The following is a 72,089-nucleotide window of genomic DNA, read 5'->3' on the forward strand; positions in this document are numbered from 1 at the left end:
CCCTGTTTGCCTAAGGGACACATAAGCCAGAGAGTTCATGTCTGTTATTCTGCGATGCTCATGGTATTTCAGTCAAGAACTGTGGTCCCTACTCAAGCTCTAGGTGCATCTGGTAGGCGTGAGGCCTTATACAGCACTAACATTACAGAATTGTTTCGCCTCCGTGCTAGCCATAGGGATCACTCTCTGCCTGGGACCAGTGACTGAATGATCACCTCCTAAACACAAATCTGGAGTCACCCATGTCATAAATGTTCCTGCTTCTAACACCGTCGTTGCTCTTCTGGGAATGTGTTCCAAAGAAATAATTGTCAGTCTTAGAAAAGCATATGTGATGTTCACTGAACCGCTCTTGTTAATAGTGAATTGCATGCAGTGAAAATACAGAAAACGAACATTTGAACATTCATTAGCCCTGTCGTATGTCAGGTACTTTAAATGTCATCTTAATTTCATTAGTTTCCACTATCAACTCTCTAAAAAGGCCACTCTCCCACTTTACAGTTGAGGAAACTGAGGCTCAGAAAGGTGATTAACTAGTTCACAGTCACAGAGCTCCTAGTGATGGAGACAGAATTCCCATCCAGGGCCAGTGATCTTACACCTCAGGCTCAAGATCAAACAGGAGAATAGCTAAATAAATAAATTCTGGTATTCAATACAAGACTGCCTGACTTTTGGAAATGATGTTTCTAAAAACTGCCTATAGACTCCAGAGCAAATGAAAAATAAGAAGAGGTTTGAATGTTCGCAATGACAACTGTGGCTATATATATGTAAACACACACACATACACACACACTTCCCCAAAATAATTTAAAGTGAAATGTTACCAGTGGTCACAACAGAGTAGTAAGATTAGAGGGGTTATTTTATTTTGTGTCTCTATTTTTCAAACATTTTAGAATTCTCAGGGTAAATTCTTTTGATAGTAGGAAAAAGTATATTTATCATCTTTATCATCTTTATTAATAGTAACTCTAATAAGTCTGTGTCCTTCTCCCAGTAATCATCTGACCAATCTTCTGATGGAAAACAACTTGGGTATTCATTTTCCAACCTCTGCTAACAAAAGCTCAGTATTAATGAGGGGAAAGAATCGAATGGAAAAAGGACGATGGTGGACTTGTGATTCACTCATTCCCATCATTTTCCCTCTCTTAACCTCAGCCTCTTCCAAAAGCAAGAGAAAGAAAACCAGCACCTCACTGGAGCTCACCTTGACAGGCGCTGTGGATGTTGTCTGGTTTGTCCTCCATTTAACACAGAAATCCCAGCAAAACGCTTCGTGCGCACTCCTGATGTTGAGGCTCTTCCTGGTGTGGGAGACAGTCCTTCTTGGGTCTCTCATGTCTCTGCATGCTTTAAAAACACAGACTGTTTTAGTCAGTTTTATCATCATTATGACCGAAAGGGTTGAAAAGAACAATCTTAGAGAAGGAAAAGTTTGTTTGGGGCTCACAGTTTCGGAAGCCTCACTTCATAGATGGCCAGCTCCACTGCTCTGGGCCTGAGTTTGAAAGGGTGTGGAGCAGTGCAGGACATGGCGCCGGGGAGCAGAGAGAGAGCCCACTCAGCAGGGACAAAATGTAAAACCCAAAGGCACGCCCCAGTGACCCACCGCCCCCGGCCGTGCCCTACCTGCCTACAGTAACCACCCAGTTAATCCATATCGGTGGACCAATCCACTGATTAGGCTCTCATAATCCAGTCATTTCGGCTCTGAACATTCTTGCACAGTCTTACACATGAGCTTTTGGGTGATACCTCATATCTAAACCGTAACATGGGCACTGCCTAACTTTTTAAAGATGTGTGTAGAGCAAACATCCTTGGAAGACAGAGATAAGGCCTTCATAGGAGCAAGAGGCTGGTTCATTGGCTGCCCATATCAAAAAGACAATGTCTCCCTCTAGAGCGAAAGTCCACATGGTTTGCTTGCCACCTATCATAAAAGGTTTGGGTTCCTAAGCTCTTGTGTTCCTCAATCAGCTGTAAAGCAAGCCCCACTCTGTGCAGCATCTGACTGGGCCATCTTGCATCCCCCCTACACCCCGTGGGACTGGGAGAACAGGAGAAAATCAACACACATTGAGGCTTCTGCGGCTTGCCTTTCTCTAAGTAATGAAGTCCTGTCTCTAACCCAGGATCACCTGTCTTCTCCCAGCATCCATGAAGTCATGGAAGGCTAACTCGTTAGTTGGGAAGCAAGATAAAATCTTAGAATCTTCACAGTTTTCCCCAACTCTTTTTCAGACAACCCATTCTATGGTTGCACAGTGTTTATGTGCTATTTCTGGATAACATCAAAATGCCTTCTTTTAATGCTGTTGCTGTTGTTAGAGAAGATTTAAACCAGAGTGTAGCTCAGACTCTTAAGGACTTGATTTGAGTGTGTATGGTGACCGTATGAACTGGTTTGTATCACATCCTCATTTCATTTATGCCGATTGTCCCAAGGCAACTATTAATAACACCCCTTTTCATTCTCAAAACTGTCCCCATTTGGATAATAAATTCTATAAGCATTCTAATTAAAAGGCACTTTGGTGGTCGTTTTAGTAACGAGAAAGAAAGTCAAAGCTGGAGACCCATATACCTGCAGTCTTTGTCTGCCCAAACCATAGGATACAAGGTAAGGCTTTATGCTCTCATATAATAATTCTATGCCTTGGGAAAGTTATGTAACTTCTTTGTGTCTGCTTTTCTTTATCTAAAATAATGACAATATTTACCTCTTAAAGTGACTATAAGATTAAAGCAGTATATTAATATAAAATATGTATAATAATGCCTAACACAGAGTACATATCAGGTATTAGCTCTTATTATATGTATTATTGCTATCTTAATCGTCATCATCTTCATTTAACTACAAAAGCTATGATCTATTTCACCATATGTCACCTTCCATTAATCTATTTCAAACATTCATAAGATTGAAGGGAGTCCTCAGTAGTTACTTGTGCCATCTCCTTGACTCCAAGCAAGCCCATGCTCCACCACAATAGCAGCTTATTTGGATTTTCACGGGGGTCACTGGAGAGCTCTCTACCACAATGTCAAAGTAAAAAAAAAAAAAAAAAAATCATGAATGAATTAAATCCACCTCATTTCTGTAAATTGTAAATTTGTACATGGCTCATGATTCCAAACCTTCACCAGTGTGTGTGTGTGCGTGTGTGTGTGTGTGTGTGTGTGTGTGTGTGTGTGTATACTAATATCTATACTCAGGCAATAGGCATAAACTATGACATGGAGGCAAATTAGATCACACGGTCATCTTACCTTTAGTTCCTGTTCAGATAAGGTAAAGTTCTGCAAAGCCAGAACTCAATTTGTCTATTATAATAAAAAAAGAAAGAAAGAAAGAAAAAATTTTGAAAACAAATTTTGACTCAACAAGTCAAATAGAAAAAAACATACCCAAGGCACAGAATGGGTTGCTTTCAGAGCTGGTGAGCTTGCCAGTGTTAGTGTCTCCGTAAACTTCATCAGTATTGCCGGCAGGAAGGAGGGGCCTCTTATTGTAACTCACCAGTGCCCTTACCAGACGACTTAACAGCACAGCCAAACTCCAGTTACACATCAAGAAGTCAAACTTCACTAAGGTCCCTTCAAACTTTGGCTGGCTGGTGGGAGAGCTCTGAATCTGTGCACTCTATAAAAGGCAAGACGTTTTTATGGCCCTGGGGGACAATAAATGTTAAAACACCAAAGGTGGCAATATAACAAATATGCAAAATATCCTGAAGGGTCTTAAATCTTGAAGCAGCAGAGCTCGTATTGAGATTGTCCTTGAGTCTTGACAAGTGTAATGAATTGTCCCATACTCTCTCCATACGGGCATCTGGGAGGAAGTGTTGAGCATGTCGAGTATGAAATCTTTCTCCTTATGATTCATTTGTTTCCTTGTGGAACCTGAGCTGCCTCATACACTCCATAGGAGTGCCCTGTGCCCTTTGTGAGAAGAACTAGGAGAGCGTCAGCAGCAAGCCCAAGGGTCATGAGCTGCAGGACACACCAGCCTGGAAAAATACATGTTCCTTCTGTCAATTTCTGTTGAGACTGAGAATTGACATCCTGTTGCTTGTCACTGAGTTCTCTTGACCAGAGCGTCTGGGAAAAATAGTAGTGGTAATAGTAGTACGACAGTTGTCACTAACATGTCTACCATCCACTGTGCCCTCGCTCTGTTCCACACTTGACAGCTGATGGAGATATTTACGTAGGCCAGATCCTCCAGGAAGCAGACACTGATAGAAATAAAACTGGGATGCTGGGGACAATGTTCATAAGTACTTAAAAGTCGGAGAAGGCCGAAGTCTTCTGACAGGTGTACGGATCTGACACCTGGGGGAGGAAGTGGGCCGGAAGGGGGACTGCACTCTGCAAGGCAGAGTAAGTCACCTCCTCTTCCAGCTTCAGTTTTCAACTCCACAGCTTTTCTACAACTTACTCAGAAACCAATGGCAAGAGCAAACTCCCCACAATATATGCAGAGCCTGGTGATTCTCACATTCTAGGGATTCTGGGACTTGGGGGATAGTCAGGTGAGTATTCAGATCCCCCACCAGAGGCTTTCTTGGTACCAGTTCAGGAGTCAACAGCCTGCCCTACATTCCCAGGCAGCTCAGGGAAGAGGCTGAGCACAGTTAATATTTGTTATTTGAAGGTGAACCTGGAAATGGAGTCCAGGCCAGAGTGGGTGGGGTGGGGCAGGAGACCACCATATTGGCAAGAGTAGCACCTGGATGCCAGAGAACTAGGGTTCTTGCATATGAATAGGCTCAGATCCTGTGGGACTCATTGACTCCCTTGTGTTGCTGCTGGAAACAAACTGACATGCCGTTGTGGGGTGGATAACTGCCATTCATCAGAGCCTGGCTCTGAACACCCTTCATCCTGATACGCCATCCCCACCTGTGAGCCACCTGCATGTGCCACAGTGGACAGGGACAGCTTGCTGTAAGATCTTGCCAAGCAATCAGTGTTGTTTGGATTCCTCCCCTAATGATACTCTGCTCTGGAGGTCCTGACAGCCCTGCAGGTCTTCACACTTAGTAAACACAAATAGAAATCAGAATTTTTCCATAATTTACTCAGACACCAGCCACCCATAGTAAACCCAAGGGCTGGTCCCCATAAGCCACCAAGAGACTTGAACAATTTACAAAGCTCTGGCTATTAATATTTTTGTTTACGAAAGAGCAAACTGAGGCTTTATGGCTTCCATGCTTCTACTCATTACACTATATTTCTATCTGTATCAGAGTCTAGTAGAGACAGAAACTTGATTTAAATAGGAATATTAAATATTTAGGGTGAGCAGGCTGCTCTACGGGCTGCATTTTAGCATGGCGTGAGCTTTGCTGTCATGTTCCTCCCTGTGCATGCCTTAGCAAGATCGAGGATTCTTTCCTTCAGGTGGAACTGGGAGGGGTAAGCGAACCTCCTAGAGAACACAAGGCTCAATCAGAATGTCCCCTCATGGTCTCTATGTTCAGCCTCCAAAGCCCCAGCCTCCCTAGCTTTCTGCTAGCCTTCTTCTGACTTTTAATGGTTCTTTCTGACAGAATCTATGAAGTACCAGTGGCAGGGCACACACAAGGAAAGAGATATTTGAAGGGAGTTGCATTAGTCAGCTTTCCATTACTGTGACAAAACACCTGAGATAATCCACTTAAAAGGAGGAAAGGTTTATTTCACACATGATTTCAGTACGTGGTTGCTTGGCCCTGTGGCTCTGGGCCTGTGGTGACACACATGGTGAACACGTGGCTGAGGAGGTCTGTTTACCTCATGGCAACTGGGAAGCAAAAGAGAACTAGAAAGAGACAGGGTTCCAATATTTCCTTCAAGGGCACACACCCCCACCCCCACAGTGACCTAATAGGAGCCTTTGAGAAGTGGGGCCTAGCGGAGCTTCTTAGGTCACTGTAGGCATGCCCCAAATGAGGATTGTGGGACTCCTGATGCTTCCTCTTTCTCCTTGCTCCCTGGATTGTGATGTAAGCAGCTTTTCTTCTGATACGCACTCCCCACCATTGTTTGGCATTCCCACCAGAAGTTCAGAGCAGTGGGACAACTCAATTGTGGATTGGAATCTCCAAAACTATGAGCATTTTCTCTTTATAAATTAATTATCTCAGGTATTTTGTTATATTAATGAGAACCTAGCATTATATAATAGACAGAACTAAAAATGAGAAATAGACCTAGTTTTCCTGATATCACTGTTACTGATTAATAATTATGAACAAAAAGAGAAACTACACTGGTGGTTGCCAAAGGATGGTCCAGACCAGCATCAATTTCACCTTGGAGTGTGTTCAAAAGCAGCCAGAGCTCCCCCACACACACCCACTGAATAAAAAATGCCAGGCGTGGGCCAGCAATCTGTTTTAACAAGCACTGCGGTGATTTTAGTGTCTCCTAAGGTTGGAGACCCACTGAACTTGAGGACATACGGCCAGCCAGAATTTTGCTAAAATTCTTGGGAGACAAGATGGAAGCATAAACCAGGGTAATGCTAATATTAAATATTAAATAACTAGCCTTTATGTCTTACTGAACCACAGTTATTTAAGTCAGGTATAATAATCAACAATTCTGCAGTATAGAAACAATGATTCCCATCGTTCAGATGTAGAAAGTGAGGCTCAAGGAGGTTAGAGCAAAGGTCACACATCGCAGGATGACCTTGTAACTCCTTATTTAAACAAGAACACTTTCGAACAGGAAAGATGCTAACAATAATTACCCAAGGTCAGTGTGTCTGAGCTGGGACATCTGATCAGCCTTCCTGTCTAAAAAGGGAGGGAGCTGAAATTCAAATGCTATCTGAGCCATGTGCTGCCGGACCTCTTCTGGGGTGCAGCCTGCCTCCCAGGGGAACACAAAACTGGGCATAATGGAGAAGAGAGAAGCACCTAGCTAACCTCTGTGACCTCTGTGTCCTCTGAAGTCTGATTTCCTCCACAATCTGCCTCTGAGACTCTGCTTCTTTTTGTCAGCCTGGGGAAAGCAGGTGACCCGTGATTCTGAATGCTGCCTGCCAGAGTGCCTCCTTCAGGATTTGGAGAGATGAGAGGGAGTATGTAATTCCAGTTTATCTGCTCCTTGATAAGGTCTGGGCAACCTGACCTGTTCCTACTTTATCTCTAGTCCACAGCATAAGCAACATGTCCAGGGTTAATTGGGAAACACTGCAAAAGTCACAACCAAAGGGAGCATGCAAGGCTGCCCTGGACCTTCTAGAACACTTCTTGGGCAGCAGCTGAGGGCTCCAACTTGCTGTAGCCTCACTTGAAGGTCTTGAATGGCTCTGCTGGGCAGGAACCCCAGCTCTCATGGAGGCACAGGCGTCCACCACCATCCCCAGTGCTTTCAAGCACTCCACACTTTACAAAATATTTTCACATTTGCTGCTCAGTCACTATTTCCTTCCAGTCCCCACCTGCAAGGAAGGTCTGGCAGCTCCCCATGGGGCAAAAGATCCAGGGCCCAGAGGAGCAGAGTAGCTTACACAAAGTTACCAGCCAGTGCATAGCTGGCCCAGCTTGTCTTTCTTTTGTGATTTTTCCACTCTGCCATTTATTGATTTGGAAACAGAGAAAAAGGTCAATTTGCTTAGAAGATAGTAAATCTGAACTCAGAATCTTTCCTTCCATTTTTAAGCAACAGAAAATTTACAAGCTTGTCTTTAATGGTTAGTTTAAGTCTATTTTATTATCTCCAGTTTATTGAAGTATAGAAATGGAAAAATTGTCCAGTCCAAATTCCTTAGGGTCCAAGGTCATTAAGATGAGACAATGACAATGCTGGGGAAACCAGCACCTACTTTAGCATCTACTATCTGTTAGGCACTAGCTAGGCACATAACCTGTGTGACCTCATTCAATCCCCTGAAGCAAAGAGAGCCCAGTGACTTTTTGGAGACCACACATCCAGTAAGGGATGTAGCTGAGATTCAGACCTTGTCAGATTCCAAAAGCCAGTGCCCCGGGGCAGGGCACATCAAAGAAATCTAGTTTAAAGTTTGTTCAGATTTCTCCTGTGCCAAGTCCTATGCAAAGAACCAGAAGAAAAAAATGAGTTCCTGCACACTTTCTCCCTTCTCCAACCTCCAACATTTCCTCCCTCTCTCTCTCTCTCTCTCTCTCTCTCTCTCTCTCTCTCTCTCTCTCAACTGATGGCCTCACTTCTCTTGTCTTGAGAAAACAGATGCACTCCAAAGATAACTGACCGCACATGCATCCCTGCCATATAGATCTGCCGCAGTCTGGCTGGGCACAAATAACCGGGAGGTCATGAGCCACTTGTAGGTTCAAACAGGAACTACTTTATTGCCAGAACCCACGGGAACTCCCCTGGAACTACACGGAAAAACCGCGAGAACCAATGGGAACTCAACGGGAATTCCGCGAAAACTCAACGGGAACTCTGCGAGAACTCAAAAGTAGCGGGCACCCGAGGTAGCAGGAGCCACCTTATTGCCGGACAGCAGAGGTTTATATACACAATTGAATACACAGCTTGTTTCAAATTAGCATCATCCAGTTACAGCAATCAGTTATTATCTTAATAATTATACACAGCTTAACTTAATTATCATCATCTTAATGGCTCACTGGCATTACTTCTCAACCACTCCTTCTGGCAAAATGCCAGGCACCATCTTGACTTGATAGTGGCGCTCAACATGGATCTTGCACCAGGCCACCATGCCCCGCTCCCTGGGGTTCCTGTCCAGGCGTGATTGCACCCCACATTCCAGGGAAACTGCTGTTGTTCAGGTTGCAGATGATGCTGATGTTGGTAAACCAGATGGTCAATTGCTTCAAGCGAACAGCAGCTTTGGATGCAGTCAACTGCAACCTCCTCCTTGATGCTCTTTCTTAATTCAGCTTGTAATCTCCTGTTCATTCTCCTCATCTCTTATTGATGGCTCATTCCACTCTTTTCTGCCAGCTTCTTCTCTTCTCCCTTCCTCCTAATGTTAGAAGGCTACCGGGCTTTGTCTTTGATCCTCTTCAAATTCCTTCTCTTACATTCTTTCTGCATGTATGCAATTCATAGACAGAGAGATGTGAGAGAGAATGAGAGAAAGAGACACAGAGAGGCAGAGGGAGAGATTGGTGGACACTTTTACTCATCTGATTTTATAGCTTTATGTGCCATGTATTGATGATTCCTAAATAAGCATTTGTAGCCCAGACCTCTCACTTAAATCCCCGACCCACATATCTGCTCTGAATCCTCAGCATCTCCACTTATTTATGTAATAGATATTTCAAACTCAGCACCTCCAAACTTGCACTCCTGATCTTCCCAAACCCTGCTTCTTGCCCACTTATCTTCATCTCAGTTGAGGGAAACTATGCCCTTCCAAGCAGACAAGTGGTGATTCAGAATCCTTGACTTCTCTCTTTCTCTCACACCCCCCATCCAATCTGTCCAGAAACCATGCTGGGCTTACCCTCAGAGCAGATCCAGGATCTGACCACTTCTTCCCCCTTCGTTACCATCCTTGTCTGAGGCATCATCCTCTCCAGCCTAGATTCATGCAACAGCCTCCTACCTGCTGCCATCCGTGCCCTGGCAGCCCACTTTCAACAGGGCTACTAGAATGATCCATTCAATGAATAAAACGGAGAACTTATTTCTCTATTTGAAATTCTGTATTGGTTTCTCGTTTTGCTCAGAGTAAAAGTCAGAGTTTTAACAATGGATTTTGGTCCCTATGCATCCAGGAGTCCTGTCACCACTCTGGCTTACCACCTGTTGCTGAAGGGTAATAATGATGACACCCAGGTAGAAGGCAGAGAGCTCCCGTGCACACCCACCTGCAGGTCTTGCACATTTGCTCTCTTTCTCCATCTTGGATTGGCAAAATGTTCTGACTCCTTATAAATGTGCACGGCCACCTCAAGCACTGTGGCGGTAATGGGGAAGTTTTTAGGTTTGAGCTGGATTCAAACCCTTGAAATGTTCTCTGAGCCTGTAGAATAATATTGAAGACAGACCTCCACTCATTAAACACAGGACAGAAATAGCCCTTGCAGTACCTGCCTTTTATAAGCTTCAGTTTTCCTTCCCATGCACTAAAGAGCCAACAGTCTCCTCTACCCCAGATCACTCCATAGTCACTAAGACAGTGAGACTCTAGAAATTAGAAATTATAACAACTGCAAATACCACTAATTATTTTTAATCATTCGTTAACATGCAACCAATAATAATGGCAAACTATGTCCTTTACATCACACCATGGAGACCTAATGGTAGCTGGCTCAGGGGAAGGATTAAGAGATAAATACACGGGTTTCATGTAAAAACAAGGGATTCCTGGTATATGTGCTCTCTCTCTCTCTCTCTCTCTCTCTCTCTCTCTCTCTCTCTCATGGTAGACACACCTAATTCATCACAGAGCTCTCTTGAGGTCATAAAAATCCATGTGGTTATGATGGTAGAGAAACAGAGTTGGGAGAAGCCATCACTAGAACAGGGAATAAGCTCAGAGAAGGGACTGTGATCAGGATTCCTATGATGCCAAGTTACCAGTCTGACGCAGGCAGAGCCACTTGTATTCCCTGGTTCTGGTCTGGTTCAGGGACAGAATTTTTTCCTAAATTGGAATCTGTCCTAAGCCTGGGAGTAGAAGTTAAGAAGCCCCAGACTATGTCTTTTGAAATCTTTTCTGGACCAAGAATATATATCATCATCCCATCAATCCCCAGACATGAAATTTACAGTGAGGCAAAGTCAAGTTCTAGGTAATGACTGTTCTCTCACTATCTTTCCTACCAATAGTGACCCCCACAAATGTAAAAAATTACCCTAATGTTTAACATCATATAAAATAAATGCTTATCATCTCACACAGTTTCTAAAAGTTAGGTATGCAGGAGAAGCTTGTCCTGGGTTTAGGTCTCTCCTTAGGATACAATCAAGAAGTTCATTTGAAGGTTTGATCGGGGCTGGGAATATGCTTCCAAGGTAGCTCACTCACATCCCCATTCATAAGGCTGCTTGAGCATCCACTCAACATGGCAGCTGGCTTCCCCAGAGCAAATAACACAAGAGCCAAGAGGAGGCAGAGGTGCCTTCTACAATGACCTCTCCTTGGAAGTCACGAAAGGGTAGGGAATTAAGCTCCACCTATCTGTGGGACACCTGTCAAGGAATTCGTGGATCTATTTTAAAACTACCATCAGAAATGTCTATGAAGCATAGTATGAAGGTGAGTAGGGGATTTATATAAGGTAAAATATTCCACCCCAATTTAAGCTTCTATGTTCTAGATTTGTTTGACATTGCACAGTGTACTGCCAATAGATGCATGCTCACCGTGTGTGTGAATTGCTATATATCTATCTTTTACAGAAGGAAAAACTGGGGATCGTTGAAGAGCAATGGCTCTCTAACAACTCAGTCAACCCTGCCAGGATGCTGCTTTCCTGACTCTGGAGCCAGAACATCTCCCAGTATTCCATGTAGGGCTGCTTGTAATGGGGCTATTATAGTTTGGATACGGCATGTCCTCCAAAGACTCAGGTGCTAAGGGCTTAGTCCTCAGCCTGTGATTCTGTTGGGAGATGGTGGAACCCTTAGAAGGGAGGCCTGGTGGAAGGTCTTAGGGAGCACACCCTCGAAGGAGATATTGGAACCCCGACCCCTTCCACTCTTTCTTTGCTTCCCAGCCACCGAGGTGTGCTGGGAGCCATCAGCCAAGTAGGTATGACAATTTCCTTGCCAGCGTACCCCCATGTTTCTTTAGTGGAAGGACTCATGGAAATAGGACATTTTGCAGGACATTGCATGTAAGGTGACCTTGCTCAAGGACCAGGGCAGGATCCGTGTTTAGGGTGTTCCCCGTTTAGAATAGGGCGTATCCTGCTGCTGAGTTCCTCTTGAGTTCTTAGGGTCAGACAGTATATTTTTGGGAGACAGAAGCCCAGGAGTAGTGGATTTGGGCAGAGTGTGGATTAGGGCAGAGTGTGGATTTGGGCAGAGAATATGGATTTCCCCAGAATGTGTTTGTAGAAGGCCGGTGTGAGATCGGGAATAAAGAATTGCTGTTTGAATCTACAAGCTGTGTGGAGACTCGTGATTTGTGCCCAGCCAGAGACTGCGGCAGAGGTGAGCAGTTTTCATCTGTCACACGTTTGCACTCTGATGCATGGCCTCACCACCAGCCCAAAGCAACAGAGACCATCAACAATGGACTAAAACCTCTGAAATGATGAGCCAAAATAAGTCTTTCCTCTTTTTAAGTTGTTTATCTCAAGTATTTTGTCACAGTGACAGAAAGCTGAATAACACAAGGGCTTTACCAAGACCAAATTGGAGTTTCTATGAAGGAAAGAGCTCCATAGGAAGTGATTTGGGGAATAATAGGGACAAAATGAATGGGAGTAGAGATTCTTAGGAACTGCTATGACCAGTTGTGGGCCCAGAGCCAGCTGCTTCCCTCTAGAGAAGGGCTGAGAGCACAGGGGCCTGGAGGAGCAGAAAAGACAGCTAGTTTCCAGCCACCTATGAACCATCACTGCAGCCAGGGGAGTGACTGTGTTGATGCTGGAAAACGTTGACCACGAAATCCTGCTGTGTCCTTCTCAGCAACTCAGGACACAGAATCTCAACTCAATCCAAGGACATAAAATGATTTAGGGAAAAAAAAAAAAAGGAGATATCTAAGATGATATTTTATATTGTTTCCCAGGTTGTTTATTGTGTATTTTATACATTTTCACACACCAGCAGCACTTTGTGGATTTTAACTGCATATATTATGTAGGAGAGGTTTAGATCCAAGGTCATACCTAACCTCCCTAAGACAGAATGGTAACATAGTGGTAGATATTCTTTCAATTGCTCAATTGCTCTATGGGGTCTCAACAGCATAGAGAAGCCCACAATTCAGGAGTGATCCTGCATGGATCCAATCCTCCTTCCACCATGCATCAATGGGTGCCTTTGGGGAAAAGCATTCATCCCCTCGATGCTTCAGTTTCTTAATGGGTAAATTGGAAATGACGATAGCATCTACCTCATGAGATTGTTGGGAGAGATGAACAAGTTTCTAGTTTACTCAGGGGGCTTGGCTGATCATAAGCAGTCATGTGGCCATCAAACATGACTGATACAGGGTACCTTATACCACATGTCTCCTGGGTATCACAGGGCAAGGAGTATAATGAGGTGACTTTCCCAAGGCCACACAGTCATCTGACCAACTTTCCAAACCCAGGAAGGAAGACTTAGAAGACCTCTGAGGTTTCACTCAAATAATTATTCCATGTGACTCAGGAGGTTGGTCATCAACTATAAATGAATATAAAAAGACAGCCATGCTTTTATGACTTAAAATTCAAGACAACCTGCATAGGAAGATGACATTTCCTAATACAAAATTCAAGTTACATCTTTACAACCACTCTAGATCAGTGCTATTGTCGTCCCCAATTTACAAACGAAGAAAGTGAGGCACAGAGAGTTTCAGTGACAAGACTAGTAAGTGACAGAGCCAGGTTCAGACCTCGGGGCTCCAAGGCCTGCTTCACCTCACCACCTTGCTGCATCCCAATTGGTGGCTTTCCTTGCAATGACACTGACTGAAATATGGAATGAGGAATGCTGGATGGATCTCTACCAGCAGCAAAGTGCTTGATTCTCCACTCGACATCTGGCCATCTAGATTCAATTACTAGTCTCTGTTGACAGTCTGGGCTGTCTTTCCAGCAGAGGGGAGGGGACACAGGCATTAGTCAGAACAGCCATATTACATGTTCTTTCTCACCTGGCTACTCCTGTCACCTGAACCCGCTAGGCACATTCCTGCCTGTCCCCTGCCCGGCTCAGATCTCTATTTGGAGGCCACCTTTCTCGTGTCACCCACTTTGTGAAGCCTTCTCTGATTTCTCCAGAGGTTCCCCCACACCTCTATGATCTTCCTGATGTTTCACCTCCCCAATCAACATCTACACTGTGCTCCATGGTGACACCTATTCCTCTTCCTGCAACCTTTCAACCACATGTGACCACAAGGTAGAAACTGGATCGGTTGGACTTTGAACACGCAGTGCCCAGGATAGAATTGACTCCTAACAGAAACTCAATAATCATGAACTGACTAATTAAATGAATGAAAGACCTTGTTTTGTTTTCTCCCCACCAAGAGTTTCTGTGACTCGATATGATATTTTTCTCCAGAACATGTGGTTCTCGGTCCAGAGGGTGGCTTTTCCCACCACTTCCGTTGTAAACAGCTCTATAAGAGTTTGGCTTCCTGGAATGTTGCCTATACATCCCTCATAATTGCCTCCCAATTGTTTCCTATTTGTTTGACACCTCATAATCCCCTTCCTTCTTCCTTGTCTAATCGTTACAGGCTGTTACCACTTCACCCGTGTTGCTGGACTCTTCTGGCTGGGATAGACTCCTTCGCATCAGACAAGGCCCCGGGCAGGTTTCTGAAATGGCAGCAAAGGCCAGATCGTGCCCTTTGGATGCCGGAGGAATCCATTACTTCACTGGAGCCTCAGTCTCTTCATCTGTAGAATGGGATACCCAGAGCTTCCTCTGTAGGATGTGTGGATGGAGTAAGTTGTAACCATGTGACAAACTAGAGCACAGGAGGATGTAGTTAATGCTCTAGTACCTTTTCCTGTGCACAGAAGATCTGCTTATTCCTGGTATGTGATTGCTTAGCCATGAAACAGGGAAAAGAATGCCTCCCGCACACCAATGTCACAAGTAAAGTATCTAGAAACTGCCTGAGTACTGCTCTGTGCATCTCCATCCAGGCCTCTCCCTCGGCTCAACAGAAACCCACAAAGTAGATATGTTTCCCTGTGGCTCAAACCGCACTGCGCTGCACCTACTCGTTACACAGGAGCACAAGTGCTGTGGGAACCCCTGTGGGGAAGGGTGAGGAGCTTCCTGGGGAAGCAGCCAGGCAAGCCTCAGGGCTGACACAGGGACAGAAAACTTTCAGACTGAGAGAAAAGGGAAGGATAAGATGAGGGAGTTAAGACCCAGCCAGTCCTGCCTCCAGAAGTCAATGCAAAACAATTTAAAAAAAAAAAAAAAAAGAACTTTGTGTAGAAAAACCAAGGCTAAATCCTGGCAGTGCCATTAACAAGCTGATCAACCTTGGACAAATTACTGAACCCATTTTCTCATCTGTAAAACAGTTTGGCTAATCCCCCTCATACAGTGTCAGAGTTTTGAATAAAGATCACACGAGGTAACATATGTAGACACAGTTCATACCACAACATGGCATGCTGTTAAGAGGGGTTCTTTTAGTAAGAAACTTGTAGCTTGAGTTCATTCTCTAAGCCTCCGGGTTCTCTGCCAATCCACTTTGCCAACAGTCCCTTAAGATTTCCTCTCAAATGCTTTGCCCAAATCTAAAATTCTAGAGGCTGCAGTAAGAAGGGTGGCTGCCTAGGAATTCTCTAGTGCTCATCCAGGAGAGTTTAATCCTTAGCCACTCTATGGTTCCCTACAAAAGGTTGAATGTGTAAGGACGGAAAGACAGACACATAGAATAATTAGTAAGTTACACATTCTTTTTATCATGAATTATTATTTCAAATTATATTTTTATCGAATTATTATCACTCCATTTTCTATAAAGCTTCATAATTTGTAATTTTTTTACTTGGATGTGGCTCTTGACAGGTGGTGTCACGAGTAAATGAAATTGTATTTGAATATCCACACATGTTTTATACAGACCTTTGGAATAGTGCCCAGGATATTCTTTCATGTGCTGCCATCCAAGAGGAGGTCTCATTTGAAAGCTAACAACTGATATTCCTTCACCATCCAAGTGTAAACAGAACTCTGATCCAAGAATCTGCTATTGTGCATCTCTGGTGGGCATTAGCTAGTGTTGAATAATTCATCATGACTGATGATCAGTGTTATAAGATGCTTTTTCTTCTGTCCCCAAACCCTCACAATAGGAGTAGATGTTCATTCATTGAAATCAATAGTTATAGCATACACACTTTGCAGACTTCTCTCCAATTCTTATACCAACATCACAGAGCAGTGTGGTTTTTGCAGATGCAAATGATGGTAGAGTTACCTTGAAGTGAATTTGGACATCAATGGTGTAGAACCAAGACTGAGATAGATGTCTGTCATAGCTACTCATCAAGTCTTTTTTTTTTTTCAACTGCCTACCATGTAGAGACACTTTATGGAGATCAGACATGTAAGAATGAACAAAAAAGGTTTAGTCATTACATTTGTGGAGCTTACAGTTTGGAGGTGAAAGAAATTCATCATATTTACAGTCACTTCTTTTCAGTGTAAGGAAACAGATGAGTGTAAGGTAATCCAGAGCTAGAGGATTTGACCTGGTTTGGGGTGCATAGGGTAAGGTGATCACAGTACATGTTCCCAGGAGAAGTTGTACATAACCAGAGTCTTATGAGATGAATGGGAGTAAACAAAGAGACAGGGAAGTTTAGAAGGGAGAAAGAGTCTTCCAAGCAAAGAAAGCAGAAAAGGGCCATATTCACAGCAAAGGACAGGAGCAAGAGAAGCTGTAGGGGTGAGTCTTGATGGTATAAAGCCAAGAAAAACTGTTCAGAGGCTCAGACTTCACCCTGCGAGCTCCATAGGGTCTTCTTAAACTCCTGCGTGGTAAAAAATAGAATAGATTTATGTGCACCAGCAAGCGTCCCACCCAACCAGCCTCTTTACTGCAACCTCGTCTGCTGGGGTGATCCGTGCAAGGTGGTCCATGATCCAGGGCAAGGATGCTGGAGACTGGGATGCAGGCTGTAACCATGGAGATGGAGAAGGATGGATGAACCAACAGATCCCGAGCAGGCATCAGGACTCTGAATCCAGCAAAAGCCCAGTTCATTGCAATAAGGACACCAGGGTGGAAATCGTGAAGATGAAGAATGAAGAGTAAGAGAAGGGTCTGTGGGCGTCCGTGACAAGGGTGTGGGTTGAATTCCAGTGTTGGGCCTAATCTGGACTTTTTTCTTTTCTTGTTCTTTCCTTTTCTTTTTCCAATCCTATGCATGAAGATATAAACTAAAGTATTCTCTTTTAAAAGTTTATATGAGATCGTAACCCCGTTTTATACATGGGAAAAGGCTGACTCCCTGTGGGTTTTCTGTATTTTCATATTGCCATAATTCAAACAACGTGATGAATCAACTCGCTGTAAATTCTAAAGCTGGGCTCAGGGAAGCTGAATTTTATGGGGACTTTATTGAGCTGTGCCCCCAGGCTGGGTGGTGTTCCTTGGGGGAAAAGGGTATTTTGAGGTGGGAGAGGGAGGAGGGAGCTAACATTTATGGGGTGTTCATTGTGTGCCAGGTCATTTGCCCCTCAAGAAATTAACATGAATGGTGTTTGGTACTTGAGGAAAGCTTAGGGCTTAAGAGACTTGACCACAGATGGACACACTAACTGTCAAGCGGCCAACCAGGCACACTTAGCCAGGTGACACCCCAACAGGCAGAAGACAGAACCAGCGGCCTGGCTGTAAGGAAGGAGGAGGCTCTTGGGGTGCCCTCCCTGTCTCTTCAGCTTTTCCCAACTTCATTGTTGAGCAAGTTTCTTCATGGAGCCTAACCACACCCTCCCCTAGGTACATAGGGGAGTAAGCGGGGATTTCCCCCTTGAAGTCAATTCAAAACCTCCCAAGTTCAAAGCCAATAAAGCTCTGGCTTCTAGCTCTAACTCCAGGTCCAGAGCTTATCCCCCACCCTCCACTGCTTTAGTTATAATTCAACGAAGGAATTCTGTATTCTATCCAGAAGGCTCTTCCAAATCTGAGCAGGTGAGGAGATATTCACATCTTAGACTCTCAAAGGCAGCCAGAGCTCTACTTCTTCAAAGTCAGTCACCATTACCATTCCATCCCACCTGTGAGAAACCGAGACTTGGAAACTTGGAGTTGCCCAGAATATTTAGCAACACAGTCATATTTGAACGCAGGTTTCAAATGTACAAGTCCCCAGCACAGTCTTCAGTAGTAGATGTTCGAAATATACCTGTGTCCTTGTTTGCTTCCAGGTTTCTGCAATTGGCCCCCGTCTCTATTCCTGAGAAGGGGATATCTATTGGCTTTTTTGGCAGAGTGAAGGCAGCTGCTCCCCAGGAATCGGTGCCCATGTCTCCAAGGTGTGGACCTTTTAAGGAATTAACAAGCCCACGTGTGGTGCAGGGTAGACTGGGAGCCTGCACAGAGGAGCCATAAAGACTTTAAAGAGAACTTTACAGGAGTGAGCCCTCCGGCAGGGTGGAATGGAGCAGGGTGGGGCCTGGTGGAGAGGCTGAGCAGATCGGAGAGGTGAGAGGCAGCCCTGATGGAGGAAGAGGACCTCTGAAAAGGCCATGGCCTCCAAAGGACAGACCTGAGCTTGGAGTTTAGAAATAGCCTAGAGAATCTGAGCATCACCAATGCTCAGAAAGCAAAAATGAGAAAGGGAACAGGAAGGGCAAGAGAAGAAAGGATTGGTCCATCAGCTCAACCCCACCACAGTCCTGCCACTACCCTGCACCCTGTGACCAGTTTTCCTGCCCTCTAAATGTCCATGCACTTTCGGTAGCTGAGCCATTCATCCTCCATTTTTCAGGCCTCCGGGCCTGTCATCTCCTCTGTGAAGTCTTCCCTCCCTCCCCTCCCCCTCCATCACCCTTAGACATTCACTCCTCTTAGCTTTTACAGCAGTCTACATGCCCCAAGGAACCATTTTATGACATTGTTACTGTTATGGTAGCAAAAGCAGCATAAGTTGTTATTTAAGGAATGTCTTCTTTTTCTCTGTCTTCTGTTTTTCTGGGGTTTGAGAGGTTGGGGGTGGTGTTGTTTGTTTGTTGCCAGACACAATGTGATTTTATAAATTATGTCACTTATATTTCATTGCTATGACATAAACGGAGTATTATATTCACAACTTTAAAAATGAGGAAATTAAGGCTCCAAGAGGGTGGGATCTCATTGCTGTGTAAGGGACAGTGACTGCATGGAGAGCAGGGTCTGGTTCCGACTGCTCAACCTGTACAAGGCAGTAATAACAGGCAATGAACGTAATAGAGAGTGAATGTCACCACTGAGTGAAAGGCCCAAGTGTGAGTGACATATGACTTGAAGCAACTGTTTGGTTTTACTGCAGTCACCTCGGAACATCACTACCCAGTTCCAAAGTGGACCCTCAGGATAACGTGAGCTACACACAGGGACATGAAGGCCGGAGGGACAGTACTGCCCACTCCTGGAGGGCCACCCCTTTCAGGACTCTGCTTTCCAGAGCTGGGTATGGGTGCTTGGCTCACAGTTTACCCCTGCAATAGAAGCCTTTCTGTGCCTGTCCTTGGAGACAGAGGGGCACCCAACCTCTGTATTTCTTGGTCATACTCTTGCAATTAAGCGAAGAAGCCAACCGGAGCCTCCTTGAGCCAAACTAATTGCATCCTAGCAGGCTCTGTGCCTGCCAGCCTTAGCCTGGAGTCGGGTTTTATAGGCCACTTAGCCCCACACCCAGGGTTTATGATGGAAACACTGACAAAGCTTCACTGATAAGGCTGCAGAGGACCCAGGAGACCAGAAAGTCTACTAACTTTCAAGAGTCTAAACCCGGCCTCCACTCCAGCGGCCCCTCGGCAGCCCGGATTCTGAAGCAGCGGCCAACGGACCCTGGCACGGGGCTGTTTGTTTCCACTTCAATGCGCTCCGGAAATTCGGTATGATCCCTTGCTGGGATTATTAACGACAAGTTTCTCCTTCAGCCTCACCTGGTATCCAATTAGTTTTCCCATTCTTTGGACTACCCAGCCATGCATTCATTTGTTCAATCATTCACTAAATTCTGAGCTCCTGCACAGGCTCGTGGTGAACACTAAGAAGAAGGACTTGGCTGATTATTTTTTCAACTCTACTGTTCAACTCAGCCCTAAAGGGTTCAAGGAGTGACGTCGTTTCCCTCAAGCCTGCTGCATACAGTAGGCGTAACTCTAGGGGACGCCCCTCACATGGATCATGATCACATCCAGGGTCTCTGCTAGGTGATCATGGAATAGGGAAGAGAAAAAAAAACTAAACAGAAAATGAAAATGCCATATGTTGGGGATACAATTCAAGTCAAGATGGCGCTTGGCAGCTTGCCAGGAGGAGTGGTTTGTGAAGCAACACCAGCGAGCCATTAAGGTGGTGAGGATTCCTTATTGGCTGACTGCTGTATCTAGATGATGTTAATTGAGTCAAGCTGTGTGTAATCAGTTGGGTATATATACCTCTGTTGTCCCACAATAAAGCGGCTCCTGCTACCTTGGGTGCCCGCTACTTTGAGTTCTCGCTCAGTTCCCACTTAGTTCACTCGCAATAAAGTCGTTCCCACTTGAACCTTCAAGTTGCTTGTCACCTCCCGGTTATTTGCCCAGCTAGACTGCGGCAGCCATATATTCAATCTAGTACAGAAGGAAGAACAGTCAGACTCAATAAGGCAGCTGGGTCATTTAGCAATTCCCCATCCCTTAGAGCCACTTTTAATTTGTCTTTCTGTAACCAAACACCGTGTATTTGTCTCTTGGAGAGCACAAAGCACAAACAGGAGACAGAAGAGTGAAGAAAAGGCTATTTCTTGCAAAGAGGCAAGGAGGGCACTGGGGATAACCCCAAAGCAGTGTCTCCCGGAACTTAGGAAGCAAGGGGACTTTATTGGGGAAACTCAGGATGTTCATACTGGGAAAGCTTGTCATCACATACAGAGATGACACAGAACATGCTCAGTTTGAGATCATGCTTCTTCACACAGCACATGTTCAAAAATGGTGGATGGTGAAGGCCTAGGAGCAGAGAATTTAGAGAGATCAAGAGATTATAATGAGCAAAATTTACTCTAGGTCACCCAGAGGAATGATTCAGCTATTTTGGCTGATTTGGGCTGGTTCAAACCAGTTCCTTGCGGTTTTCTCAGAAAAGTCTTATCTGAAACAAACAAACAAACAATTAAAAAAAAAAAAACTTGAAGGAATGTTAGCAGTCACTTAAGGGAGAAGCAGCTTGTTTTCCCTGCAAATCTAGGTGCTTGCCCCTAAAAGTTCCTACCTAGCAGCTAACATTTCCAAAACAGGAAAATAACTAAATAAATAGATCATTCCCTTGCTTAAAAGGGGGTTTCTCAAACTTGGCCCGTTGACTTTTTTTTTTTTGTAATATTTATTTTTTGGTTAAACACAATACCTTTATTTTGTTTATTTACTTATTTTTATGTGGTGTTGAGGATGGAACCCAGGGCCTCGCACATGCTATGCAAGCGCTCTACCGCTGAGCCACAACCCCAGCCCTGGCCCATTGACATTTTAGCCAGATAATTCTTTGTTGTAGGAAGCTGCTCTGGGCACTGTGGAATGCTCAGCAGCATTCTTGGCCTCTACACACAGGATGCCAGGATCAACTCTTTCCTCACCATTGTAAGACCCCAGGAGGTCCCCAGATGTTGCCAGATGTCTCAGGGGAGGGAGGAGAGAAAAGGACAAATCATCTCCAGTTGAGAACCCCTGGTTTAAAACAATCTCCTCTCTCCCTTTTCCTCTCTAAGACTTCCCCCCAAATGAAGCCTCAGACGCAGCTTTTTAGTGAAGATTCTCATAGGCTGACTGCTGCTTACCCATCTGGCCCCACAGATGCCCACTCCTCCCTACCCTTGCCAGGCACTTTCCCCTGCATGCAAACACAGTCCCTCCCCAACCTCGCATCTTGCCTGGTTTATTCTCTTTGTCCTTTGAGACTCAGCATGGATCCCCTAACTTCTGCAGGCTGTACTGACCCCTCGGGGCTCCCCTAGCCCCCTGTGGGAGACTTGGCATCCAAGCCTCTCTCCATCCCCACCCTTAGACTCGTGGGTGTATCAATTCTGATGAAATTATTGGTTTACGTGGGGGCAGTAACAAAGGACCCAGGCACTGAGCAAAGTCCTGGCTCAAAGCAATTTCTTTAGCAATGGCTCTATCTTATTTAAGTTAAAAGAAAAAAATTTTAAACTAAAATAAATAAAGGAAGGCCCACACCCTCCACCATGTGCCCTAAAGAAGTAGTTATGATTTTGCCCAGACTGCTAATGTTCTCCACTATCTGGCTAACCAGTCATCTGATCTTGGACAAGTCAACTCATCTCTCTCCTCCTGAGTATCCCAACATGTAAAGCAGGAGTCTCTTTCGTCTTCCTCTCTCACTGTAATGTTAAGGCACAAATGTGTTATTACATGATGGCACTGAGTAAACCGCTATTAATTGTGTGAATTTGAAGGATTTTTCCTCTACTAAATAAAAAGATCCTTGAAGATACAAAAATTAAACTGAAACAAATACATTAGAAGAATCCTTCTTACCTTATATGGAAATGTGGCCATACACCTGGATGTGAATGGCATTTTATTTCTTTGGTTCTTTTTTTTTTTTTCCCCTAAAAGTACGATTTTCCATTTGTTAATTCCTACCCTCCCTACCTGGACTCTTTGTATTTCAATTCAGGAATTTTGTATTTCTGCCTGGGCTAGAATTCAAAGAGTTTCTTTGATTTTTTTTTTTTTTAAGCAGACCACACCTATGACTGAAGGACATTTTTCTAATAGCATAGCCTGTAGAATCTTGAATTTTAAAAATTGTGCTATGTGGTAAGAATTGGGATAAAAAAACTTTAGAAGAGGAGCTGCTTCTAAAATGTACTCTCCATTTTAGAGATGAGATAAGTTGCATTAGGTTTAAGGAAATGAAATTGGAAGAAATCTCTTAATAATTTAGCGCTGCTATGGGGTGACTTGTGTCTCACAAAAATAAAAAAAACATATGAAAAGATGTGAGAGATTCTAAACCCCACCCCCGTGCCTCTGAATGTGCCCTTATTTGGAATTAACATCTTTGCACACATCATCAAGTAGAGGTGAGGTCACACTGGATTATAGGGCAAGCTAATATAGCTGCATCCTTGTAAGAGCAGAGAAGACACAGACACGAGGAGATATCTCTGAGAAGATTGAAGCGGGATCTGGAGCATACAGCTGTAAACCAGAGAACATCAAGGATTCCTGCAGCCACTAAAAGCTGGGAGAGAGACAGGGTAGGGGCAGATAGATCCTCAGCACTTCCAAGGGGAACCCACTTTACCACAAAGCTGGATTTTCAACTTCCAGCCTCCAGAACTATGAAAGAATAAAATCCTGTTGTCTTAAGCCACCTATTTGTGGCACTGTGTTAGGACAGCCCTAAGAAATTAACACAGGCACCCTGATAGAAATCATGACTGTTTCCTTGCACAAATCCTCCCCTACCCATCTGATACTCCTCCATTGTAACATCTAGATGCACAGAGAATAACAATGGTGGGTGAAACCAGACCCCGGCTGGAAAATAGTTAGAGAGCAGGTCTTACTCTCCATCCACTGTGTCCCCGGCCCTATGATCAGTTGAACCCAACTCAAATGCTGGGAAAATACTGATTCTCTGAGTGTGAGCTCTGATGAGATCCATGGAGCCCTGGGTGGAGGCTGGGCAGGAGAGTCATTGTTTTTCTGCAATACCAGAAAATCAAAGTCAAAATGTATGTCCTAAAGGAGAGTTCTGGAACCTCATCTTGAGCATAAGCTGGATGATGGGGCTGCTGATCAGCGGGCCAAGTGCTAAAGAAAGAGGACCAAGGAGGAACCAATGTCTAACCTGACTATTACAGATGAGGTGCCCCATCCGGAGTATATGGACATGGCACACCTTGGGGAGGATAGTTGCAATTATAATCCCTTGGGTCGGTGGTGGATCACCTATATGACAGTGTTCCCATAAAATTTATAACAGAGCTGAACATTTTCTGTCACCTCATATCCTAGTGAGCATTGTGGCAAAAATGCAGGAGAAAATCAATTTAAAAGAGGAAAGATTTATGTTGGCTCACAGGTTCAGAAGTTACAGTCTGTGGTCCCGTGGCCCCATTGCTTTGGACCTTTGATGAGGCAGAACATCATGGTGGGGAGCACAGAGTGGAACCCAGCTGTTCACTTCATGGTGACTGGGAAGCAGAGAGAGAGAGAGAGAAGGGCCATGAACAAGATACACCCTTCAAGGACACACCTCCAGTGACCAACTTCTTTCCATAGTGACAACCCCACCACCACCTCCTAAAATTTCCACACTTCCAACAGTGCCACCAGCTGACCTTTTTTTTTTTAACCAGGAATTGAACCCATGGGTCACTCAACCACTGAACCACATCCCAAGCACTTTTTAATTCTTCTTTTTAAGACAGGGTCTTGCTAAGTAGCTTAGAGCCTCGCTAAAATGCTGAGGCTGGTTTTAACTTGCAATCCTCTCAGCCTCCAGAGCCACTGAAATTACAGATATGTACCACGGTGCCTGGCTAGTGCCAGCCGCTGGGACCCAAGCCTTTAACACATGAGCTTTGGGGGACATCCCAGATCCAAATTCTGACACTAGTGACCCACGCCATCTTAACATCATAGCACAGGCGTTACTCACATGTTTATAGTGGCGCTGGTTTAAAATTTACTGCACTGCCCATCATAGGAAAATACAGCATAGAAAATTATGTACAGGACTTAATAATACTTGATTGTGATAATAAACAATGGTGTCATTGGTTCGTGTATTTACCGTAGAATACTTTATTCATTATTTTATAGTGTACTCCTATTTTAAAAAAAAAAAATGTTTACTAAAAAATAATCTGTTGAGTTACCGTGACAGCAGTGGCCTCAAACATCTTTCGTTTACTGCATCTCAATTGCATCAAGAGGCCACATCAGGTGATGCACCTAAGCCACCTAGGCTTGTGTAAGCACCCTCTACGATGTTCACACAACAGCGAAGTCACCCAATGATGCACTTCTCAAAATGCACCTCCAGTGTTAAGCACCTCGACCACACTTTGCCTTTTGGCTATTAACTAATTCTCATTCCTAGCTCCCTCTGTATCTTCTAGCAGTGGACACAGAACTCTTCTTTTTGCTACCACAACTGAGATGAGAGATGCTCCATCAGGACATGCCTTGGAAGCCGAAGCTCAGGCATGGAACCCAGGATGCCTCTGCGGCAGGAGAGCATGCAGTACGAAGCTGAAGAGTCAGATTCATTCAATCTGATCTAGCAAGGGGGTGTCACAGTGAGAGCAGAGGGAGGGCAGGATTGCAATTAGAGCAACCCCGCTGGCCTCTTCTTTTGCCCACTAATTTTTCCCCATGGGAAGAAGTGTAACATACGTCATTATCAAGTTTAAGAGAAGGAATTAAACATGCTCCATTAAACAAGCCCTTCCTTTTTTTTTTTTTCAAACCTGTTCTGCCTAAAGGAGCACACAGTGTTTTTTTCTCTGTGTCATAAATTTTCTGTGGCTGGTTCTGGTTCAGGATAAGACCTGTGGCATTTCTGCTATACCGATGGCAACAAGAGAGTCAGAATTCAGGAATGAAATCAAGCAAACCCATTTGGCCGCAGATCAAAAGCCACATTCTCCAATCAGCTTTATTAATAAAGAATACAGTGTTTTAATAATATGTGACGGCTATTTATCTGTTAACAAACTTTGAACTAAAAGAGGAAGAAGAATATCAATTTATTGGGCTCTAGAGAATTCAGTGGGGGAATTCTGAGCACTAATGTCATCATCATTGTTGGGCAGTTGACGACGATGTTGATTTTGGAGAAAAAGAATTAAATGGTATCATTCATAGAATCCGCTGTCCTAGAGTTGCTGCTTACTGGAGTTAATTATTAACATCTGACTGAGTGTACAGTATTTTTCTATACTGACAAGTAGCAGAAGATGTTTGCTTTCACCTGGTAGACACAGCAACATACTTATTTTTCCTAAGGAAATATCAAAACCCCTGGTCTGGTCTGTGGTCACAATTTAAGCCACAAAGGCCTTGAACATACAGCCACTCCCAGTAGCAGCATTTTAACCCAATACATTAATTGCATCATGAGTTTAGGACCAAACAGAAATAGCAAGTATCATGATGCTTTTGGCATGATACAATACCTGCAAGCCAGGGTGTGGGAGATACATCCTACAGAAATGCAGACTTGACTTCTGCAAATTCCATGAGCACCAACACTTTCTCAAAAATAAATGTTAAGTTTCTGTGCCTTCTACTCCATACCATGTAAAGAGGAGCACAATAATTGGTGGGCCTCAGAATTTTGGAGGCAACATTATTTGGACATGCTGCCTTAGCCCATTTTGATTGTAATCTACCAACTTTGAGTGGAGGATGTTGCTAGAGTTTAGATCTGAAATGACCCCCAAAGACCCATGTGCCAAAAGGCTTGGTCCCCAGCAGGTGGCAATTCTGAAAATGGTGGAGCCTTTAGGAGGTGGGAAGGTCACTGGGGGTGTGCCCTTGAACAGAATATTGGGGCCTCTCTCTCTCTCTATCTCCCTGCACCCATCCAGCTGCCATGAGGGGAGCATCATGGTTCCCAACACACTCCCCACCGTAATGTTCTGCCTCACCACAGAATTGAAGACAAGCAACCACGAACAGAAACCTCTAAAACCAGGAGCCAAAATAAACCTTTCCTCTGCCAAAGCTGTATTCTCTCAGGTATTTGTTATAACAAGCAGAACAACGCAATCAGGTCCCTGATTTCTCCACAATGACTTAGTGGACCCAACAGTACTCACCATGTTTACGCCAGATTCGACTGCTGTGTGACCCTGTGGCAAGCCTCCCAGTGGAAGTTAGTAAAAAGTCCTTGGAATCTGAGGGCAGATCCAAGCCCTATGTGCCAAATGATTATGCTCTTTTTAAAAAGTGTCATTTGGATTGATATTGAGTCCTGTTGGGGACTGAATGGCTGAATATGGGACACAAGATGAGCACTTCCCCAAGCTCAGCACCATGGACGAGGAGTTATCCAACCCACCCAGCCACCCAGTTGGCCATGCCCAGCAGCATTCCATCATCCAAGGACCAAGCCATGGGTTCTTAAGGAACAAGCTGAGTGGCCACACTCCCCAAAGCCACCCATGTGCTAATCTATCTCCTCCAACAACCCACACTTTCAGTCTCATAGGGAAACACCTCCAACTAGTAGACCAAGATGAAGCACTGTGCTTATATATAGTTCATCCAAGAACCATCAAGAAAGGATACCTTTGCAGGAAGCAAAACATTGAGCTCTACCTTTCTTTGTCCCTTTTGGGAAGAAAAGAAGAAAGCCAGGGAGGGAGAGGATTTATGTGCATGGGATTAATTTGTTTTAGAATGCACCCGTGGTCAGAGCTACTGTGCTCCAAGTGAGGAGGGGGTCCGTTGAAGAATCGGTCCCCACATCCGTTGACCAGCACCTTACCAGGTGGGGCACCATCCTGCAGAGTGATAAATACTCTGAACAGGGGAATAATTTATGGTTCTCTAGTCATCAGAGTAAGAAGAAAGTGTTCAGAATGAAGAGGTAGAAGAAAGGTTTGCAGTTCCTGTGCCCCACTATAGCTCTTGTTCCCATTCCTACTGTTCTGGGCTCTGCTAGTTCAGTGATTTGGAGGAAGCTATGCTTTGAAGACATTTGCTTCCATGAGGGGAACAAAACTGGGGTTTAACCCAGCCATCTGCTTATTTCAGATGCCACTGGAAAGACAGGCCAGGAAGAAGGGTAGTCCCCAACTAGCCAGCATGTTTGATCCTGGTTGTGAAAGAAAAATAAGATTGCTAACTATGGGAACATGGGAGAAGTAACAGAGAATTTAGGGATCCCCTGGGCGACTCCAACTTCTGCCATATCTAGTAGTAGACGTCAGTGGAAAAATTCTGCAGCCTCATATCAAGAGCTCATATCCCTCAAAATTAAACACTTGGGCCACCCACCAGGCAGAGCAGCAAAGGACTGGCTGAAGACAAAAAGCAGAAAATCATTGGAATGAAATAGTGAAAAGAAACCACAAACAATAGTTATGCAGAAATGAGGAACACATCTTCTTTCAGTGTTTTCTTCCTTGCCGTATCAAGGATCTGTATATTTTGCTGAAGTTTCCTCTTCTTTCCTCTCTATTCCTGCTTTCAAACATGTGGGTAATAGAAACAGTGAGGTCTATATGTTAATCCATAGATTTCAGAACAAACTGGAGGCATAGGCTAGATGCAGTAACTGGCTAGGTTTGGTTTTCTGTTCCTTTGAGAGGGGCCATATCCAGAGGCTCTCTGTGTGTGTGTGTGTGTGTGTGTGTGTGTGTGTGTGTGTGTGTTAGAAGAACAGTACAGAAAGAAGGGTTTGAGTGGAGGTGGGCAGTCACAGAGGTAGGCACAAGTGACCTTAATTCTCAACAGCTACCCAGCAAGGGCTCTTCTTAACTGGAGGGAAGCCCACAATGAGGAGCTGCCCACCCTCTCTGGAAGCCTAACTGGACAAAGGGAACCGCCCCCCAACCTTCCCACCTAGCAGAATGAGGAGGAGGGTCATGTGCAGTCTCTGTGTGGTCCAGCATCTGTGGCCAGGGTGCTGGTGATGGTGTAAACCTGTCATCTTCCAAAAGTTAAGATTTGTTTCTTGCCATTTTTCTCCCTGACAGTCCAAGTTCCCCTGACTCCTCTCTGGTTTTGAAGTCAGTCCTCCAGCATCTGCTGAATCTGGAGCTTTTGATGCCCTTCCAGTGGATCTGTGGGAAGGGGGTTCCAGAGTCGAGCTTCATTGCCTGCAACTGAGAGCCCTTACTCTTGGGCCACCCGCCAGGCAGTCTCTGGCTAGAACAAAGGTCAAGAGGAACATTTAAACAGACAATAGCCTATGTTCTAACCACTGTGTGAAGTGGCTTATCCCTCTGATGCATGTAAAATCTCATTTTGTCTTCACAATCCTAGGAAACAGTATTCTTCCTATACCCATTTTAAAGTAAGAAAACTTGACTGGGATGTAGTTCAGTGGCAAAGTCCTTGCCTAGCATGGCAAGGTCCTGGGTTGGATCCCCAGCTCTGCCCAATAATAATAATGAAGAAGAAGAAGAAGAGGAGGAGGAGGAGGAGGAGGAGGAGGAGGAGAAGAAAACTGCAGCACAGAGGTTAAGTAACTTTTTCAAGTCACACAGCTAAAACGATTGGAAACCTCAATGCGAGAGTGTAGGCCAGAGCACAGACTTCAAGAAAACATGATCTACATTCCCCAGAATCTCATCTGACTCACAGTCTCCTTCCCTTCCTCTTGGAAGCAGCAGTCCTTGTGGGAACCAGAGAATGCTGATCGGCAGCAAGGTTCACCAGGTTGTCCTGGCCTGTGGAGAAGAACAGTCCTTTCATCCACACAGGTCTTGGAAGCTCATGGTACTCAGGGCATCTGACCTGACAGCTGTCTTGCCAGCATTTTCCCCCAAACATATGACCTGCCATCTCGTCCTAGATTCTCCAGTCCCAAAGCCATGACATTACCACCACCTTCTTCCCCAGCATATAAATGGGGTGCCCTGTCTGCTGCATCCCTGGGAGCTTCAGGGGCAGGAGGATCTGCAGGAGATGAGAAGTCAGGCCATGTACCCAGATCCACTGAGGACCACAGCTGGGACATGTGCGGCCCATTAGGCCTGGCCGGGGAGTGGCAATTGCCCGATCCCCATTTGTAAGGAATCCTGCCCAAAAGTGTTTTATAGCCCAGAGCTCTCTGTGATCCTCAAGGCTCCTTTGACTCCTGGCCCTGAAAAATCTCCAAGAACTTCAAAGCTGCTTTCTTATTATAAATCTTGCAGCCTGGGGAAGTTCTGCCCACCCATGCCAAACCACCAGATCCGTGACTCATCCAGAGGTTTCCAGAGCTTCCCAGCTATAATGGATATTTCCTCTCCCTTGGTACCCCTTGCAGTCCTTGCTAAGTGAGCTGACTTAGCCAGGTAGCAGGTTCTAGCCAAATATGATTATCCTCTGGCACTTGCCCTGAGCTATCCCATTTCCAGGAAGCCTCCTTGCTATGGTTTGGATTAGTGTCCCCCCAAAGCCTGTGTGTTGAAGGCTTGGTCACCGACCTGTGGCACTAATGAGAGGAGGCACCTACTAGAAGGAATTTAGGTCACAGAGGCATGACTGTGAAGAGCATGATGGGACCTTGGCCCTTCCTGGCCCTCTGCTTCCCAGCCAACATGAAGTCAGATGCTTTGCTCTACTACATGCTCCCGCCACATGCCCCTAAACAGTGGGCACCCCATCTTGGGCTGAAACCTTTGAAACCAAGCCAAAGTAAACTTTTCCTCCTATAAGTTGATTGTCTCAAATATTCTGTTACAGTCACGGAAAGCTGACTTACACACTCCCTCAGGCTGGCTGGGTTCCCCGTGGACCACTGCCCTCACCTTTTGTAAAGCACAGGAAACTTAAGAGCCTCTCCGCGTTCCTGCAGTCTTCCAGACCGGTGGTTCTCAACAGGAGATTATGTCTCCCTCACCCTTTCAAGATTATTTATGTCTGGAGACATTTTTGTTACTAGAATCTAGTGGATAGAGGCCAGAAATGTGCTAAATATCCTACCATACACAAGACAGTCCGTAAAACAAATAATAGTCCTGCCCAAAATGGTCAGTAGCAGAGCTTGTCTTGTGGGCACATAACCTGCACATGATCCAGCTCTCAAAAGGGCTCTGCACTTTGTTTAATGCTCCATTGTTAGGATATAGGAGTTCTTAGTGACTTTTGAACAAAGGACTCAGTATTTTTCATCTTTCCCTGAACCCCACATATTATGCAGCCAGTCCTGGCCAAGAGTATCAAGATTAAGAAACCCTAGGTAGGAGCTGCAAAAGGGATGTAGAAGTGAAAGTGTCATTTCTGCACTCAGTAAGCCATGACCAGTGATGGAGGGAGATCATGAACTTCCCTGGCCACGTGCTGTGGCAGGGGAAGCTTGGAGAAGGGAGTGCCTGGTCCAGCTTGCAGCATCAGCTTGGGCAAAGGGTCAGTTCAAGACTTACCCATAAGGTGTGTAAAGGAGAGAAAATGGTTCCACATGGTATAATTCAAAGACACCAGACTCTGAGAAGGTGGGAACTTTTTCAGGGACTCTAGGCAGTTCTGTGGCCAGAGGACAGAGTGTGAGGAAGCAAGAGGTGAGAGATGAGTCTGGTAGGTTAGCAGTACCCAGGCCCCAATCACAGCGAAGAGCTCATGAAGGCTATCAAATAGAGACATGATCCGATTTCATTTCAGAAAGGTGATCGGACAGTATGACGAACGAACTGGAAAGATGAGACATTGGACAAGGATACTAGGTGGGGCTGGAACAGAAAAGAGCTCAGGATGGTAGGATGGATGAAGTCAGGTAGTATCAGTGCAGTGAGGAGGAAGAAACAGACTCAAAAGATGATGAGGTGGAACAGGATTTGATGATTGCTGAATGAATCTCATCTATAAGATGCTTTTGTTTATTATCTCTTTGTTAATAATGAACTTACATAGGACATGGCATTTCCTCATTGTACAGTTGAGGCAATTGATACTGAAGAGATTAAGTAACTTGACAAGGTCCTACAACTGGTAAGGAGTGGAATCCACCTTGAAAGTTGGCCTGTCTTCTGCCAAAGTCATTGTCTCTCCAAAAGGCCACGTGGCACTCTCGCAAGTGTATTGAGGATCCACCAGGCAGCCAAGGATGCATCCAAGCCAGCCTAGGCCAGGTGCCCTTCTTATCTGATAGTGCCTACTCTGTTTCTCAAGCCATGGGGTTCACTGTCAAAGCTCATAGGGATTACATGTCAAGTTCATTTCTTGGTACACAGTAGAAAATGATAATCATAATAACATAATAATAAAATAATTAGTAATGGGAAAATTACAGCAGAAACGTGAAAGACTAAAAAAACTATTTTTAATCAACATCACTGAGAGAGAAATGCAAATTAGAATCAAAATGAGATACCTTCTCTCCTTATCAAACTAACTGGTGGTGAGTAGCGTGGTTCACTCTTTCTGAAAAGCGATGTGACATTATACAACAAGTGACTTTTTAAAAATTATACCCTTTGCTGAATACTTGATTATTTCCATAAGAATCTGGGTCAAGATTTATGAGCAAAGATATTCAGCTCAACATTTTTTTACAATTTGAGGAAAACAGAGAGAGAATGGGGCAAGTTTCCAGAAACTGGCAAATGAGTAATGATATAAATTCAAATGGTGGAATATTAATTCTGCAGGACTTTAAATGACATGAAAAATTTATCACAATATGACACTTAGTGAAAAAAGAATTTAATAAATACATACCATTGTATATACAGCAAAATCCTATTTTTTTTTTTTTTTGTACACAGAGTTCCTAGTTGGGGCTTAAGCCATGTTTACCCTTGGGATTGGAATATGTCTAGAAATGGCAGGTGGAATGATGAGATGGATCCGGAGGAATTATTGTGGGAAGGAAGACATCATCTGGAAGGAAGAGGCCAGGCTGACAAGCTTACTCCAGACACAGAGCCTCTTAAGTAAGAGGGTGGGGTTGTTCTGAGGAAGGCAGGGTACCTGTCACTCAGCTTAAAGGGCCTTGGGGCTTTTCTGAGCCTGAAGAAAGGAGGATTTTCTGTTATATGTAACAAATGACCTCAACATTTAGTGTCTTAAAACACCAGTTTGTCCTTGTCACTCATGGTTCTGTGGGCTGACTTTGCTTAGCAGGCTCTCTTAAATGGTTGCCATCTAGCAACATTTGGGCTGGAATCATCTAAAGGCTCAACTGCCTGCTGATCTAAGATGGTGCAGGGGGTTCCAACTGTCTCCTCAGACAGGACTGTCAACCAGGGTTCTGAGGCATGAACTCTCTGTGAATCTTCTCAAACTGTGGTGGCTGGGTTCTGACATGAAGTAGCCCAAGGCTAAGCAATACAAGGGACCAGGTAGAAGTGACAAACCTTCTCATAACCAATCCTTGGAAGTCTCAGAACATCCTTTTTGGATGCATCCTGGGTAGGTCACTAAAACCATCCCAGATTCAAAGGGCAGGGGATAAGTTTGCACCTCTCAATGGGACAAGTAGCAGGCACTTGCTGGAAGGGAGACAGGAGGAAGTCATGGATGGTGGCCATCATTCGAGCTTTTTTATCATAATTTTTTTCAATAAAGAGCTCTGCAAGGCACTGCTACATAAGACCAAAAGCAGGCACTCATACTTCAAAGCATAAGCAAAAGGGAATGAGACTCCCCAGCGTGGCTTTGATGCACTACAGGCTCCAGAGGGCATGGCTGGGATTCTGTACCTGGAGAAAGGCTGCAGGGCAACAGATTGGAAGGAGTTGCTGGAAGACTCAGGGCTCTGGCCAGGATATAAGGGTTCAGTGGTGGGCCCTGGCAGAAGGGAGCTACATTTCTGGAGGCCTCCAGAGTTCATGCTACCATAAGGGCCACAGTTCTGAAAGTGCAAAAAAATAAAGACATAATCCTTGAGTCCTTTGAGAAACCTCTTAGTGCATCCTAGAAATAATTTAGGTGGCTATTTCATGGGGGATAGGGATGCAATCCTGTAATTCCAAGTAGAGGTAAAAATCCAATAAAATATAAGTTATGACTATTAATATCAAACCCATTTTTTCATCCCAGCATATGTGCCTCAAATATATGAATATTTATGTTGTGGGAACACACGTGTTAACATACATATGAACACAAACAAAATACACTTAGAGTAGAAAACTGAAAGATGTATTAAAAAAAATGCTCACAGTATTTTCTCTGACATTAGGTATCTTTGAAATCAGGTTGATGTTTTTTAATTCTTTTCCTTAGATACTTTTTGCTATGTCCCCAATTTTCTATGATAAACATATTGATTATGTAACTAGAAATAAGTAAAGTTCTTAAAGAAAAGCATTCATCTTATCTTTGGTGATGATACTAGCTCAAATGAGGTTATGAGAGAAAGAGGGGCACGCCTGGCCAGGCCCTGGCTCTGGACACACCAAGCTTGAAAGCCCAGGGCATCTTCCAGAGATTTAACCTTCAGTGAGACCCGGAGAGCCACAGGCATAGTAGGTCAGGAGCTACTGGGAAAGAATGGCCAGGGAGATCCCAGGAGAATTTCCACCAAGCCAGTCATCCTGGGGCATCCTCTCTAGACCCTTGCATGCTGTGTTTTATTGACATGCGCTTCCATAGGCATCTCACTTCCATAGCTTTCTTCCATTCACCTTCCATCAGCATAGATCCCAGGAATCCTCTTGGTTCAGCCCTAATCCTCCAGAAGTCTGAGGGCATCACTTCTGTTCCTCACTGTCCCATGGTTCTCTCTGCTGGAGTGCCCTACCCACCACTCATTCAGGTAAACTCCCCACACCTATGGGGGGTGAGAACCTGCATCAGCATCACCATTTTTAGGAAGCCCCTTCAATCCTCTGCCCTCAATGGCCTGGAACCACTCCAAGCCCGAGCTGGTTTCCTATTCATACTTCCCTTTCTCGAGCACTTTCTGTGATGAATCCTCAGGGTCTCAGCTATTTTACAGCCTCATACCAAGCATCCATGAAGGCAAAGCCAATGCCTGACTCATCCCTAGGCCCCAGCACCAGGTCTACATGCAGGAAGCTGGGGGTTGTCAGACAAAGAGTAAATTATTAAGTCAGTTGCAATGATTTATGAACTAGACAGAAATAGAAGTTGGAAGACATTCTCCTAATGGTTTCTCCCAAAATTGTCTGTAGAGGAGCAGAAGTTTGCTCAGGGCATTCTTACAGCTTATCGTATTGACTCACCCAACAACCCAGTCTAGGGAGGGAATGAGGGCTCAGGGAAGTAAAGCAGTTGTCCTGAAATGCACAGCATGTAAATGCAAGCTAAGATTTTCTAGGTTTAAAGCCTTTCCCTTTAGCCCACAGAAAGGTTGACAGTTAGCCTGGGACAAATCTATGGGCATCAATAAGACTAAAGGTATCTGTCTATATAGAAAGTGCCAGAAGGAAGGCATTGGTCTTCCTAAAATGTCTAACTGGCTTCTTCTTGCTTTTCATCACTGCCTGCTATAGACTGACTTACATTCCTCCAAAATTCACATATGGAAGCCCTAACCCCCAACATGAGGATGATTGGAGATGGGGCCTTTAAGACAATTAAGGTTAAATAAGGTCACATGTGTTGGCCCTGATCCAATAGGACTGTTGTCCTTACAAGAACAGGAAGAAACACCAAAAGTCAGTTTCCCTCCTCTCTCTCCCCCACTTCTCCCCTCCCCTGTATGTGCACACAGAGAAGCTATGTGAGAACACAGTGAGAAGGAGGCCATCTGCAGGCCAAAGGGGAAACCAAACCTGCCAGCACCTTGATCTTGGAATTCCAGCCCCCAGAATTGTGAGAAATAAAGTTCTGTTGGTCAAACCACCTAATCTGCTGTATTTTATTACATCAGTCCTAGTAAACCAAGACTTTACCCAAACAGGAAGAAGGATATATCTTCCAATCTGTCTCTAGCCTTTATTACCCCTAAGGAGCCAGGTAATGGGAGATCCGAAATTAAAGTTGGGCAATAAATCTCAGGATAAGACCCCATTGCTCTTCCTGCTTTAGTAGATGCACAGACATTCCTCCAACACAGAAGCTAAGGCAGCCAGGACTGTGCACAGGTAACAGGCTTGGCACTGACCACCAATCAGGCCTGAAGAAACTGTTCTCAGTGCTGCAAGGTCCTTCCCAGACTGACCACAGTGTCTCAGTTGATCCCATTGCAGTAGGAAGAGACAAACAAAATTGAGGCAACTGCACAACAGCCCTGTTAGAGAACTGCATCCATCAGGGAAGCCAAGTTCACCACAGGTAATTAAAGGAAATATAACTAAAACTTGAGCAAAAAGTGACTTAGGTATGAACTTAGGTCCACAGGAAACAAATAAGGAACCATGAGGCAGCCAGCAACAACCAGGGATGTTACCACCACTATATTGAAGGGACAGGGTCGAGGAAGAAGGCAGCATCAGTGAAGCTGAGAAAACCAGTGCAGACAAAGGGCGGGCCACCCATGGACATGAATGGACAAAATGCTGCCAGAAATGTGGTGCTGGGGAAGGACAGAAAACACCAAGACCTCATTCTTTCCACAGCCCAACCTCCTGCCAGTACCTCCCATGGACCAAACTCAACCCGAAAATAGTCAACAAGGGAGCCCTGGAAATGCAGTTCATGGGGTTGATCTTCCAGAACAAAGAGCAAGGCAAAAGAGAGCTGAAAATGGATCTGGGAGCAAATGAAAAATTACTATTATCATCATAATTTTCAGGTAAGAAAAGTGAAGCAAAGAAGATAGGTATTTGGTTAACATCATCCAAAAGCAAATTATACTTTCTAGAAGTCTCCTAGACAGAGGAAGTCTGTTTACTGCAATAGGCAAGTCAACAGAATGGTGAGCACCAGGAGGCAAGTGTATGCACCATAAGAGCATATGACTGGGGATAGAGCAATGGCGCTGGGGAGGAGTGGTCAGCCCAGGGGTTTCCCAGAAAAGGTGACTCTTGAGCAAAGTCTTCATTATCGCTCAGATCCCCCAAAAGCTCATGTGTGAGACAATGCAAGAAAGTTTAGAGATGAAATGATTGGGTTATGAGAGCTTCAACCTAATGAGTGAATGAATGCCTTAATGGGATTAACTGGATGGTCACTGAAGTCAGGTAGGGTGTGACTGAAGGAGATGGGTCATTACTAGGGACATGCCTTTGGGGTACATAGTTTGTGAGCTCACCTTAGTCTCTCTGCTTCCTGGTGGCCATGTCTTGAATCCTCTCACTTCTGAATCTTAATAATCCTCTGATTCTGAACTGTACAACCCAGTATCTAGTTGTTTTTGATTCTTTATTTACTGATTTATGTTTTAACTGACACATACACACAAAATTGTTCTCTCTAGTTTTTTAATCACTCTATCATTCCTAACAAACAGCACCCAGTAAATAATTAGTAGACCTTTGCCAATTTGTTGATTAACTCTGTATTGTTTAGAGTGCTTTTTCTGTGTTAACTAAAAATAACTCCCTTTTGCAGCACATGGAGAGTGATAGAGTCTTAGCAGAACATTTCAAACTGACCCCTATAGCTCCAGGGTCCTGGTGGCCATGTTAAGACATGAGTAGGCTTGTTCCATCTCTATCCCATGCAGACTGGCCTAGTTTTAACTTCTTTGGACAAGGACCCCATAACTGTCTATCCACCAGGAAAGCACACAGTAAACACCATGATCAGTTGCTAACATTATTTTTATTTTTATTAGCAACTGCTTCACTGTCAGTTCCTTGAGACATCAATCAGTCTGTAACAGCATTTCTTAACCTTTATCATTTTTAAAAACCATTATGAAGGAGTATTCAAGATGTGGTGAAGGCGGTCCTGCACTCGCTGTCTGACAGAGTCACAGCATGGGGGATGCTGTGGCAAGGGCGCACCATCTGGTAACCGGAACCACTAGGAATGTTAAGTGTTTTGTTTATGATACTCATGATATGGATAACAGGGTATACGTCAATCAATAATAAAAATACGTATTCCCTGAGATTGCAGGAAAGTTCCCAGAATGAAACTAAGAATACAATTGAGACATGCCATGAGGTGCATTTCAATATCTCTCAGGATACAAACAATGGTGTTATTCCTCAAGCCTAAGCAATGAGAAATATTTATCCCATGGTTAACAATTTACACTAGCCCCCTCACCAACCCTATCCTAAAGCCACAACCTGTTCAACAGCCTAGCTACAGAAAAGCAATTGCTGTGCCAACAGTACAAGGACCACGTATATAGCTTATGGTATCCCCTCAAGGACAAGAGGCTAATAAAAATCATTCCCCCCAACCAACAGACCCTCCTTTGCCTTAACCAAAAACTTATGATGAAAATGGAAAACACATAGTTAATATAAATGACAAATGGGTTGAGGTGTAAAGCCTGCCCTTTAGTTAAAGATTACAAAGACATAAGAATTGGTGTGTTTTGACCAAGGATTAAGGAATTTCTTTAAGAAAGTAGTTGAATAGGTCATATGAAAAAAAAAGGAAATTACCTTGGAAATTAAAAATAAAATAATGTAAAATTAACATAGATATATTTTAGAGGCACTTCAGAGTAGTAGGCTTTAAAATAAGAGACTTTCACTACTTTAAGTGTGTTTTACTGGGATTTTAGTTTAGAAGTCAGAAAGATTACCAATAATCATAAATATGCTTTAAAGTTAAAGGTTAATGAAATAATTATAGGTAGGCTTTAAAGTTAGAAGTGAATAATAGGTCAGAAGTCACGTAGTCTAGTTGCGTCACCTAGTACCTAGTGATTGAGGTAAAAACCTAAAAGCTAAATCATGATTGTCTAAGGTCACAGAAAAATATTTTTGAACAATGTACTCAATATCTTAGGTAATCAGTGTGTGTCAGAAAAGATTGTAACTGTAGAAAATTTTATAAATCAAAAAAGTTTCGGGCTTTGAAGCTATCCATTAACTATCTGAAAAAAACACCTGTAAAAAAAAAAAAGGTATAAAAATAAAGGTTCCTCCAGAGCCAGCAGAGATTTCTTCCGGAGGCTGCTCGTAACTTGCAACCTGTTGTCCTGACTCCTCTTCTTTAGATGATGCCACTCCTCCTTCAGGACCCCTTGGACCCTCACTCCGCCCCCCCCCCCCCCCCCCCCCCCGCCAAGGCTGGACCACGGCAAAGATGTAATTCTTTTTCCTCTGGAGATATACAAAAGTAGAAGAGTGCTCTTTGCTGGGAATTTGTTCCTGAGTGGCCCAGCCAGAAAACAGGGGAGGGGAGAGCTACAACTGTTGATCTGTCCCAGTCAGCTCCAGGATTCCGAGCAAAGCCGTCCTCCGCTGACAGTCATTTCAATAGTGCCCTCCCAAGCCTGTAGGTCAATTGAATGGCCACGAGGATGAAGGAGAACCTAGCTTCCTCAACTGAAAATAGGTCCCCCCAACCAAAGGTCAAGTGCCTTGCCTTAGGAACTTATTATAGTCAGAGGAGAAGCCACACAGTTTTCTTTTTCCCAAGAAAGTTTGGGTATTGGAAAGAAACAAGCTGGGATTAGGACATCTACAGCAAAATGTCACTATTTACAAATCCCATGACACTGAGCAGCTGTTTATTAAGGGTCGACACTTTCTGGGAAACAAGGGTTCAAAGATAGATGACTTTGAATAGTCTTAAGAGAATGAAAGAAATCACCCATTAGTATATGGATTGATTCTTTCATTTATGGATTCATAAGACTAGCAGATTCTGATGGAAATATTCTTATCTTTTACTTATTAAACATCAGTTCAGACTATAAAAGTCAACTCTAATCAAGCTGGAGAGCTCAGGATTCTGGCTAGATGTCCATTTTGAGATGCCATTTCCAGGCACCCTGTCTCCAGGATCCAGGCACCGAGTGCTATTATTCCATGGAGTTCAGCCTCATGGCCCTGATACCTGAATGGTACTTTACAAATAGTATTTGCATAGTAAATATTTATCAAATGATTGAATGAAAGATATCTAGAGTGAGAAGTCATCCGTGCATGCATGTATTCATCCATTTATTCAATCTCTAACAATATCTGGAAAGGCCCTTTAGGTGGGGTTTTATGCGGAGAACAAAATAATAAACTGAACATGACTGATCTCGCACATGGGAATGGGAACTGGCTCTGCCAAGGTGGATGGGTCACAGACACCAGTGAGTGAGTATATCACAGTGTGTAGGTGATTGGAAACTGGATGAAATGTCAGATGAGCAGACAAAACAAACCATAAAGACTTGCAACAGAAACCCAAGACAAATTCCCAGCCTCAGACAGGTATGGCTGAGGGAATTATCTCTTTGTTTTATAGTTAGATCCTCTTCTAGCTGATCCTCCTCTTCCTTCTTCTCCTCCTCCTCCTCCTTCTTCCCTCTCTCCCTGCCCCCATTTCCCCCACTCGCCTCTTTTTAGTTTCATTGTCTTGGGATAAAAGTGCCTTCCAGGTGAACATCACCTCCATTCCCTGCAATCCACCTACCACCCATGGGCCTGGTTATTTCTGCTCCCCATCTTGGATCTTCAGCTGCTTCCTCTTTATTCATTCTTCTTTCATAAACGTGGCCCAGACTCTTTTCTTAAATTTAGACTGCCTCACTCAATTCCATACTCCTAGAGTTATCTCCTAATGTCTACTTGCCTTCACATCCAAGAAGCCTACAATAGTATCTTCACTTGCTGCCTTTACTTCTCTGTCTCTTAATCATTCCTCAAACCACTAAAATGAGGTCTCTACACCAGTAACGCAGGGACTCCTATTTTACCAACATTATTCACTAATATCAACAAGCTTGTTTTTCACTATTTCTGTTTTGCCTCACTCTCCAAATAATTAACCAATAAAGTCAGCCTTGCCTGAAATGAAGAATAAAGAAAACATCAAAGAACAATGTCAGTTGTAATACCTTCTAATCAGTGATCTTGATTGGGGGTTATAGGAACCAGGAACACCTGGGACACATGGTGACTTGTGGACAAACTAACATCAAGAGAATTGATTCCTACAAAAATTAATGAACACTCTGTTGCCCACCGGGCTATGGCTAAAGTCAGACTCCCCAGAAATCCCACATAAGTTCTGCACCTGCGACTCATGGCAAGATGGAATTTTAGTGGAAGACTTCCACCTTCCACCCATCAGCTTGCTGCCAATAAAGCTGTTTCTTCCCCCCATCAGCCTGTCTCTCATTACTGGCTTCATCAGGTGGCACTAGAATCTGACCTTTCACATTACAACCTCTAAAGTTTTTGCCACTGTTGACCAAACCTTCTTAAAGCTCTTCTCCCCTGAGATTAGGTGATATTTTTCTCATAGGGATTTTTCTCCCACACTTTTAGACTCAACTTTTCAGGTCTTGATTATTAACGGCTGAGATTCTCAAAGTTCTCCCTCCAGGTCTTCTTTCTTCAAACACTAGGTTTGAAGGTTTCCTAGGGGGATTCATTCAAATCCATAACTTTGAACACCATCTGTAAACTTGTGCCTTGGAAACACTGTCTCTCTAGCCCAGAGATTTTTCCTAAACACCAAACCATGTACAGAGCTGGCTGCTGAACATTTTTACCTGGGTGCAGTTTAAATTTCTATGTTCAAAACCAAACTTGTCATCTTCTCCTAACTCTGCCTCTGCACCCTAGCAAACGTCCACCTCCCTCTACTCAGGCACTTGAACCTGGCCATCATTAATGGTTCTTTCATCTCCACTCGGCACCAAGATCCATTTCTTCTGTTTCCTTAAAGATTTTCAGTTCTCCCAATCCCAATATCTGCTGCTTTGTCTCCAGTTTTTTACTTCTTCCCTTGAAACTGTAGGGGAAAAGAAAATAATTTTCTCTCCACTCTTCATACTTCTTAGTTACCAGGGGCCCTTTTTAAAAAGGACAGATTAAACAAACAGAAGTTTAATAACATATGTAGCTCATGCATACATGGGCGAGACCCAGAGAAATGGATCCATCTCAAAGAGACAACTTTGAATTGGCATTTAAATACCATTATCTCCTAAAACAAAGAAGGGTGTAGGGAAGGCTGGTAATGGGGGTTTCCCAGGAAAATGGGAAAACAAGAATAAGATGTCATAAGGTTTGCTCTTGTTTTAGATAGCTTTTGTGCTGCTGTAACAGAACTTTTGGGGCTCCCAGTTTGGGAAGTTTCAATGCATAGACAGCACGTTCTAATCCTCAGGGCTCGAGGTGAGGCAGAATATCATGACTAAAGAGTGTAGCAGACGTAAGCAGTTCACATGATGACCAGGAAGCAGAGAGAGAGAGACTCCACTCATCAGATACAAAATATATACCCCAAAGACAGGCCCATGACCCACCCCCTCCAGACACACTCTGCCTGCCTTCAGTTATTGCTCAGCTAATCCTATCAGGGGATTAATTCATTGATTGAGTTAAGACTCTCATAACCTGATGGTTTCACCTCTGAATATTCTTGCATTGTCTCATACATGAGTTTATGGGGAACACATAACATCTAAACCATAACAGGCAGATTTAAGTCAAAGCCTTCTCCACAGATGAGTCTCTAATGATTTGGAAGCATCTTTCTCTTCTTGATACAGAGAGGGAGACACCCTTCCAAGTGGGGATTTCTTTTATAACTATAAATTTCCCTTGCAAAGAAGTGACTTCTACTCTGTTTATATAGCTTTTCCTGCAGTATCTGCAGTTTCCCAAAAACAATCAGTTCAAAATCTCAAAAATAATCCCCTGGTACTCAAAAGAAAAAAATATATATATCAGTTCAAAATAATCTTTATGCCAAAGAGGCATATTTGAGAGTGAAAGATTCTGTCTCCTACAGTTAATATTTTGGGGCACCATATTCTAATCTCCTGTACAACCAAAATGATCTTTCTAAGAGGCAAAACAGACCATAAAAGGAATTTCTTCTCTCTCCCATCTTCAACTTGCTTAAATCCTTCCACAGACTTTTCTGAAGACTGGGGAAGTTCAAAGTCCTGCATTTCTAGGCCTGCCAGCCCCACCTCCTGCCCTTCACCCATCTGTTTGCAGTCCCCAGACCTTACAGGTCTTTTCTGGGCTTTGATTCAGCTAGCCTTTCTGCCTAGAGTGCCCGCCTCTCTCCCCTTCTACACTCAGCAATCTTTAACTCACTTTCTTAACCGAGCTCAGATGTTTCCCCTTCAGAGAAGTCTCCCCTGAATCCTGACTCCTGGGTGGAATAAAGATCATCCATGTATCCTTAGGGTCTAACCCCTTGAGGTGTTTCCCCCATAGAGGGCCAAAAAACAGTGAGCAGTTAGAAGGGTTTTAACCTCAGTATCTCCAACCTGGAGCCTAGTACTTGTGAAGTGTTAATGATTTTTATATGTGAATGACAGACAGCAAGGAGAGAAGGAAGAAAGGAAGGGAGGTAGGAAGGAAAGACAAGCTGGTTAGATGAAATCATCTATAACTCTTCATATGCTCATAATATATATCCATAATGCCCTCTAGTGCCTGCTGCTAGGTTTTAGAGGATGCTAGGCAGTTAGTAAACATATTGAGAGCCACACACAGATTGCCAATGTTGGGTGCTAACCGAGCTCATATCTAGCTCACAGTCTAGTAGAGCAATAGCACATACTCCAAAGAATCACTATACTCCAACTACACTCCATGTGCTAAAGAAAGCTAACAACCAGTTAAAATAGCAAAGGCAAGCGTTCCCTGGCCACTAGCTGGCACATTTTCCTTGCCTCTCTAGGCCTCAGTCCTCATCTATGAACGGGGATGGTGATGCCTACTTCTTAGGGTTGTCAAGAGTTAAAAGAGAAAATGTTTGCCCCAGGCACATGTAAGTTTTCTTACAAAGTAGGAACTCAACAAAAGCTACTTTCTTTCCTCTCCACCCTCCCTTGTGCTCTCATGAATCTGGAGCCCCCCCCCTCCCCGTAAAAATCTACTAAAACAGAGTGGAGAAGCCAGGTCCATCCAAACCTAGAGAGCTGGTGGTGCTCTCAGTGGGATGGTAAATGCATGCCCTTGTTTTAAAAGGCTGGTGAATCCCAGGGAGTTCACATGCCCCCAGGTAAGAAGATCCTGGGAACAACGTGTCATCTCCTCTGCAGATGATGACAAGTTGGATGTGTATCTATTGCTCGCCTTCTTTATCTCACCAGAATTATGAGCCCTACTTTGCTTCGTTATACCATCTGGAAGTGACCCTAGCATGTCTCCTTTCTATGCTTTCAATCACTGCCCATAAGCTACAGGATTCATCCCAGCTCCCTAGCAGGACATCACAGTCCCCTGAGTCCTGGGCTCTCCTCTCCCTCTACAGTCCTTCTGCATTCTCTTATCCAACCACAATGAGTCTTTATATGAACCATGTTCCCAAAATACCTTGTTCTCTAACACCTCCAGGACTGCTTTACATCAATCTCTCTGCTTAAAACACCATCCTCAGTTCAGAGGCAAGTCAACTTTGTGTTCCAAGGACCAGCTTGAGCATCTGTTCCCTTGAGTGACTCCCCCAGACCCAGGTGGGCTGCCCATTCTGGGTGGTCCCTTCAGAGCACTCAGCCCATTCCGTTGCCACCTCCTGATTCCCTCTTTGTCTTTTATTGAACCCTGAGCTTACCAAGAGCAAAAACTTGATTTTATCCAGTGTTGAACCCTCCACCTCTGCACAGGGCTCCAAACGCAGCCAATGTTTGGTAAAGGTTATTGGACCGAACAGAACCACTAGAATCCAGGGAGTCACTTCACAGGCTTCCCTGACTGCTGCTACAGTCAGGTTTGCCTGAATCACATCTGGAATTGTTGCTGTTCTGGTCACCAATTCATTCCTGACCAACTGATCCATCCTTTGGGTGGACCTGTGCCCACTATGAGGTGGTGTGTTCTGAGAAGAGCAGAGTCCAAGCCACAGGGGTGTGAGCAGAGGAAATGGAACCAGAGCAAAGGCCCAACTTAAGGTCTAGTTAGAGGAAATGCCTAGGCTATAGGGAATGTGTTCTTTGAAATATTTTATGCAGGATCTACCATGAGCCAGTGCATTTCTGAATACCTTCACCCTCTGGCTCATTTAATGTGCACAAACACTGTGTGAGGCTGGTTTTACTGTTATCCTCATTGTACATCGGAGGGAACTGAGGCACAGGATGTCAAGTACTAGTTCCCCCAAAGTCCTAAAGTTAGTAAGTGACAGTTTTTGTGATGGAAAAGGTGGGCCCAGAAAGAAGGAAAGAAGAGTTCCTTTCAGAAGCAGAAATCACCAAGAGGGAGTCAAGCAGGGTGTGTGAGGAAAGAGGCAGGCCGAGCGGCAAGGCTGTTTGCTTCGTCACTCACTCAATAAAAGTTCCACGTGTCTGAGCCTGGCTCTGTGATCGGATCTGGAACTACAGTAGTGAACACACAAAGCTCCATCCCTCGTTTTATGGTGTTCATAGTGCAGTAGAGGAATCAGACAAATAACCCCACATAGTAACAAATAGGTATCCACTGTGGAAAGTGCTAGAAAGGAAAAGTCTTTGGTACCATGAACTAAAGAGAAAAGATTGTCCAATAAGCATCAAGGGTCAGGAAGTGCCAATCAGGAAGTGCTGGGACAAGACATATGAGTTACCCAGACAAAAGATGGAGGGGATAGGGACCAGACAGAGGGAACAGCTTGCACACCATTCCTCAGGTGGAATGGGCCACAAGCTGGAAGAGGGCGGCATGACAGACGGACACAAAATAAGGCTGGGGAGGTAGGCATGAGCCAAACTGTTGAGGACTTTAGGGCAAAGCAGGTGGAAAGGAAAAACAATGAGAGCTAGAAAGGGAAGTCAGAGGCAGATCCTGAATGGCACATTTCAAATTGTCTTTGAGGTACAATGAAGCCAAGTCAGGGCCTGGGGTACATCACTTTAGAGATTAAAAATAAAAGCAACCAAAAGGGCACTTGTTTGGTGGTGGGAGTTTGGGGGACAGGGTGGGGTGTGTGTGAAATGATCAGAAAGAAAGAGAAACCAACCAGCCAAATGGTCCCAGCCTGGAAAGAGTTAACCCCTTCCTGCCCTTGATATCTTCATCAGCCCCAAATAATAAGCTATCATTTATCAGCGTTCTGCAAGGTAGCACTTAAAACTGAAGCAGGGCAATAAATCAGGCACATATAATTTGAGCCCTGAAGTATAGTAATTCTTCTTTTAATGCAACATCTGGTATAGATAATGCAACATGCAGGGGGAGGGAAATGAATGCTGCAGGCCCCTGTCGCTTTGCAATCAGTGCTCAGAGCCTGGTTTCCCTGCCATCTTCCTAGCACCACTGTGGAACTTGAAAAGGACTGTTATTATTATTCCCTTGGCTGGCCGAAAGGGGAGTCAAGTTAATTATAGACTTGTTTGTCGGTTATTAATTAAACCCCAGCTAAACATAAAATCACAAGGGAAGTGCCATTTCCTACTCTGAACTTCCAACTCTGGGAGCTAATGCCTCTGCCTCTGCAGTCCACTCCGTGTCCTGTTTCCTCTGCGGATTTTCTCAGGAGGGTCCCAGGGCCTTTGCCCTGTGTGCAAACAAAATCTTATTTTTAGACAGGGAGGGAGGCAAGATTGAAAGCTCTGAAACTACAGGGGACAATAGGAGGAAGCTTGCAGACACGGACTTGTCAGAGACACGCAGGGCTTGTGGGAGGGGTGTGGAGGGGTACCACACCCTCCTGCAACTGCAGCTTCCAGGTCTGCCTGGACGCTCAGTGAGACATCCCCAGCTTCTCCAGCACAAGTCCTGTGAGGCAGCACTACAGACAGGGTAATTAGATGGACAAGCTTTGTGGAATATGGACCAGAGCTCCCAACCTGTCCCCACTTATCAGATCCATGACTTTGGACAGGTTATTTTGCCTTTCTGTTATCTTCTATCTAAAATGGAGATGCTAACAGCAGACACCTCAGGTGTGCAATAGGCACGAAATGAGACAAGATTTGTCCAGGACTATTTGCCAATAGATACTAGTTTCCTTTTCCTTATTCCTCTACTCCTCCAAGGAAACAGGCTTTGTGTCTGTATTTACCACAAAAATATCCACTTCTAGACAGTGTACATGGGACCCCTCATCTCTAAAACAGGGTACCAATGAATTAAATTGCATAACAGGAGCGTCCCAGTGCCCAGCTCTAACATATGGTAGTTACCTAATTACTATGAGTTACTGCCCATTAGAGCAGGCTTGGATGACATGACAGCACCTGCACTGGCATCAGCTTTGAAAACTATCCTCAGTATAATTAAAAAAGAGACTATCAAACTGGTGTCTGTGGCATAGGAAAAAAGAGAGAAGTTAATCAAAGCACATCACACAAAACCAGCTTCACTTCCTCCTGGAGTTGAGACTAAATTATCAAATCAAGAGCATTTCATAGATGTGGTGCAAAGACAGAGAATTTTGCCAGTTTCCTTGACAAGATCTAGCAAGACCATTAACTTAGCCTCCACAAAATCCTCCAGTGGACCTGTTCTCTCCTTGTCCAGAGACAGCAATGGGCATCACTGTCTGATTAACCTCACCCATGCTGTTTCTTGGACAGGAAGAATGAAGGACAGAACTCTGACTACCAACAATTTCCAAAATGGACACCTTCCAGGGAAATATGCAGCTTAAAACAAAACTCAAGGGGATTATGCGTCTGATTCATAAACTCCACACGTGGTGCCCTTTGCACCTCCCAGTATTGCAAACTAAAAACTGTTCATTCAGCACCAAGGCTTCCCAATCTACCCATTAGAGCAGGTGTGGACCGCATGGTAGAGCCTGCACTGGTATCAGCTTGGCAACTTGGGTTCACAGATCTTGGTAGCATTATTCCATTTCATCCAGTTTTTCTTTTCATTTTTTATCGCATTAGAGGCATTGATTTCACTTTTCACTCATCTTCTAGTAACAGTCAGGAGACTTGGATTCAAGTCCTAGTTCTTCTTTTAAGATTCCTATGATGAAGATCCTGGTGATATATGGTGAACAAGACCTATGAGCTCTCCACAGGAAGGACTTTAAAAAAAAAAAAAAACATATAATTACTTAATTGCAATTTTACCAAACATTGAGTGTTAAAAGAACATATAACAGAGGGACTCACTCTGGTGGCTTAGTTGATCTCCCAAAAAACTTCGCGTGAGTAATGCACAAATTGTTAGGCCCATTTGAGAGGTTAAAGCAAAGCCAGAGAGATCATAAATAGACATAACCACACTACCGTTGTAGAAGAAAGGAAAGAGGGAGGGAAGAAACACAGGAGAGAAGGAGAGCAAAACATTTGTAAATTTCCCAATTTTTTATATATATAACAACTGACAACTGTCATTTCTGTGCTCTGATATACCCAGTTTAAGTTTTTATCAAAAATCCAAGACATGGCTTACTTTAGAGTTTCCATATTGCTTTCTCTTTTTTTTTAGCTTTCTGAAGAATGAGAAGGGAGAAAGACATGGGAATTGCATGTCTCATAGTAGATATCTACCCTACATGCTCTTGCCTGCCAAATAAAATTCTTCATGTATGAACTGCCAACTTGAACAAATTATTCAACCTCTCCAACTGCACTCCAAGTTTGCAAGAAGTGAACAACAGGTGGGAATATTGTTGGCATTAAATGAAACAACATATATATATAGCCTGACACATACCAGTTGCTTAAAATATAGCAGTTTCCCTTCCCTCCCCTCCCCTCCCCTTCTCTTCCCTTCCCTTTAGAGAGGTCTTGATTTCACAAGAAGGATGAGCATCCTAGGATCCTTGCCAGGAAGTTGCTATTAGAGGTGTGCCCTGCCCTATCAGTATGTGGCTTTGGTCTTGGCTCCAGAGACTTAAAATTTTTAAAAAGAAATATAAATAGTATGCCATCACTCCTAAAGTCCCACTTACTGTTCATACCTTACCAGTTGTATGAACTTACTAGTTGTTTGTTTCTGAGAAAAAGGAAAGGGGGGTGGGTGGGAACAGTTTTGTGGTTTTTATTTGCAGCTCTGAAAGCTTATGACTAGACTAATAAGAAAATACCTTCCTCGTTCTCCAAGAGCTGAGGCGCAATGCATGTGCAGTTCCCCTTAAACACAGAAAAGCTAGAGGCAGGCATCCAATAGGGAGTTGACAGTTGCGTAACAACATTTTAAAGATCCAACGTCTATAGGATTGTTGCATCTCCTAGGACCTCCACAGGAAAAACTGATTCAACAATTACTCTAGGAGAAGCTCCACTTCTCCTGAAATGCTGGTGCGTGTCTTCCAGATAATGAGAAAAACATGTCCCAGTCCCTAGCCTCTTCCCCATTTGTGCTAGGTGCCATTTGGCTGAGATTGGGCAAATAAGACAGAGACAACCTTGCCTTGCAATGAATAGATGAACCCTAACAAACTAGATGTAGTAATTTGGGATGGTTCAGGAGTTAACCCACTCAGTGGGAAGCAATCATTATGATTACGCAAAGACAGCGTGCTAGGGCCTTCACAGTGCTGGAGCTTCCCTCTCCTTGTGTATTTGGCCCTTCCAATGACACTGAGTGGTATCAATTTCCAGACATCTGGTCAGAGATAGACTGTTCATACTGTATTGTCTACAAGGACACTGGAGTCCAGAACGTGTGTGGCAGAGCTAGAATTCAAACTCAGCTCTGATTCCAGAACCCGTTCCTATCTGTCATAGAGTCACCAAAGAGCATGAAAAACAAAATTATTACAGAAGGAAGAAGAACTCAAATTCACAGCATGGCTGGTAAAATTCATTATTGGGGCGAACCACACTTTATTTTTCTTAAATTACAACCTGGTGAATTAATGGTCCCCATGTCCTCAAGAAAAGGTTAGAATATGGGCAGGATCCTCCACTGAAACAGGCAAGGAGGCATGTAATTAGTTTTAGAAAGACTTCCATCCAAGATGATTAAGTCAAGTTTTGGCACATGAAAGGGTAAGCTTCAGTTATTGGAAAATTTACTTAGGTGACACAGCTCATTTCCTGATGAAGCCAGATTAATGGGACATTACCGAACCTAATTCCTCTAGAAGTAAATGACTCACCTCTCCTCCTGCTGGGCCGCCTGGAGCTTTCCCTGGGCTTGGCCTCCTTCCCTTTCTCAAAACTCAAGTGCTAAGATGGGAAATTCAGCTGGTAGAGAGAAGTAAACAAATCAATCCTCTTGGCTTCCTGGTTCTCCATTAATTAGGTCTTAAATTACACAGTATATGAATAGCCAAAATAGATCCCCTTCCCACTGAGTTGTAGAGAGAGATTTGGAGCTTATTGAGAAGGCCATTCAGATGGCCAGATGGGCAGGGAGTTGGAAAGCACAAGACTAAAATGTGGTGTCAGGGAGGTCTAAGGTGAATCTCTCAGAACGGTTAGAAAGCATGAGGATATTTGTGTCTGTGTAGATGTTCACCAATAAGCAATTCAGTACAAAGGAACACTCAAGAGTTGGGGGATCAAGAGTTCTGGCTTCTTTCCCAGACCCCCTTCACACTTACTCAATAGGTTCATGAACAAAATGGTCACAGTCACAGAGAAGGTTGGCAGTGTTATAGCCAGATCCACTTTGATGAGAAGTCTATGTTACTGAACCTACAGGAGCAAGCATCTAACCCATCACCAGCAAACCTCAAAGCTGAGCCTAGAGTGTGGCATCATTGCTAGTGATCACTCTGACACTAGTCGGATCAGACCTTCAAATCCTGTAGAGAGCAATGATTCATCCTCACTGGAACAGATTCCTACATGTCTGTTGACATCCCTGCCCACAGTGTTTCTAGAAACAACACCATCATTAGGTGGTAGCATAAGTATACCTTATTCTCCATCATGGAACCTCACATATATTGCTTCAGACCAAGGACTAATTTTACAAGGAATAAATGAGACAGTGGGCTTATGACCATGAATCTTACTATGAACTTCAGGCACAGATAGTCTATGAGAATAGTGGAATGATCTATTAAACTTAGTTATATGGTGCTTTCTAGATGACAATACTTTCAAGGTTGAAGTACTGTGCTACATGATGCCACGTTTGTTTGAACTACCAGTTCATATTCAATGCCATTTTCCGATAGCCAGAATTCTTGGGTGTAAGAGCCAAACAGTGAAAGGAGCTTCTTTCACCATTATCTCTAATGACACATTTGCAAAAACTGTACAAGATTTGGCTCTGATGGTTTACTGGTCTTAGTTTGCAAAGAAAGAATATTTCTGCTAGGGGACACAATGATGGCTCCATGAACTGAGGTCAAGACTGCCACTTGGCTGGCTGGCTGGTACTCCTCACACCACTGAACCAACTTGACTAATGGTAAGAGTTATTGAAGATCATAGGAATCCAGTACCTTCCTATCTACTATGGGTTTAGATCCTCTACAACTGAAGTTGGGGTCACACAATTAGCTAAAGAACCTTAATCAACTGAGGTATCTGAATGAGAGCCAAAAAAAGCTCATAAATCTAGCAGGAAATACAGTTTTAATATAATATGTCCTTATAGTCACTGGCAGAAATGAGGAAAGTTACAACTGTGCAAATGATCATCTTTAGTAGTTCCAATTTCTTTCTAGTTTCTGAATAAAATCTCTTCTGTCTAGCAAAACCTCGGTGAAAGAGATACCAGGAAAGAGATTGTCTTATCGGTCCACCTTCTCTAGTGGGAGACAAGTCAGTCTTCTATTGAGATTCCTAAAATAGACATATTAAATCTGAGGAGGCTCTGAGCAGCCCACAAAAATGACAAATGTCTCCTACAAAGAAATATATGTACATGTTAGACAGCTTCCATGAATCAGGCAACATTTGAAATGAGATTTGAAGACTAGGTGAGGCATGTGGCTAGGAGGAAGTGGCATTCCGTATAGCATAGCATGTGCTGTGGTTCAGCACATTCTTGAGAGTGCCAATCATTCCATGAAACTGGGATGTTGAAAGGTGTTGTCCATGGTAAAGAAGTTAAATAATGTGTCTTGCTGGTAAAGAATTAGATGTTCAACCAGAGAGCAAGAGACTGAACTTTTGAGCCTGAGTCATCATACAACTGAATAAGTAGTGTGATCAATCCAGGGTTCAATGCCATGGGTTTTCTCTGAGATGCCAGTGTGGAGCGCCCAAGGAGATCCCAGAGTATTCACCCAAAGGAAACTCTTAGTTAGCAATAGATCTGCAAAACATTCAGTCCCAATTTTTAGATACAAGCAAACCCTGGCTACAGCTCTATTTTAAACCCAAAACCAAAACTTTAATTTCCTTTATGGGAATAAGGAATGGTCCATGAAAGAATAAAAATGCTACTGACCACAGGGAAGGGGAAGAAAAGAAATCTGGGGAGCAAAGTCCACAGCTGCTTCCCCAGGAAGTCCCATTAATGAGGACAATGGCCAAATTGTTCTCCCTGCAGAAAGAAACCTTGCAGTCCCCAACCTGGAAGCCACTCACTGTCTTTTTCTATTTCTTTCCTTGAAATACAGTTTATTGGGAATTTTGCCAGATCTCCAGGGGGGAAACAAAGGGCTGGCAGTAAAATGAAACACCTAATTAATGAAGAGGACTGTTCCAGCAGTTGCCAGAGAGCTTTTTGCAAGACTCCCGGCTCCTTGAAGAAAGGAGTTAGGGGAGGGAGGCCCTAGGAACACTGAGCACCTGTAGCTATTGTACTTCTTAAGGCTATTGTGAGGGCTCAATGGGTTCATTAATCTAAGTGCTTGGGAAAGTACACAGTGTGTCACAGAAGTCTCAGCTGTCATCGGTGTGTGCCAGACAGTCCACTTTCTCCCATCATCTCACATAGTCAGTGCTACAACTATGGCCAAGGATCATTACACCAACTCACAGGCAGTAACATTGAGGAGCAGGAGAGAGAGCTATTGGGTCACCAGTCTAACTTACAAAACTATTGTATCGAAAGTATGGATAGGGGCTGGGTTTATGGCTCAGCGGTAGAGCACTTGCCTGGCACATGTGAAGCAGTAGGTTCGATTCTCAGCACCACATATAAATAAATAAAAACAAAGATCTACCAGCAACTAAATAAATAAATAAATACAAACAAAATATTGATAGCTCTGCAGCTTTAAGCCTGAGATATTTCCAGAATACCATTCCTTGTGTATAAAGGGTTTCTCATCATTTTGTCTATAGTGGTAGCCTCGGGTATCTCACCTGTGTCTACCTAGGGTTCCACAATCCCCTGACTCGGTGCTGGTCAACACCTATAGGTCAGGTAGGGCAAGGGCACAGGATGGTGGAGAGGGCCCTGGAACAAGTAAGCCTTTGCAGACTGTGTCTGGATAGTAACAAGCAGGAGAGGGAAGATCAAAAGAGGGATGGACATGAGGGAAAGGAGGCTAAGAAAAGAATGAGAGGGGCCAGAACCAGCTCCATTTGCATTTATCGATCCGTTTACACATTAGTATCCAGCCTTGACTTTAAGGGATAATGCCAGAAGAATACCGTGAGTCTGGTTTAGAGAAGCAAAATTTCCAAAGAGTCCCCTTAAATCTCACTCCAGTGACTTTTTCAACTTTAATTTATCATTTTTCTTGGAACAATAGAAGGGCTTGGCAACCCGCCTGCTTCTTCCTCCACCACCTGCCTCCTAGGAGGCCATGCAGCAAGCACGTTCCAAAATGCTTCCCACATAGTGGGTGTTCAAAATACCCGGAGGGCCAGCCACAGGACATGCAGGTCGCCCTATGGCTTCCAGTGGATGGATTAAACTTCCAAAAATAGCTGCCGCCCTGGGGATTGGGAACAGCTAGGGGCCCTTCCTTCCCCTAGGAAGCCCCCTCCGCAGCCTGGAAGGCGAGGCTCGCCGGCTCCTTGCAGTTGCATCGCGTGCGTGGTGTGTCCCGGGTGTCTTCCCGCGGGACGCTGGCGTACGAAGTCCGTCCCCTCACCCCAGCGGCCCTAAATTGAAACAAGCTGGCTGCAATTGTGAGTGAGCCCAGCTCACACCAGCTGGGCCCTGCTCGCAGTTTAGGAAAATGCTGTTTCATGTTCAGATGCAAATGACTGTTTCCTCTGGAGCATGCCTCCACTGTGTTCCAATCTGCACGGGCAGGGGAGGGGAGCAGGGGCTCTGGAGAAACATTTGGTCCCGGCTGTCAGGATGAATTATGCTGCCCTGAAGTTTTCCCCGAATTCAGAAACTGGCCGGTGCTCTAGGAGAGGGACAGAGAGTGGAGGGGGTGTTCCCCAGGTTTCTACGCAGCTGTTCCTCTACCCCATCCCCTCTGCCAACCCCCAGGACCGCAATCACAGCCTGATCCCCCAGGATTGTCCAGCCTCTGAACCCACCCTCTTGTCGCTAGGTGTATGTACCCTCTCCAATCCTTCCCAAATGCCTGCTGTCACGAGATTTCAATCATCACTTTGAATATCAGTTATTGGATACCTGCTCTATGCCAGAGTGTTTAGACAGAGGGTACAGCAGGACAAAGGTGGGAAAATACCTGTCTGCAGGGGGCTTATATCTTACTGATATCATGTCACTCTCCTGCCCTCACTCAGAAGTCCTCAATAGCTCCCCAAGGCCAACTGAATACAAGCTAGATTTCTTAGCACATACTAGGCCCTCCAGACTCGGACTCAATTCAATCCATCCAGCCTACGTTCCTTCCTTTACTGTGATCAGTCATAAGCCTGTTGAAAACCCCCCCACTCTGCAAGATCCAACTCCAGTACCTTCTCCTTGGAACCACCCAGGACTCCCCCTTTCTTTGTGTTCTCACAGCACTATTTATGGTGAGGAGAAATAGCAAAGGTCACCCCAAAATCCAAATTTACCCTTTAACAGTTTGGTACTCAGCCTAAATCTACATTGAAGCAGGTTGTGGTAAACATGAATCAGGTTCCCACAAGGAACCTAGTATGTAGCAAATGTGTCTTATCTCTACCCATTCTCTTATCTTCTCCTGTTACAGATAGAGAAACCAAACGCAGAGAAGTACATTAATTTCTCCAAGATCACACAGCTAGAAGGTAAAGGATTCCTTTTGAAACCAGATCGAACAGCTTCTGTGGTGCATTCCCCACAGTCATTTCTGCCCACCTGCAGCATGAATTCTCATGTACAGAGTTGTAAGAAAAACAAGGGCATCTACCTGGAGCATCCTTTTCACTTACTGGTAAGAAACGTAAATGCTGTTTGATGTCAAGAACATCTACATTAAAACAAGCCCCAGATGTTGCACATAATGGATGGAATTTGAAGATTGCATAAATTTTAAAGATGAATGCAGGTCTTGCAACCCATTTGCACCAGAGGAGGGCTGCTCTGGGCCACGCTCCAGGGCCCCCAGCTGGTACCCATTCAATCTTCTATGCCATGAGGGCGAACTTGGATAGAAAAGCGTTTTTAATATTGTCATTCCTTACTGAACTATGCATGCTCTTCCCTCCTGAGAGCCAAGCCCTGCATGTGGCAGGTGACTATGGATGTTGTTGGCCAAATGATGAGTTGATTCCTCTTCTCTTGTAGCATCTTTTGTCCTGGGGGGGGGGCGGGGAACCTTAGCTGTCCTACCCCAAAGAAAAGCCCAAGGGTAGAATGTTGAAGGAGAGACTACATGCCCCTCATATGACTCTAGGCCACGTAATTTTGAATAAATTCTAGCTGGTATAGACTAGGATAGAATAGACTCTGGAGAACATGTGTTTTTGTTTTTGTTTGTGTTTGTGTTTTTTGTTTTGGTTTTATCTGGCAGAAGTAACTCAAATATATAGCCGGTGAGCCACCAGGCCTCTGCCCCCCCCCACCGCCCCCACCGCCTCCCTTGCCTAGAGCAGAATGCTTCATAACACTGCATTCAGGCAGCTGCCACCAAAACCTCAGAGGAGGCACAAAGGCCTGCCTTGTCTCACGCCCAGTCCTCCCATCAGGGGACATTGCAGTTCTTTGCAGATCAGTTCAACAGGTTGATGAGGGCCGGCTTTGCATATGCCCCCTAGGACCTGGCACCAAGTGACCTCTAATGAGAAATCAGGGCTTGTCATCTCCTCTGTAATATCCTTCGAGGCTCCACATTCTTTATAGGATACAGTCCACATTCCTCTCTTGATGTTTAGGGTTCCTCATGTTCTGTCCCTGCTGGACTCCAGGCTCTTCCTGTAGCACATCTACACCATGAGGCTGCATAATGCTCCCAGCTGGCCATCTGTCCTTCTGGGCCTTTACATTCCTGCCTGTGATCTGGAGCAAGTGCCACCCTCCCTTGTCTGGATCAGTGGTTCTCAAACTCAAGTATGCAATATAGATAGGACTTGTTACAAACAGATCACTGGCTCCTGAGGCCCAGAGTTTCTGATTTAGTAGGTCTGGGTTGGACCCCCAGAATTTACACTTCTCACAATTTTCCAATTGATTCTTGTGCTACTGGTCTGGGGTGCACGCTTTGAGCTCTGGGTAGCCCTGGCCCCCTTTTATGCTCAAGTCTGACTTCATTTCCTCCAGGAAGCCCACCTATGGGACCAGCTCTCTCCCTGTGGCATTAGGTGCCCTTGTAGACCCCCTCCTCCCTCAATGCCATCATTTCCTCTATCCTAGCACAGAACGGATTACCTGTCAAGATGTCAAGGTGTCTGGACTCTCTCTGGGTTTTAAGGTCCTTTAGGACTCCAACTCAACCTTGTTTTTTTATTGTTGTATTTTTTTAACATTTATTTTTTAGTTGTAGTTGGAAACAATACCTTTATTTTCTTTATTTATTTTTACGTGGTGCTGAGAATTGAACCCAGGGCCTCGCACGTGCTAGCGACCACTGTACCACTGAGCCACAACCCCAGCCCTTTTTGTTGTTCTTTTGTTTTTCCTTTGTGATCCCAAGTGTATTTTATTTATTTGTTGAAAAAATTTTGTTTTTTCTATCTTTCAATTGGTATGTTATAATTATGCATAATAGGGAGATTCTTTGTTACATAGTCACACATGCACACAATATGACCATATAATTTGGCCAGTATCATTCCCCAGTATTTCAGCTTTCCGTCCCCTTCTCTCTCCCCTGGTCCCTTTCTTCTGCTCTACTGGCCTCCCTTTTATTTTCATGAGATTTCCACCTAACTTTCTTTTCCTTTTTCCTTTCTGGCTTCCACATATGAGAGAAAACATACAAACTTTGACTTTCTGATTTTGACTTATTTTGCTTAATATAGTGCTCTCTCAAATTCCATCCACTTTCCTGCAAATGATACAATTTCATTTGTATTTATGGCTGAATAAAACTCCATTGCACATATATGCCACATTTTCTTCACTCATCCATTGACAGATACCTAGTCTGGTTGCATAATTTGGTTATTGTGAATTGTACTGCTATAGACATGGGCATGCATGTATTGTTATAATACAATGACTTCAATTCTTTCAGATAATTACTGAGGACTGGGATAACTGGGTTATGCAGTGATTCCATTCTTAGTCTTTTGAGGAAACTCTATACTGATTTGCATAACAGTTGTACTAATTTACAATCCTACCAACACATTGTAAAAGTATTCCTTTTTCCCTGCATCCTCTCCAGCATTTATTATTGTTGTATTTTTTGATGACTGTCAATCTAATTGGAGTGAGATGAAATCTCAGTGCAATTCTGATTTGCATTTTCCTAATCTCTAAAGATGCTGAACATTTTTCATGTTATTTGGCCATTTGTATTTCTTCTTCTGAGCAGTATATGTTTGTTTCATTTATCCATTTATTAAGTGGGTTCCTTTTTGGGTGACAATTTTTCTTTGAGTTCTTTATATATTCTGGATATGAATCCTCTGTCAGAAAAGTAGCTAGTGAAGATTTCCTCTTTTGGTAGGTTCTCATTTCACATTTTTAATTGTTTCTTTTGCTATGCAGAAGTTTTTGATTTAATCAATTTGGGGTATTATTTCCTGAGCTTTAGTCAACAATTTTACTGTCTCCCTACCCCAAATCTCACAAGGGCCTGATAGGAGATGGGGTTTTTAAATCCTGCTATGTGAGTACAAAGCCTCTTGTGCACAGGGCAGATGTAACCAAACCTAAGGGAAGGCAATGATTGACAAGAGGAGGCTTTCACCACACACTAGCCTCCCCTACTTGAGCGCTGCTGCCTCTCCTCCCAAGCCTCCAGTCTGCAAACTGCCTTACATTGCCCTACCCACTGCCACACTCTTGCTTAAAACTCTTCTATGACCTCCTGTGGCCACCAGAGTAAAAAGGCACATTCCTCATCCAAGTGCTGAAAGCCCCAGCATAACTTTCCAGCCTCATCTTATCTCAAATTGCTTTATGCTCCTGCACCATTTCCTCCCCAGAAATGTCCTTCACCCTTTTCTCTCTGGAAAACTATGCTCATGCTTTAAGGTCCAGTTCTGGTAGTCCCATCTCCTTGAAGCCTTTCCTGGTCACTCTAGGCTTAATGACTTAGTCTTATGACATGTTGTGCTTCCCTTCATTTCAACACTTTGTCAAGTGCAGGACCCTCTCTGTTACCCAGGAAACTCTCTACAGGACCATGTTCCTAAAAGACTGTGGTTCTTATCTGTGTCTCTGGCCCCTACCAGACGGCCTGGTACACAGAAGGTACTCAGTGACTGAGGGATATAAGAGCAAACTCAGGTTTAATATGCCCCAGTCTCCTTCAAGACTCCTCTAGAATCCCCACCTGAAAGAGACCATTTCACTTGCATTAAAAGTAGGGCAAGTCTCATTGCAACCTGAAAGAAAATTCTTCTCCCTGCTCATCCACTCCACAAGTCAGTGAGTTCCCCATCTCCTGTTCAGGGGGACCAAACTGTGTTTGCATAAGCCAGCCATCAGCAGGGGAAAATATTAAATCTGCCTAACAACTGGGGTGGCCTCCATGTCTTCCCACAGACTTCGGTGAATTGCAGAAATTCAAGAGGCCTTTGCAGACCCCCACTCTCCCGTTACTTTGTGCACAAACATTCTGTAAGCTGGGGAGACAGACTCAGCAACACAGAGGAAAAGAGGAAGAAAGAGATTTAAAGACAGATGGAACATAAGAGAAGGAGAAAAGAAACAGAAGATACAGTGATACCTCAGGAAAGACGAAAATTGAGAAAGAGGTGGAGAGATGCTGAAAAAGGAAAGAGAGAAGGAAAAGAGAAAGAATAGTGACACTGACCCTGAAAATGAAAATAAAAAAGGATACATACAAATACACACACACACATATATATATGTAGATGAGAGACACAATTAGAAATGGGGAGGCAAAAACAGTGAAACAGACTAAAAACAAAGGCAGACCTTGTCTCTGAGCAATTGCCCTTTTCTAACTGGTTCACAGCAGGAGCTAATGAAGGTTTCTGAGTGAATGTGAAATGAAGACAAAGAGGGAGAGTTACACAGATGGACAGAGGGAACGAAGTTCAAATTTGATGTGTGCCATTTTCTTACCAGATAACCTATAAGCAATGAAAACTACAAGAGCAAGCAGGGCGTGAGATCTCCAGTGTTGGCAGTGGCCTCCAAACCCTTAATGGCTCCTCAGGAACACAATGTCTCTGAAACCATCAAAGGTCAGGCCAACTCTGGCAAGAGGCTGAAGAGATCATAAAAATCTTCTCTAGGACCAACACAGTAATAAACAGTTTATCCCATCATTGTTTAGCGCTTGGCTTCTGCTCCAGGCCTGTAGCTCACTGGCTTACACAATAGCTTGGATGGGTCCCTGTCCTTCCTGAGACCCTACTGTTCTCAATTACCAAGGGGACCTGAGGTGGCAGGGAGGAAATTGCACCTGATCTCTTTTTATGCTCTTATTCTAGTAAAATAATTTTTTTAAAAAATTTTCCATGGCAAAATAACAGTCTGAAGTCCAATATACAAAAAGAATTAAAATTTTTAAATGGGATTTCACTGGTTCAAGTTAAATGAGAGTTAGGGGCTATGCCCCACTCCACTTTCCCTGCCTGTGAAGGTCACTCACCTAAGCTCCAGCTGCCAAGGAACAGTTAGGAAACATCTAGTTCAGAGGCTTTGAAAGAAGCCTTAACCTTCACTGTGTTTCTACCTGATTATTCTCTGCAGAGCCCAGACAGCTACTGCTCAGGAGGCCTCCACGGCTCACTTTGCCCCTTAGTCCTGGGGGAGAGGGGAGCCTGCCAGAGAGCACACTGTGCAGTTTCCACCTGGAAAGACATAAGCTATTTCTTTACTTTGCTCCTCATCAAGCATAACAATCCAGGATCTAGGACCTATGGACTATAGAGTCCTACATATCCCAAACACACACACAAAATACGGTGCCTCCATAATTCCATAATTCCAAAGGTGTTTGCAAGTGAGCACAATGTGCACAGCATCAAAAAACACTTTGTGACCTAAAGTAATTCACTTGCTTAGAAGCATGTACATAGGCAGATCTAGATGAGGTATGAGGGAAGTGTGAAAAGTGTCCATGGGCAACCAGATGCCCGCTGACTGTTAGAATTTTTAATAATTTTATTTTCATAAAAAATCTTTAAATATCCTTAATTAAAATTTCAGAAGAATTAAAATGTCAGCCTTAAGTATTTTTAAGGCTTCATATGCATCTAGTATAATTTGTATTTAGCCTTTTGACTTGAGTAGGTTTTTGAAAAACATAGGAACAGCATTCATTTTTATTTTTATATTTATTGGCAAAATATCCAAACTCTATATACTTTGAATACCATTGAATTTTATTTTTAATCCTGTAGAATAAATCATTGACAATGATGATAGATTGAGATCATGATAGAAATAGAAAACATAAAGTAAAGGAGCTTTTTGTCTCCTTGAGATTTTCTACACGTATCATCATGTCATCAACGAATAATACAGTTTTACTTCTTCCTTTTCAATCTTAGTGCCTTTTATTCTCTTGTTTTATTGACTGTCCAGGACAGCATGTTATTAAACAGAACTGGTGAAAATGGATATCTTGAACATAGGGGGAAAAGGATCATTCTCAACACTAAGTTGAGGTCAATTATAGGTTTTACTGTAAATAATCTTTACCAAATTAAAAAGTTCCTTTTCATTCCTAGTTTTTGAGAAATCATATTATAAATGAATGTTTCATATTTTCAAATGCTTTCTGTCTATTGAGATAACATTGTTTTCTTCTTTATTAATATCATTTTATTACATAACTGAATTTCAGATGTTAAACCAAACTTACATTCCTGGGAAAAACACAGGATATTACTGGATATTATTTGATAATGTTTTGCCAGTATTTTGAATCTATATTCATGAGGGATATTAATCTTGGATTTTCTTTTATTATTTAGGATGTAGAGTAATGTTGGGCTCATAAAAGGAATTGGAAAGTATCCTCTCTTCCTCTAAGAAGATTTTTGTACAAGATTAGTATTATTTCTTTCTTAAAATTTTTTTGTAGAAATCACCAGTAAAGCCATCTGCATATTAAAACGTTTTGTTTCATGAAGAAATTATTTTTAACTTTTTTTAAGCTTATTTTAGACTTCCAGAATGCTAGCAAATAATAACAAAAAGATTTCCCGCTTATCCTTCACCCACATCTCCTAAGGTTAACATTTCGCATAACCTTAGTACAAGTGTCAAAATCTTTTTAAAAATAATATTGTTGTGATACTATTAACTAAAATACAGGCTTTATTAGGACTCTGTACTTTTCACCAATGCCCTATTTATGTTCTAGAAACTAATCTGGGCTGCTTAGTTGTTGTATTTTCTTGATCTCAACCAATCTGTGCCAGTTCCTCAGCCTTGGCTTGTCATTCATTAATCTTGACCTTGAGACTTTGTAAGCGCTGGTCAATTACTTTGTTGAATGGCCTTCATTTGGGGCTTCTGGAATGTCTCACAACTGGATTGAAGTTTTGCATTACTAGGAAGAAAGCCCTTCTCAGCACATCCTCTCAGGGGTTCACCATGTTGAGGTGTCTGGTTGCTTATGTTAACCTTGGTTACTTTGTTAAAGAGGATTGTCCCTGCATCTCTGCCAGAAAGTTACTTTTAACAATGATGGTAATAAATACATAACTATTTATTTTGAGGACAGTACATTGAGATGGCACTAATATCCTATACCTTTTCAGCTTTAAACTTTTGTCATTTCTTTTAGACAGCTTTTTCACTGCTGTGACCAAAAGATCTGATGAGAACAATTTTAGAGGATGAAAAATGTATCTGGTGCTCACGGTTTCAGAGGTCTCAGTCCATACGTGCCCAACTCTGTTACTCTGGGCCCAAGGTGAAACAGAACATCTGGCAGAAGAGTGTGGCAGAGGAAAGCAGTTCAGGACATGACTCCAGGAAGTAGAGAGAGAGAGAGAAACCTCTGCTCAAGGACCAAATATGTACCCCACATGCATGCCCTAGGCACCCACCTCCTCCCGCCACAACCTAGCTACCTGCAGTTACCACCCAGTTAATTCCTATCAAGGATTAATTCACTGATTAGGCTAAAATTCCCATAGCTCAATCATTTCACCTCTATACTTTCTTGCATTGTCTTACACATGAGCTTTTGGGGGACACCTAATATCTAAACTATAATGCCATTTATCAACTAATCTTGCGGGCAGAAATTATTACTGTCTTTATATAACATTTTTTCCCCCTTTTGCTGCCTTTAGGATTTTCTCTTTATCATTGGATCACTGGTTTTTAATAATTTGATTATAATATGTCTTAGAAGGGTTGTGTATGTTTCCTGCTTGGACTTCATTGACTTTCCTGAATTTGTGAGTTTGTAGTTTTTATCCCATTTAGAAAATGTTTCAGATATTATTTCTTCAAATATTCTTTCTTTTCTCTCCCCATACTTTTCTGAGACTTTAACTACACTGATATTAGACTGCCTGTTTAATACCATGGGCCACTGAAGCTCTATGTTTTTTTGATTTTGATAGTGTTATGGACTGAATTGTGTCCTCCCAAAATTTATACATTGAAGCCTTAACCCTGATGTGACTGTATTTGGAAATATGACATTAGAGAGGAAGTTAAGGTTAAGTGAGATCATTAAGAGTTTAATCAGTCTAATCCAGTAAGACTGATGTCCTTATGATGTGAAGAAGAGACACCATAGACATGTCTGTATGTGTGCACAGAGAAGAGGGCACATGACCACCCAGTGAGAAGGTGGCCATGCATAAACCAGGAAAGTCAACACTGATCAACTCGATCTTGGACTTCTAGCCTCCAGATAGTGAGGAAGTAAATTTCTGTTGCTTAAGCCACCAGTCTGTGATATTTCGTCATGGCAGCCTGAGCAGACTAACACATATAGCTTACTGCTTCACTAGTGTTATCTTCTGTGATGTCTAATCTGTTTTAATCCCACTAAATGTGAATATTTTATTTAAAATTGTATTTTTCATGCATGAAAGTTACATTTCACTTTTTCCATATCTTGGATTTTAATCTTTATTATGCCCATATTTTCTTTAAACACTTGAATGTATTTGCAAATATTTTGAAGTTCTTGTCTTTTCTGTCATTTCTGGATCATTTTAACTGGCTGATTTTTCTCTTTTTAAATTCCATTTTTCTATTTCTTAATGTGTCTAGTAATTTCTAGTTGGATCCTGGACATTGTAGTGTGCTTGATTTTACTTTCTTCCTTTAATGAGTATTGTATTTGTTCTCGGAGCACTTAAACCACTTGTGGACTAATCTTTTCAAGGATGGTTTTAAGCTTCATAGGGTAACCCTTAATTTAGGACTAGTTTAGTACTTCTAATATGCCTTACCCTTCTTGTATTTACTGAATGCCCTTGGTGCTCGATGAAGTCTCTCCACTCTAGCTGATCAAAATGCAAACATCTCCCAGTACTTGTGAGCTTTTTACACTATTCATTTGCATCTTAATATTCAATACTGGAATTAAGCAGATATCTTATGTTTTTTTCCTTGTGTAGTTCTTTTTCTCTCTAGTACTCTGATCTAACAATCTTAGCAAAGTCTGCCTCCCTGAATTCTGATGTCAAACTCCTCAAATCAGCAAGACTTCTGTGGTATGACTGGCATCTCCCTCCCTACACCACAGCACCAAAACTGTCTCTAGGCAGAAAGCAAATTGATCACTGGGTTCATTTCATTTGTTTTCCTTTTATAACACTTGTTTGCATGTATTTTGCCCATTTTTTCTATTTATTTAATAGAGAGAATGAGTTTGGACCAAGTTAGTCCACAAGATTAAAAGTAAAAGTCATATTTTTTTTCTAACTAAATTTAATATAGTCTAGATATGAATTCCAAAAGAAACAACATAAAATGTATTTAAGTTAGTAAAAATCAACATATATATTGCAGTGATTTGTATGATATGATAAAATATTTCATAATACTTTTGTGATAAAGATAATTAATCATATAAAACCCTATTAAAATATCTGAATATGATATTTAAACTTGAATTTCACATTCATTTTTATTTAAAATTCTAAAATTTGACTTAAAATTTGTATAAATATTTACAAGTCTTGCTACAGGAAAGCAAAGATTCTCCAACTTGACATTAGCAAAAACAATAAATATACTAAATACAAAGACTAATCAGGTTTATAGAGTTTGGTATTGCTATCAATAGACTATGAACTATGCAAAAATATTGATAATAACAACATATTTACTCATTTTTCAGAAATAAGAGAAAAAAATTAATCTTAAAATTACATAAAAATTAATGAATTATGCACATTTTAGTTTTATCTCTCCTCCAAACATTATGGGCTCATCAGTGGAATACTCAGATATATTCAGTAATCATTAAATTCAGTCATCTTTAGACTTTGCCAACTTTCACTCAACTGAAAACTGCAATTTAACAATTTTTTAAAAATTTCATCAAAATATATTACGTAATAGTTGTATGTAATGAGTTGATTTATAACTTCTAAAATATGTAGGCATGTGGTGTAAAGGCTCTGTCTGAGTGGCTTGCTCTAAGCCCTGCCAGTATTAGGGATGGTCCTGCAACTGCCGTTAGACATGTGCTCACTCCCCATGATCATATTGAATGATCATAATAATTACCCTCAATGACAGAGTAGGTTTGAGGAAGGGGAACTGGTTCTCACCCCAGTTCTGCCACTAGCTAGTGATGCAACCCGAGAGGTTCACTCTACCTCCGAGGTCTGCCATTCCTCACTGGTCACATGTGGATACCAACTGCTCAGGATTCATAGGGGAATCAAAGCAACCAGGCACATAAAGGAGCTGTGTGGAATACAGAGTTGTGCAAACCCTGGCTATTTTCAGTCTCAATGACACTATGAGAGAGATATCATTGTCAACAACTTTGAAAAGGGAGAAAGTGACACACTGTCCTGGATCACTCTGCTAGTAAGTGGCAGAGCCAATTTCCAAACTCACAATCTAGCGTTGATTCTACCCTCAGCAGCAAAAGATTCCTGCAAACCTTTCAGGATCTGGGGGGCTAGAAACATGCACATTTTCTCCTTTTATTAACTCTATTTCTGCTCTGCTGAGCATGCCCTGAATGTTGAGAATATTAGAACTCTGTGCAACTTAAGGAAAAAAAAGAAACCAGTTATAAACAAGAGCCTAAAAGGACATAAAGGTTTTTTGTTTTTGTTTTTGTATTTGTATTTTTAATTTGCTTTCCATTAACAGATCTTTTTTGGCTTATGACCCAATTTCCACATATTCATTTCAAAATATTTATGGGACAATAAAATAATAGTAATCATAACAACAATAATTATTATTTTAGCCATACCACTCTGATACTGTTTAGGATAATTCCCAGCTAATCACTGGGAGGCTGGGCAAATTTTTGTTTTGTTTGTTCTCATAATCTCCAGCATTTGGAGAGCTTCTTCATGTTTAGGGAGCATTTTCCTGCCCCTCCTCTCAGTTGAGCCTCATATCAACAGCCTGCTACAGAAATGGAAAACGAACCCTAGGGGTCCTGGGACTTGCCCAAGTTCATGTCTTTTGTAAGAAGTGGGACCCAAGTTCCAACTTTTAACCCTCTGAAACCTCCCAGGATTAAAAAGAATCAAATAGGCTTATTTCAGACCTACTGAACTGGACAGACGTATTCCAGTGACAATATTCTTTAAAAGCACCAGGAAAAAAAATGAGTATTATAAACCAGGGGCATTAACAAAGGAAAGAAGAGACGCAGGAGGATTCTACACTTTGGAGTCTTCCATATCGGGGTTGAAATCACAGCTCTTCCATGAGTTTTGCAAAGTCACACTGCTTAACATGTGGGACTTTCATCTGATTCTTTTATGTCTTACTGGGATGAGGCAGGAGCCTTGTCATTCTTGTTCACCACTAAATTCTCAGCACTCAGCCTCATAATTGTTGAACACATACCTCAGTCAAAGCAAACCTCTTCTCCCCTCTGAGCCACAGCTTAAGCATTTGCAAAATGGTCATAGTGAGAACTAGTTTGAAGCCTCGTAAGGCCTTAAGTAAAACAAAAATATTAACTTCTCTATAAAAGGTGGCACCCTGTTGGTCTCTAGGGGCTTTGCAGGAATGCTGCTTCTCTGGAAGGCAGACTATGATACAGAGAGGAGTGGTGTTTGGATGGTGCTATCATTTCTGAGCTGCATAGACACTATGTGTCACAGGGATGAAAAATGGCATTGCTATGCAGACTTTAAACCAGCTTCCCTCGTTTTCAATTTTCTGCCAGTTGAAATCTCAGCCTCTTTGAAGCGTCCCATCCTTATTACCCCACTTAGCAAATGTGTGCTTTGAAGGAACAAACATTTCTGCCTGCTGAGCAAAAGCAAAAAGAAATTTTGCAAATACCCAACCATTTGATCAGAATCCATGTTGACTGCTTAAGACAGATTTATTGTGCACAAAACACAGCATTTAGTCCATCCCTGACCTGGCCACTGTTTATCTGTCCAATGTAAAGAAGCAGCAGATTGCAATGAATGGAAGTGCCTGGATAGTAAAAGACTGTCCTCATTCCAATTCTGGTTCCATCCCTTATAGACACGTAACTTAGAAAATATCCTATGTAGACCTTAATGTCTTCATCCACAGATGAAATTCACATGAAATGCCAAGAAAAGTGCCTGGCATAGAGCTGGTACCAGGAAAATTCTGTGCTGAGGACATCCATAAACATTGGCTGGGCATCCTCCATGTGCCAGGCACTCTTATAGATCCAGGAGAAGCAGAGATGAACATGACCTTGCCCTTGAAGAGGTGGTCATTGATGGAGGAAGACAAATGCTTATCGGCTATCAAAGAATCCAAAAGTCGTGAATCCAATGCAGCTGGGAGAGACAGGGAAGGGCTCTTGGAGAAAGCGGCACCTGGACTGGATCTACGAGGGTGGAAAAGACTTAGCCATGTCCTGAAAAGTAAAAGAAGCATTCCAGGCAGCAATCAGAACACAGCCACAGACTTGGAAATATGAAATAACACAATATACCTAAGAATCAGGAGAATATGGGTCAACTAGGGAGGGGTGGGAGACGGAGCCAGAAAGGTAGCTGCAGCCAGATTGTGAGGGACCTTGGTGCCATATCAAGGTGTACCCATTCCTTAGGGCTGCTGCTACAAATTACCACAGTGGGGTGGCTGAGAACAACAGCAATTTATTCTGCCATAGTTCTAGAGATTATACAGCCCAAAATCAACTTCCTTCTGGAGTTTCTGTCGGGGGTTCTGGTCCAGACCTCTGTCTAAACTTCTGGTTGTGCATCACTCCAGTCCCCTCCTGCGTCTTCATGTGGCATCTACCTGAGTGTGTCCCTAGGTCAGAGTTTCTGCCTTCTATAAGGACAACCCCCAGTCCTTGGAGTAGGACCTGTCCTATCCAGTATGACCTCATATTAACATGGCAGCTTCCTCAAAGACCCTATTTCCAAACAAGGTCACAGTCACAAGCACTAGGGGTTAAGATCTGAACTGATCATTGGGGGCGGGGGGCACCGTTTGATCCAAAAGACAAGGCAATGGGGAGTGACTGTAAGAGTTTGCTTTGGGAAGGTCCCTCAGGCTCTGGTTGGAAAAGAGATGATGACAGCTCTCTTCCTCCTGTGGCTCTGCAGCTTGGTCGCTTAGGAAGCTTACAGTCAAACATGCACCCACTGGCACATTTGTTTATTTATGCACATGTACAGGGCACTCCCATTTGTGTCTCACCAATAAGCCTTATTTCTGACTGTCTCTCATTTTTCCCAGCCTTATGTGTCAGTCAGAATCCCAACAGGACACAGATGTTGCACTCAAACTAGGCTACTTCAAGGAGGGTCATTTACAATGGGGTCATTTACAGAGATGCATTATGGGAGAAATATGACAGACTGCAGTGACCAGGAACCAGTCACTGTGGAGTTTCACCAGTCCCAGGGGATGGAGCAGTTACCTAACAAGAAAGAGTCCTGTTTAGAAGGTCACCTTAAGAGGAGCAGTGTCCCCTATGGAAGGACACACCTGCCTCATCCCCTCTCCTCATGATCCCCTGCTGGTGCCCTGGAGCCTAACACATCAGGAATCAGAAATGGGCTGCACAGGCAGTGCCATGGGGCGGACAGCAGGACAGGAGGCAGAGTGTGGATCTGGAAGGAAAAAACAGAAAGCCCAGCAAGTCTTATTTTCCCTTCTTGAGGCCCCGAATTTGATACCCAAAGTATGGCACATTGACCTACTGAGTGTTTAAAGCAAAAGGAAATTGAGAAAACTGCAGAAGCAGGAACATCCCCCTCTGGCCTTTTCTGGCCTTGCTCCCCTAAGGCAGGCCATAATAGAATTCTCTGACCTGCCTTCCCTGAAATTCGGTCATAAGACTCTCATCTCAGAGGGGTCCTGAACAAACAAGACCAAATCCCACCTGATTTCTCACTATCCCATCAGACCCTCGTGTCCTCCGGTCATCCACCTGCATGACTGTGCACAAAAATACAATTTTCCTTGGGTCTCTGGGTCTTCATTTCTGGGGTCTCCCGTCTCATGTAAAACTTACATCAAATAAATGGGGTTATGGTTTTCTCTTGTTCATCTGACTTTGCGATGGGGTGTCGGCAGGAAGCTTGCAGTGGGTGGGAAAGAAATCATTTCTCCCTCACCCTTCATCCTGGTTTCCTTGCTTCTTTTTCATGCTTTCATTTTTCCTACTCTCTGCATTGGGGCAGCCCTCTCAGATCTTTCTTTTTTAGAATAAAAAGGGGAAATGAATAAGCACAAAAAAAAAAAAAAAAAAAAAAACGAAAATAAAGGAGGAATTTCCCATCCCTTTCACCACGGTGCTCTATGTCCTCTGGAGTCTGTAAACTGCATGTGACAATCAGTTGAGTCACCCTGAGCCCCCTGAGCCGTCACAGCAGGCTGATCCACTTTGGAATCAGAGCCCTGGCACACGGTCCTCCGGCCACTCCACATGTCTCATGAACCCCCGCAGGCTCCCCGTCTCCAGGGCTTTGGGAGGACATGCTTGAAGCAAGAGTCATCCTGGCACCACGTGCTTCTGACAGATGTTGCAGACTGCCATGGGAGGGAAAGCCCAGAAGGAGTACTGGAGGGGGCAGAGCGCAGCCTGGAAGGGACACAGCCTCTTCGTCTGAAACATACCAAGTTGTCCTGCACACAGGATGAGAAGATCATCTTTCCTCCCTGAGCCCCAGCTCACTGCAGAAGTATACAGGCACAGGCACAGAATATCAGAGCTGGAGGCACCCTAGATTCCAACAAGTCCAAGCCTTTGGTAACCCAGATGAACAAAGGACCGGGTAGCAGCAGGATCCTGGTGCATGATGGCTGGGGTGTCATGAGTGCCTGCTCCCCTCCTGGCACTGTGCTGCCTGCTGTGTCCATCCACTCATAGCCATCACCAAAGACCTGCTGAGTCCCCACAGGGGTCGGTGCCAAGGAACAGAGATGGGGCCAAGGTTGGCATTACCCCGTCTTCGTGGAGTCTTCAGAACAGCAGTCTTTCTGCACTCTGTGACTAATCCTTACCACAGCCCTGCAAGGTGCCATCATGTCTTCAAGACAAAGTGACCAGAGCACAGAGCTCTCTCCTTTAAGAACTAGAAAATAAGACTGTCCTCTGTAAGATAGTACTTTATAGAGCATCACAGTCCTCTCCATACATGGAGGCCTTGGCTGTGACCTGCATGAAGACACCAATGTTTCTACAAAAGAAAGATGCACCCATCTGCAGGGATTGGGGTCAGGACGATGAGTAAGAAAGGCTTTGTTTAGGAAAAGCTCAGCAGAGGGCACCTTAACACTCCTGTGGGTTTTTTCCTGTCACCATTGAAAGAAATAAGGAAATCCGGTTTTGCTCAACTTCAGAGAAAGTTCAATTTTCTTTTTCACATTGGTCCTCTGACAGCTAGTTAACTCTAACTACTAGCAGGTTGGACTCAGCTTCTGGCAGGCCCTAGGCTGGGCCCACATTATCTTTGGAGGCAGACTCATTCTGGAAGGGCTGTCCTAGGAAGTGTCTCCTTCCATCCATGAGCGAAATACACTCACCAGTGAACATTAAGTGGGAATAACAGGGGCCTTGGTGGAAAACCATCCTAGATCAAGTCCTGGCTCCAATAGTTAAAATTCTGTGACTATGAGCAAGCCACTTATCCATTAAAAGTTCCTACTTTCTCATCTATACAGTGTGAATGATTATAACCCTTGCTATAATCCTATGAGGCAGGCAGCAGTTGATAATAAAAATGTTTAATTGCAAATGTTTAATAAAAATGTTTATAAGCAATTGCCTTGCTTATAATAAGTACTCAGTAATTGCTATTATAAGCATTATTACACATGCCAACTACTAACTTATTAGTATTAATAATAAACAGTTACACTGCTCATTTGATCTACAACAATGAAGTTCTGAATTTTTTTTTTGCCTTTTGTTTTATTTTATTAATTATTATTATTATTATTATTATCTGCATATCATTATTTTAAATAAACTTTTGAAATTTATTTTTTAATCTAAGGATAAATATATATTCCTCAGGAATAAAGAAAAAATATAGAAAAGACTAAAGAGAAAAATTTAAAACACCTATAATAACACAATCTAAAGATTACCCCTTTCTCTCCCTCCCTTTCTTCCCCCCTCCCCATATGTATATAAAGAAACAAACTTTACCTAAATGAGGTCATACTTTACATATATGACAATTTTTCAAAGAAAATAATCCTGTATTCTCCTGTCTATGCATCATCATTTACATAAGCATTCTCTTATTGCCAGACTTTGAGGGTTCCCCCAATATTCTTGCCTTTACAAATCATGCTATTGTGGGAGTCTTGTATAGAAATTTTTTCCATGCCTCTCACAATTTCCTTAAGGAGAAAATTTTCTTGGTGTATTTTTGGATCAAAGGATATAAGCTTCTTTAAGTCCATAGTACATTTGGTCAAACTAATTTCCAAAAAGGTATTCTAAATTACCCTAACTTCAGCAGAATATGAATGCTCACTTTAAAAATCTTTCATTTCAAAGGTGAAAGTAACTATTATGGATTTTCATTGTCTTGATTACTAGTAAGTTGGACAGCCATTGTTGTTTCTTTTTCTAGGAACTATATGTTCATACCTGTGATTCTTCTTAAATTGATGATTTTTTTTTATCACTGTGTTTGAGCTCTTTATAATAAAAAGAATATTTTTAAATGCCCCATATGTGACACATAAATACCATGGTTTATTGTTTGCCTTTTAATTTTCAATGATATTTTGAACATACAGGTTTTAAATTTTATATAGTTTGAAAACAATATAAATTATGACTAATACTGCTTTCATGCACACTGCCAACTCAACCTCCAAAGACTTAAACCTCACAATATTCAAGGAAACTTAGTTGAGCTAACTATCTCCTATATGTTGAAACAAGTAGGATTGTTTCAGGTAAAATGGCAGAGTCTTAAGGCATAAACTGTCGTGGATATATGATTTGCAGAGCTACAATTTGAACAATTCATACATTCTACAAGAACTTCAAGACTGTCTTAGAAATGATGCCCAAATGAGCTGCTCTGTGACGGCTTTAGCACCAGAGAGCACAGGTGGACCTGGCCCTTACCACCATCACCCTGACAGTACTGATTCTGTACCACAGCTGGATGCTATCTAACACATCATCAAACCAAAGTTAGAAATAGTGGTGTACAAAGAATAACTAAAGTATCATGTTTATTTTACTCTTAGCCATATCAGCTGGTCAAAAACCTTAACTTCATGGGGTGACCCAAATAGGTCTTCATCCCTGAGGAATCAAATCTATCAATGGTGTGTTAATCAGTTGTTCACCACGGAGACCAAAATGCCCGACAGAAACAACTTAGAAGAGGAAAAGTTAATTTGAGACTATGGTTTCTAATGTTTAATCCATGGTCAGCTGACTCCATTGTTCCAGGCCTGAGATGAGGTGGAGCGTCATAGTAGAAGGGTGTGGTGGTGGAGGAAAGCTGCTCACTCATGGCACTTGGGAAGCAGAGAGAGAGAGAGAGAGAGAGAGAGAGAGAGAGAGAGAGAGCAAGGAGCAAAGAGAAAAATATGGCCCCCGACCCAGAAAAGCCTTACCTGTCGACAGTTACCACCAAGAATGCATTCCAATTATTAATCCATCAACTGGATTAATCTACTAATGAGATGACAGCTCTCATAATCTAATTATTTCACTTCTAAACATTCCTACATTGCTTAACATGA

This window comes from Callospermophilus lateralis, chromosome 7, assembly GCF_048772815.1.
Source record: "Callospermophilus lateralis isolate mCalLat2 chromosome 7, mCalLat2.hap1, whole genome shotgun sequence".
NCBI lineage: Eukaryota > Metazoa > Chordata > Mammalia > Rodentia > Sciuridae > Callospermophilus > Callospermophilus lateralis.